The sequence below is a fragment of the Oncorhynchus masou genome, chromosome 2, assembly GCF_036934945.1.
Source record: "Oncorhynchus masou masou isolate Uvic2021 chromosome 2, UVic_Omas_1.1, whole genome shotgun sequence".
In the NCBI taxonomy this organism is placed as follows: Eukaryota; Metazoa; Chordata; class Actinopteri; order Salmoniformes; family Salmonidae; genus Oncorhynchus; species Oncorhynchus masou.
The window spans coordinates 17,266,950-17,333,907 of record NC_088213.1 but is presented as its reverse complement, the minus strand read 5'-3'; the positions used below and the strand labels follow the sequence as shown (position 1 = coordinate 17,333,907).

General features: G+C 44.2%; 2 protein-coding genes across 3 annotated transcripts; one reads left to right on the top strand and one right to left on the bottom strand.

The window, feature by feature from the left end:
- The first annotated feature begins 18,536 nt into the window (after positions 1–18,536).
- On the top strand, positions 18,537–54,641 carry LOC135552634 (coronin-2B-like). Its single transcript, XM_064984364.1, is given in 11 exon segments — positions 18,537–18,859; positions 22,473–22,517; positions 22,520–22,681; positions 35,844–35,962; positions 36,776–36,923; positions 38,847–39,011; positions 42,026–42,142; positions 42,700–42,804; positions 43,127–43,227; positions 44,205–44,214; positions 52,925–54,641. Coding segments are annotated over 10 exon segments (1,113 nt in total). The 5' UTR covers positions 18,537–18,859; the 3' UTR covers positions 53,066–54,641.
- Positions 54,642–56,107: 1,466 nt separating this feature from the next.
- anp32a (acidic (leucine-rich) nuclear phosphoprotein 32 family, member A) lies at positions 56,108–61,588 on the bottom strand. 2 transcript variants are annotated; one of them, XM_064989011.1, is made up of 7 exons: positions 61,385–61,588; positions 58,962–59,111; positions 58,691–58,813; positions 58,197–58,392; positions 57,803–57,915; positions 57,495–57,543; positions 56,108–57,330 (listed from the first exon to the last, which is right to left on the bottom strand). In XM_064989011.1, the coding sequence occupies exons 1-7, from the start codon at positions 61,436–61,438 to the stop codon at positions 57,266–57,268; spliced, it is 750 nt and encodes a 249-aa protein (XP_064845083.1). In that variant the 5' UTR covers positions 61,439–61,588; the 3' UTR covers positions 56,108–57,265. The 2 variants fall into 2 exon arrangements, with proteins under 2 accessions (XP_064845083.1, XP_064845075.1); XM_064989003.1 differs by having other exon boundaries at positions 56,108–57,333; positions 61,385–61,586.
- Positions 61,589–66,958: the final 5,370 nt, after the last annotated feature.

Sequence of the window (66,958 nt, the reverse complement as noted above, 5' to 3'; positions counted from 1 at the left end):
CTGGCTCCAGTCCTGTCTAACCCCAGGCCCAGGGTCAACTATAACACTGCAGACCTGGCTCCTGTCCCGTCTACCCCCAGGCCCAGGGTCAACTATAACACAATACAGACCTGGCTCCTGTCCTGTCTACCCCCAGGCCCAGGGTCAACTACAACACACTACAGACCTGGCTCCTGTCCTGTCTACCCCCAGGCCCAGGGTCAACTATAACACTACAGACCTGGCTCCTGTCCTGTCTACCCCCAGGCCCAGGGTCAACTATAACACTACAGACCTGGCTCCTGTCCTGTCTACCCCCAGGCCCAGGGTCAACTATAACACACTACAGACCTGGCTCCTGTCCTGTCTACCCCCAGGCCCAGGGTCAACTATAACACTACAGACCTGGCTCCTGTCCTGTCTACCCCCAGGCCCAGGGTCAACTATAACACACTACAGACCTGGCTCCTGTCCTGTCTACCCCCAGGCCCAGGGTCAACTATAACACTACAGACCTGGCTCCTGTCCTGTCTACCCCCAGACCCAGGGTCAACTATAACACTACAGACCTGGCTCCTGTCCTGTCTACCCCCAGGCCCAGGGTCAACTATAACACTACAGACCTGGCTCCTGTCCTGTCTACCCCCAGGCCCAGGGTCAACTATAACACACTACAGAGCTGGCTCCTGTCCTGACTAGGCACTCTTTATTACAGTACTCCATTATATTTAATGACTAGATACTCTTTATTACAGTGATCTGTTGTATTTAATGAATAGGTACTCTGTATTAGAGTAATCTGTTATATTTAATGACTTGGTACTCTGTATTAGAGTAATATGTTGTATTTAATGACTAGGTACTCTGCATTAGAGTAATATGTTGTATTTAATGACTAGGTACTCTGCATTAGAGTAATCTGTTGTATTTAATGACTAGGTATTCTGTATTAGTGTAATCTGTTGTATTTAATGACTAGGTACTCTGCATTAGAGTAATCTGTTGTATTTAATGACTTGGTACTCTTTATTATAGTAATCTGTTGTATTTAATGACTAGGTACTCTGTATTAGAGTAATCTGTTGTATTTAATGACTAGGTACTCTGTATTAGAGTAATCTGTTGTATTTAATGACTAGGGGTATATTTCATGTGTATGGGTCTAGGTAGCACTATGTTCAGAGGGCTTCTTGACACTGTCATGGGGATTGATATGGCAATTTCACTGCGGGGCGACAGGGTAGCCTGGTGGTTAGAGCGTTGGACTAGAGCGTTGGACTAGTAACCGGAAGGTTGCAAGGTCAAATCCCCGAGCTGACAAGGTTGTTCTGCCCCTGAACAGGCAGTTAACCCACTGTTCCTAGGCCGTCATTGAAAATAGGAATTTGTTCTTAACTGACTTGCCAGGTAAACTAAAGGTAAAAAATAATAATTGGTCATAACAGCTAATCCTAGTAAGTGTTTGTATTTTGGGATAGATGAATATGTTTCAAAGAGGTTGATGAGAATCCATCCATGGATAAACACACAAGTATTTCCCCGACCCAGCCTCAGACCAATATGAACAGAGTATGCATACTGAGTACAATAAGTCCATGGACCTCAAAGCCCTACTGTCAGTGTTGGCTCAAATGGCCTTTACATACACCCTTTGTGGCATTGTCATGCTCACCATATAAAAGAATTTCACCATTTACAGCATTCATACCAGATACTACAGATGTACAATCTTAATTTGATCACCCTGTCGCAAGAGAACTTTCCTGCAATGGAAATATAAAACTTGTAGTGTTTTTCAGGTTTAAAAAATGCTTCTGAAGTTTGAAATTTTTACTTTGAAAAATGTATCAACCCCTACAAAAATGTCCATTAATTATAATCCACATCATAATTCACATTTCCTGTTGCTGCAGGATTATTTTCCTGCTGTTGCAAACTGGCTCAAAGTATGATCCTGCATCTGTAGCTCATGTGAAAGGCCCTATGTAGTCACTGACTGAGGTGGCAGCCAAAAGAACCAGCGGGATGTCACTGTTCTGTGATGTTAGGTCCATGTGACGAGGAGTGTATGTCATCGGAACTGACAGAACACCCATGTGGCCCGGGGAAGGGAGGAATAGCTAATAGCCCTGAGCGAGTTTCACAAAGACGGCTCGACGGGCAGGGTGAGGAGAGCGACAGCAGCCCTGGGGGGGGATCTCTTTCTCTCTTTTTACACTCAGCTCGTTGGTTTCCGACAGACCCACTTCCTCTATTGGCAACGGCATAGAGAGGATTGATCAGCACATCCTTAGCCATTCAGTTGAATTGTGGCAATTTTCCAGATGAATTGTGAAGCGACAGCATCTGGAAACTGTCATACAGTCTTTGGACCTGGCGAGTAGAGCTGCCAATATCACATAGACTGCAGCTGAATAATATTGGATTGGAATTTCATGGAGAAATGTACTTCCTTCGTGCATGACAGGATGTCATAGGAGGAAACTGTCAGCCGTTGGAGTAATACTGGGATGATTAAGGAACAATAGGATTCTGATAGTCTTGAGGTTTTACTGGGATGATTCAGGAACAATAGGATTCTGATAGTCTTGTGGTTTTACTGGGATGATTAAGGAACAATAGGATTCTGATAGTCTTGACGTTTTACTGGGATGATTCAGGAACAATAGGATTCTGATAGTCTTGAGGTTTTACTGGGATGATTAAGGAACAATAGGATTCTGATAGTCTTGAGGTTTTACTGGGATGATTCAGGAACAATAGGATTCTGATAGTCTTGAGGTTTTACTGGGATGATTCAGGAACAATAGGATTCTGATAGTCTTGACGTTTTACTGGGATGATTAAGGAACAATAGGATTCTGATAGTCTTGACGTTTTACTGGGATGATTAAGGAACAATAGGATTCTGATAGTCTTGACGTTTTACTGGGATGATTAAGGAACAATAGGATTCTGATAGTATTGACGTTTTACTGGGATGATTCAGGAACAATAGGATTCTGATAGTATTGACGTTTTACTGGGATGATTAAGGAACAATAGGATTCTGATAGTCTTGACGTTTTACTGGGATGATTCAGGAACAATAGGATTCTGATAGTCTTGAGGTTTTACTGGGATGATTCAGGAACAATAGGATTCTGATAGTCTTGAGGTTTTACTGGGATGATTCGGGACCAATAGGATTCTGCTGGTCTTGTGGTTTTACTGGGATGATTCGGGACCAATAGGATTTTGATAGTCTTGAGGTTTTTCAGGAAGGAACAGAGACTAGAGTAAGGCAGTTTCTGGCAGTGACTGCAGGCAAAAACTCAATAAACACAGAGTGCCCCCCCCTCCCCCCCACATAAACACATAAACACCTAAACACAAAAGAACAAAGCCAAGACAAAAACATACTGTGAACCTGTGGGAATCCTATACCGGAGGTCTTCCAATACCCGTCTTCCCTACAGACCCAGGTAGAGAAGTGCCTATAAAAGCACAGAGGAATCACACATTGAAATACCAGACAGTGTAAGGTTGCAGACGGTGTGAGCCCTACGCCTTCCCCAGCATCATGACCTGTAGCTATGGTGAAAGCCTCTCCCCTACGCCACCTCCCCTCAAACAGACCAAGATCCGCTCCCCCACGCACACCTCCCCTCAAACAGACCAGGATCCGCTCCCCCACGCACACCTCCCCTCAAACAGACCAAGATCCGCTCCCCCACGCACACCTCCCCTCAAACAGACCAAGATCCGCTCCCCTACGCACACCTCCCCTCAAACAGACCAAGATCCGCTCCCCCACGCACACCTCCCCTCAAACAGACCAAGATCCGCTCCCCCACGCACACCTCCCCTCAAACAGACCAAGATCCGCTCCCCTACGCACACCTCCCCTCAAACAGACCAAGATCCGCTCCCCTACGCACACCTCCCCCTCAAACAGACCAAGATCCGCTCCCCACACCTCCCCTCAAACAGACCAAGATCCGCTCCCCTACGCACACCTCCCCTCAAACAGACCAAGATCCGCTCCCCCACGCACACCTCCCCTCAAACAGACCAAGATCCGCTCCCCCACGCACACCTCCCCTCAAACAGACCAAGATCCGCTCCCCTACGCACACCTCCCCTCAAACAGACCAAGATCCGATCCCCCACGCACACCTCCCCTCAAACAGACCAAGATCCGCTCCCCACGCCACCTCCCCTCAAACAGACCAAGATCCGCTCCCCCACGCCACCTCCCCTCAAACAGACCAAGATCCGCTCCCCTACGCACACCTCCCCTCAAACAGACCAAGATCCGCTCCCCACGCACACCTCCCCTCAAACAGACCAAGATCCGCTCCCCACGCACACCTCCCCTTAAACAGACCAAGATCCGCTCCCCACGCACACCTCCCCTCAAACAGACCAAGATCTGCTCCCCCACGCCACCTCCCCTCAAACAGACCAAGATCCGCTCCCCACGCACACCTCCCCTCAAACAGACCAGGATCCTCTCCCCTACGCACACCTCCCCTCAAACAGACCAAGATCCGCTCCCCTACGCACACCTCCCCTCAAACAGACCAAGATCCTCTCCCCTACGCACACCTCCCCTCAAACAGACCAGGATCCTCTCCCCTACGCACACCTCCCCTCAAACAGACCAGGATCCTCTCCCCTACGCACACCTCCCCTTAAACAGACCAAGATCCGCTCCCCCACGCCACCTCCCCTCAAACAGATCCACAAAATGGCCCTGAGAAGCCAGGTGTCACATCCACAAAATGGCCCTGAGAGACCAGGTGTCACATCCACAAAATGGCCCTGAGAGGCCAGGTGTCACATCCACAAAATGGCCCTGAGAGGCCAGGTGTCACATCCACAAAATGGCCCTGAGAGACCAGGTGTCACATCCACAAAATGGCCCTGAGAGGCCAGGTGTCACGTCCACAAAATGGTCCTGGGGGGCCAGGTGTCACATCCACCAAATGGTCCTGGGGGGCCAGGTGTCACGTCCACAAAATGGCCCAGAGAGGCCAGGTGCCACGAGGTGTTGGACCTGTAGGTATACATTCAATACACCCATGATCAAAGATCTCAGACATCAAAGCCATTTGACTGGAGGCTAACATACCAAGAGAATACAGTCTGGGACAGATAGTATTTTTGAGTAAATATAGTAGTATAAATATAGTATTCATAAATTAAATTAACCACAAGCATGGATTGTATTGTACATGGATACTGCACACAATATTAGTATGTTGTCCAGAGTCCAGAGTACATGGCAACCAGTTGAGGAATAGCGACAAAATCACACAGGCATGCTAGTGGAAAGATAAGTCATCCATCTTGTCAGAGATATAATCGAAATCTCCATTTGGATCTGTTGCATTTAATCACTAGGTGCTCTGTATTAGAGTAATCTGTTGTATTTAATGACTAGTTACTCTGTATTAGAGTAATATTGTCATGTCTTGTTATGTCTGTTCCTGTCCTTTCTCTTCACTCTGTCTCTCTCTGCTGGTCTTTTTAGGTTACCTTCTCTGTCTCTCATTCTTCAGCTGTTCTACATCTCCCCTAACTAGCTCATTCACTCTTTCCCACCTGTTCTCTCTTCCCCCTCTGATTAGGTCTCTATTTCTTTCTCTGTTCCTGCTACTTTCAGTGTCTGATTCTTGTTTGTGTTTTTGATGCCAGAAGCAAGCTGTCGTCCCGTTTGCTTCCACCTTGTCCTATCCTGTCGGAGTCTGCCTGGCAGGTGCATCCTGCATTATACTAACGTTCTTTTGTTCCATTGACTACGTTGGAAGAGGATTTATGCCATTCCTGTTTTTCATTAAAGAACTCTGTTTTCTGTTAAAACCGCTTTTGGGTCTTCACTCAAGTACATAACAGAAGAATCAGACCAAGAATGGACCCAGCGGCTCCGGACCCTTTTCACTCCGCCGTCGAGATCCAGGGAGCGATGCTAGGCAGACACGAGGAGGAATTGTCTGCTGCTCGACATGCCGTTGAGACCCTGGCCGTCCAAGTCTCCGACCTCACAAGACAGGTTCACCAACTCCACCTCGATCCACCGCCCACTTCCAGGGTTTCCGAGTCTCCGGAGCCCAGGATCAACAACCCGCCGTGTTACTCTGGGGAGCCCACTGAGTGCCGCTCATTCCTCACTCAGTGTGATGTGGTGTTCTCTCTCCAGCCCAACACTTACTCCAGGAGCGCAGCCCGCACGCCTACGTCATTTCTCTCCTTACCGGACGGGCGCGTGAGTGGGGCACGGCAATCTGGGAGGCGAGGGCTGAGTGTATTAACCAGTATCAGGACTTTAAGGAGGAGATGATACGGGTTTTTGACCGTTCTGTTTTTGGGGAGGAGGCTTCCAGGGCCCTGTCTTCCCTATGTCAGGGGAATCGATCCATAACGGATTATTCTATTGAGTTTCGCACTCTCGCTGCCTCTAGTGACTGGAACGAGCCGGCTTTGCTCGCTCGTTTTCTGGAGGGTCTCCTCGTCGAGGTTAAGGATGAGATCCTCTCCCGGGAGGTTCCTTCCAGTCTGGACTCCTTAATAGCTCTCGCTATTCGCATAGAGCGACGGTTTGATCTTCGTCGCCGAGCTCGTGGAAAGGAGCTCGCGTTCTCCGTTGCTCCCCTCTCCACATCACTGCCACCTGCCGCATCACTGCCACCCTCCTCCGCCGGCTCGGATGCTGAGCCTATGCAGCTGGGGGTATCCGCATCTCGGCCAAGGAGAAGGAACGGAGAATCACCAATCGCCTCTGTCTCTACTGCGGCTCCGCTGGTCATTTTGTCACCTCATGTCCAGTAAAAGCCAGAGCTCATCAGTAAGAGGAGGGCTACTGGTGAGCGCAACTACTCAGGCCTCTCCTTCTGGATCACGCACTACCTTTCCGGTCCATCTCCGCTGGCCCGGTTCATCTGCTTCCTGCAGTGCCTTGATAGACTCTGGGGCGGAGGGCTGTTTTATGGACGAGACCTGGGCTCGGGAACATGACATTCCTCTCAGACAGTTAGGGAGCCCACGGCCTTGTTCGCTTTAGATGGTAGTTCTCTCCCCAAGATTCAGCGTGAGACGCTGCCTTTAACCCTCACTGTCTCTGGTAATCATAGCGAAACCATTTCTTTTCTAATTTTTCGTTCACCTTTTACACCTGTTGTTTTGGGTCATCCCTGGCTAGTGCGCCATAACCCTTCTATTAATTGGTCTAGTAATACTATCCTATCCTGGAATGTTTCTTGTCATGTGACCTGTTTAATGTCTGCTATCCCTCCTGTTTCCTCTGTCTCTTCTTCACAGGAGGAGCCTGGCGATTTGACAGGGGTGCCGGAGGAGTATCACGATCTGCGCACGGTGTTCAGTCGTTCCAAGGCCACTTCTCTCCCTCCACACCGGTCGTATGACTGTAGTATTGATCTCCTTCCGGGAACTACTCCCCCGGGGTAGATTATACTCTCTGTCGGCTCCCCGAACGTAAGGCTCTCGAGGATTATTTGTCGGTTTCGCTCGACGCCGGTACCATAGTCTCCTCCTCCTCTCCCGCCGGAGCGGGGGTTTTTTTGTTCAGAAGAAGGACGGGTCCCTGCGCCCATGCGTGGATTATCGAGGGCTGAATGACATAACAGTTAAGAATCGTTATCCGCTTCCTCTTATGTCTTCAGCCTTCGAGATCCTGCAGGGAGCCAGGTTTTTCACCAAATTGGACCTTCGTAACGCCTACCATCTCGTGCGCATCAGGGAGGGGGACGAGTGGAAGACGGCGTTTAACACTCCGTTAGGGCACTTTGAATACCGGGTTCTTCCTTTCGGCCTCGTTAACGCTCCAGCTGTCTTTCAGGCACTAGTTAACGACGTCCTGAGAGACATGCTGAACATTTTTGTTTTCGTTTACATGGACGATATCCTGATTTTTTCACCGTCTCTCTCGATTCATGTTCAGCACGTGCGACGCGTCCTCCAGCGCCTTTTGGAGAACTGTCTTTATGTGAAGGCTGAGAAGTGCACTTTTCATGCCGCCTCTGTCCCTTTTCTCGGTTCCGTTATTTCCGCTGAGGGCATTAAGATGGATCCCGCTAAGGTCCAGGCTGTCATTGATTGGCCCGTTCCTAAGTCACGCGTCGAGCTGCAGCGCTTTCTGGGCTTCGCTAATTTCTATTGTCGTTTCATCCGTAATTTCGGTCAGGTGGCAGCTCCCCTCACAGCCCTTACTTCTGTTAAGACGTGCTTTAAGTGGTCCGTTTCCGCCCAGGAGCTTTTGATCTTCTTAAGAATCGTTTTACATCCGCACCTATTCTTGTTACACCTGACATCTCTAGTCAGTTTGTTGTTGAGGTTGACGCGTCAGAGGTGGGCGTGGGAGCCATTCTTTCTCAGCGCTCTCTCTCTGACGGCAAGGTCCATCCTTGCGCGTTTTCTCTCATCGCTTATCGCCGTCAGAACGTAACTATGATGTTGGTAATCGCGAACTGCTCGCCATCCGCTTAGCCCTAGGCGAATGGCGACAGTGGTTGGAGGGGCGACCGTTCCTTTGTCGTTTGGACTGACCATAGGAACCTTGAGTACATCCGTTCAGCCAAACGACTTAATGCGCGTCAGGCTCGTTGGGCTCTGTTTTTCGCTCGTTTCGAGTTTGTTATTTCTTATCGTCCGGGCTCAAAAACACCAAGCCTGATGCTTTATCTCGTCTCTTCAGTTCTTCTGAGGTCTCCACCGACCCCGAGGGGATTCTCCCTGACGGGCGTGTTGTCGGGTTGACTGTCTGGGGAATTGAGAGGCAGGTAAAGCAAGCACTCGCTCACACTCCGTCGCCGCGAGCTTGTCCTAGGAACCTTCTGTTCGTTCCCGTTCCTACTCGTCCGGCCGTTCTTCAGTGGGCCCACTCTGCCAAGTTAGCCGGCCACCCCGGCGTTCGGGGTACGCTCGCTTCCATTCGCCAGCGTTTCTGGTGGCCCACTCGGGAACGTGACGCGCGTCGATTTGTCGCCGCTTGTTCGCTTATTCTTACGGTTGTCGATAGATTCTCTAAGGCGGCTCATTTCATTCCTCTCGCTAAGCTCCCTTCTGCTAAGGAGACGGCTCAGATCATTATCGAGAATGTTTTCCGAATTCATGGCCTTCCGTCTGACGTCGTTTCCGACAGAGGCCCGCAGTTCACGTCTCAATTTTGGAGGGAGTTTTGCCGTTTGATTGGGGCTTCCGTCAGTCTCTCGTCCGGCTTTCATCCCCAGTCTAACGGTCAAGCCGAACGGGCCAATCAGACTGTTGGTCGCATTTTACGCAGTCTTTCTTTTTGTAACCCTGCGTCTTGGTCAGAACAGCTCCCCTGGGCAGAGTACGCCCACAACTCGCTTCCCTCGTCTGCTACCGGTCTATCTCCTTTTCAGAGTAGCCTCGGGTACCAGCCTCCGCTGTTCTCATCTCAGCTCGCCGAGTCCTGCGTCCCCTCCGCTCAGGCTTTTGTCCAGCGTTGCGAGCGCACCTGGAAGGGGGTCAGGTCGGCACTTTGCCGTAATAGGGCGCAGACTGTGAGGGCCGCTAATAAGCGTAGGACCAAGAGTCCTAGATATTGTTGCGGTCAGAGAGTATGGCTCTCCACTCAGAACCTTCCCCTTAAGACAGCTTCTCGCAAGTTGGCCCCGCGGTTCATTGGTCCGTTCCGTATTTCTCAGGTCATTAATCCTGTCGCAGTGCGACTTCTTCTCCCGCGCTATCTTCGTCGCGTTCACCCGGTCTTCCATGTCTCCTGTGTTAAGCCCGTTCTTCGCGCCCCGCTCGTCCCTCCCCCCCCATCCTTGTCGAGGGCGCACCCATCTACAGGGTTCGTAAGATTTTGGACATGCGCCCTCGGGGCCGTGGTCATCAGTACCTAGTGGATTGGGAGGGGTACGGTCCTGAGGAGAGGAGTTGGGTTCCCTCTCGGGACGTGCTGGACCGTTCGCTGATCGATGATTTCCTCCGTTGCCGCCAGGTTTCCTCCTCGAGTGCGCCAGGAGGCGCTCGGTGAGTGGGGGGGGGTACTGTCATGTCTTGTTATGTCTGTTCCTGTCCTTTCTCTTCACTCTGTCTCTCTCTGCTGGTCTTTTTAGGTTACCTTCTCTGTCTCTCATTCTTCAGCTGTTCTACATCTCCCCTAACTAGCTCATTCACTCTTTCCCACCTGTTCTCTCTTCCCCTCTGATTAGGTCTCTATTTCTTTCTCTGTTCCTGCTACTTTCAGTGTCTGATTCTTGTTTGTGTTTTTGATGCCAGAAGCAAGCTGTCGTCCCGTTTGCTTCCACCTTGTCCTATCCTGTCGGAGTCTGCCTGGCAGGTGCATCCTGCATTATACTAACGTTCTTTTTGTTCCATTGACTACGTTGGAAGAGGATTTATGCCATTCCTGTTTTTCATTAAAGAACTCTGTTTTCTGTTAAAACCGCTTTTGGGTCTTCACTCAAGTACATAACAGAAGAATCAGACCAAGAATGGACCCAGCGGCTCCGGACCCTTTTCACTCCGCCGTCGAGATCCAGGGAGCGATGCTAGGCAGACACGAGGAGGAATTGTCTGCTGCTCGACATGCCGTTGAGACCCTGGCCGTCCAAGTCTCCGACCTCACAAGACAGGTTCACCAACTCCACCTCGATCCACCGCCCACTTCCAGGGTTTCCGAGTCTCCGGAGCCCAGGATCAACAACCCGCCGTGTTACTCTGGGGAGCCCACTGAGTGCCGCTCATTCCTCACTCAGTGTGATGTGGTGTTCTCTCTCCAGCCCAACACTTACTCCAGGAGCGCAGCCCGCATCGCCTACGTCATTTCTCTCCTTACCGGACGGGCGCGTGAGTGGGGCACGGCAATCTGGGAGGCGAGGGCTGAGTGTATTAACCAGTATCAGGACTTTAAGGAGGAGATGATACGGGTTTTTGACCGTTCTGTTTTTGGGGAGGAGGCTTCCAGGGCCCTGTCTTCCCTATGTCAGGGGAATCGATCCATAACGGATTATTCTATTGAGTTTCGCACTCTCGCTGCCTCTAGTGACTGGAACGAGCCGGCTTTGCTCGCTCGTTTTCTGGAGGGTCTCCTCGTCGAGGTTAAGGATGAGATCCTCTCCCGGGAGGTTCCTTCCAGTCTGGACTCCTTAATAGCTCTCGCTATTCGCATAGAGCGACGGTTTGATCTTCGTCGCCGAGCTCGTGGAAAGGAGCTCGCGTTCTCCGTTGCTCCCCTCTCCACATCACTGCCACCTGCCGCATCACTGCCACCCTCCTCCGCCGGCTCGGATGCTGAGCCTATGCAGCTGGGGGTATCCGCATCTCGGCCAAGGAGAAGGAACGGAGAATCACCAATCGCCTCTGTCTCTACTGCGGCTCCGCTGGTCATTTTGTCACCTCATGTCCAGTAAAAGCCAGAGCTCATCAGTAAGAGGAGGGCTACTGGTGAGCGCAACTACTCAGGCCTCTCCTTCTGGATCACGCACTACCTTTCCGGTCCATCTCCGCTGGCCCGGTTCATCTGCTTCCTGCAGTGCCTTGATAGACTCTGGGGCGGAGGGCTGTTTTATGGACGAGACCTGGGCTCGGGAACATGACATTCCTCTCAGACAGTTAGGGAGCCCACGGCCTTGTTCGCTTTAGATGGTAGTTCTCTCCCCAAGATTCAGCGTGAGACGCTGCCTTTAACCCTCACTGTCTCTGGTAATCATAGCGAAACCATTTCTTTTCTAATTTTTCGTTCACCTTTTACACCTGTTGTTTTGGGTCATCCCTGGCTAGTGCGCCATAACCCTTCTATTAATTGGTCTAGTAATACTATCCTATCCTGGAATGTTTCTTGTCATGTGACCTGTTTAATGTCTGCTATCCCTCCTGTTTCCTCTGTCTCTTCTTCACAGGAGGAGCCTGGCGATTTGACAGGGGTGCCGGAGGAGTATCACGATCTGCGCACGGTGTTCAGTCGTTCCAAGGCCACTTCTCTCCCTCCACACCGGTCGTATGACTGTAGTATTGATCTCCTTCCGGGAACTACTCCCCCGGGGTAGATTATACTCTCTGTCGGCTCCCGAACGTAAGGCTCTCGAGGATTATTTGTCGGTTTCGCTCGACGCCGGTACCATAGTCTCCTCCTCCTCTCCCGCCGGAGCGGGGGTTTTTTTGTTCAGAAGAAGGACGGGTCCCTGCGCCCATGCGTGGATTATCGAGGGCTGAATGACATAACAGTTAAGAATCGTTATCCGCTTCCTCTTATGTCTTCAGCCTTCGAGATCCTGCAGGGAGCCAGGTTTTTCACCAAATTGGACCTTCGTAACGCCTACCATCTCGTGCGCATCAGGGAGGGGGACGAGTGGAAGACGGCGTTTAACACTCCGTTAGGGCACTTTGAATACCGGGTTCTTCCTTTCGGCCTCGTTAACGCTCCAGCTGTCTTTCAGGCACTAGTTAACGACGTCCTGAGAGACATGCTGAACATTTTTGTTTTCGTTTACATGGACGATATCCTGATTTTTTCACCGTCTCTCTCGATTCATGTTCAGCACGTGCGACGCGTCCTCCAGCGCCTTTTGGAGAACTGTCTTTATGTGAAGGCTGAGAAGTGCACTTTTCATGCCGCCTCTGTCCCTTTTCTCGGTTCCGTTATTTCCGCTGAGGGCATTAAGATGGATCCCGCTAAGGTCCAGGCTGTCATTGATTGGCCCGTTCCTAAGTCACGCGTCGAGCTGCAGCGCTTTCTGGGCTTCGCTAATTTCTATTGTCGTTTCATCCGTAATTTCGGTCAGGTGGCAGCTCCCCTCACAGCCCTTACTTCTGTTAAGACGTGCTTTAAGTGGTCCGTTTCCGCCCAGGGAGCTTTTGATCTTCTTAAGAATCGTTTTACATCCGCACCTATTCTTGTTACACCTGACATCTCTAGTCAGTTTGTTGTTGAGGTTGACGCGTCAGAGGTGGGCGTGGGAGCCATTCTTTCTCAGCGCTCTCTCTCTGACGGCAAGGTCCATCCTTGCGCGTTTTTCTCTCATCGCTTATCGCCGTCAGAACGTAACTATGATGTTGGTAATCGCGAACTGCTCGCCATCCGCTTAGCCCTAGGCGAATGGCGACAGTGGTTGGAGGGGGCGACCGTTCCTTTGTCGTTTGGACTGACCATAGGAACCTTGAGTACATCCGTTCAGCCAAACGACTTAATGCGCGTCAGGCTCGTTGGGCTCTGTTTTTCGCTCGTTTCGAGTTTGTTATTTCTTATCGTCCGGGCTCAAAAACACCAAGCCTGATGCTTTATCTCGTCTCTTCAGTTCTTCTGAGGTCTCCACCGACCCCGAGGGGATTCTCCCTGACGGGCGTGTTGTCGGGTTGACTGTCTGGGGAATTGAGAGGCAGGTAAAGCAAGCACTCGCTCACACTCCGTCGCCGCGAGCTTGTCCTAGGAACCTTCTGTTCGTTCCCGTTCCTACTCGTCCGGCCGTTCTTCAGTGGGCCCACTCTGCCAAGTTAGCCGGCCACCCCGGCGTTCGGGGTACGCTCGCTTCCATTCGCCAGCGTTTCTGGTGGCCCACTCGGGAACGTGACGCGCGTCGATTTGTCGCCGCTTGTTCGCTTATTCTTACGGTTGTCGATAGATTCTCTAAGGCGGCTCATTTCATTCCTCTCGCTAAGCTCCCTTCTGCTAAGGAGACGGCTCAGATCATTATCGAGAATGTTTTCCGAATTCATGGCCTTCCGTCTGACGTCGTTTCCGACAGAGGCCCGCAGTTCACGTCTCAATTTTGGAGGGAGTTTTGCCGTTTGATTGGGGCTTCCGTCAGTCTCTCGTCCGGCTTTCATCCCCAGTCTAACGGTCAAGCCGAACGGGCCAATCAGACTGTTGGTCGCATTTTACGCAGTCTTTCTTTTGTAACCCTGCGTCTTGGTCAGAACAGCTCCCCTGGGCAGAGTACGCCCACAACTCGCTTCCCTCGTCTGCTACCGGTCTATCTCCTTTTCAGAGTAGCCTCGGGTACCAGCCTCCGCTGTTCTCATCTCAGCTCGCCGAGTCCTGCGTCCCCTCCGCTCAGGCTTTTGTCCAGCGTTGCGAGCGCACCTGGAAGGGGGTCAGGTCGGCACTTTGCCGTAATAGGGCGCAGACTGTGAGGGCCGCTAATAAGCGTAGGACCAAGAGTCCTAGATATTGTTGCGGTCAGAGAGTATGGCTCTCCACTCAGAACCTTCCCCTTAAGACAGCTTCTCGCAAGTTGGCCCCGCGGTTCATTGGTCCGTTCCGTATTTCTCAGGTCATTAATCCTGTCGCAGTGCGACTTCTTCTCCCGCGCTATCTTCGTCGCGTTCACCCGGTCTTCCATGTCTCCTGTGTTAAGCCCGTTCTTCGCGCCCCCGCTCGTCCCTCCCCCCCATCCTTGTCGAGGCGCACCCATCTACAGGGTTCGTAAGATTTTGGACATGCGCCCTCGGGGCCGTGGTCATCAGTACCTAGTGGATTGGGAGGGGTACGGTCCTGAGGAGAGGAGTTGGGTTCCCTCTCGGGACGTGCTGGACCGTTCGCTGATCGATGATTTCCTCCGTTGCCGCCAGGTTTCCTCCTCGAGTGCGCCAGGAGGCGCTCGGTGAGTGGGGGTACTGTCATGTCTTGTTATGTCTGTTCCTGTCCTTTCTCTTCACTCTGTCTCTCTCTGCTGGTCTTTTTAGGTTACCTTCTCTGTCTCTCATTCTTCAGCTGTTCTACATCTCCCCTAACTAGCTCATTCACTCTTTCCCACCTGTTCTCTCTTCCCCCTCTGATTAGGTCTCTATTTCTTTCTCTGTTCCTGCTACTTTCAGTGTCTGATTCTTGTTTGTGTTTTTGATGCCAGAAGCAAGCTGTCGTCCCGTTTGCTTCCACCTTGTCCTATCCTGTCGGAGTCTGCCTGGCAGGTGCATCCTGCATTATACTAACGTTCTTTTTGTTCCATTGACTACGTTGGAAGAGGATTTATGCCATTCCTGTTTTTCATTAAAGAACTCTGTTTTCTGTTAAAACCGCTTTTGGGTCTTCACTCAAGTACATAACAAATATGTTGTATTTAATGACTTGGTACTCTTTATTACAGTGATCTGTTGTATTTAATGACTAGGTACTCTGTATTAGAGTAATCTGTTGTATTTAATGACTAGGTACTCTGTATTAGAGTAATCTGTTGTATTTAATGACTAGGTACTCTGTATTAGAGTAATCTGTTGTATTTAATGACTAGGTACTCTGTATTAGAGTAATCTGTTGTATTTAATGACTAGGTACTCTGTATTAGAGTAATCTGTTGTATTTAATGACTAGATACTCTTTATTATAGTAATCTGTTGTATTTAATGACTAGGCACTTTTTATTACAGTACTCCATTATATTTATTGGCTAGATACTCTTTATTACAGTAATCTGTTGTATTTAATGACTAGGTACTCTATATTACAGTACTTTGTTGTATTTAATGACTAGGTACTCTGTATTAGAGTAATCTGTTGTATTTAATGACTAGGTACTCTGTATTATTAATCTGTTACCTAGGATAGGATAAAGTAATCCATTATATTTAAATGATTTAGATGCACTATTGTAAAGTGGCTGTTCCATTGTAATGAAGGTGAATTCACCAATTTGTAATCTGTTGGATTTAATGACTTGGTAAATGACTTAAATGTAAATGTAAATGTAAATCTGTTGTATTTAATGACTAGGTACTCTGCATTAGAGTAATCTGTTGTATTTAATGACTAGGTACTCTGTATTAGAGTAATATGTTGTATTTAATGACTAGGTACTCTTTATTATAGTAATCTGTTGTATTTAATGACTAGGCACTCTTTATTACACTACTCCATTGTATTTAATGGCTAGATACTCTTTATTACAGTAATCTGTTGTAAATAATGACTAGGTACTATTTTTTTTACAGTACTCTGTTGTATTTAATCACTAGGTACTCTGTAATACAGTACTTTGTTGTATTTAATGACTGGGTACTCTTTATTATAGTCATCTGTTGTATTTAATGACTAGGCACTCTTTATTACAGTACTCCATTATATTTAATGGCTAGATACTCTTTATTACAGTAATATGTTGTATTTAATGACGAGGTACTCTTTATTACAGTACTTTGTTGACCAATAACATCTGCTAAATATGTGTATGTGACCAATAGAATTTGATTTTATTTGATGTCAGACTAGGAAGAATGCACATTATCAAATGGGGGACCTTCAGTATGGGAAAGAGGGTTGTATAAGGCCTGTGAGGAGAGCAGGGATGAAGAAGGAGGGAGGAGAAGAAAGGGAGAGGAAGGGCGTGAGGGGAGGGGCAGAGAGAGGGATGGAGCCACAGGGGGTTCTGGGTAACAGCCAGGAGGGTCTTATGATTCCAAGGAGGTGGGGGATGGGAGACCAGGGGCTGCTGGGTCCAAGCTGTCTTTGAGCTCCGCTCAGGCGTTAGGGCAAGAGAGAAAAGACACACAAATGCAACAAAAACACACTATACACACTCTCTATCTCACTCTCTCTCTCTCTCTTTCTCTCTCTCTGTCTCTCTCTCGCTCACTCTCTCTCACGCTCTCTCGCTCTCTCTGCCCAGCAATGACCTTTTACTGCGTACAGACCCAAACTTACCTCCTGACTATTTTCACTAAATCCCAATCAGAGCAATCTCCTGGAAGGAAAACATGGGCTTTTGTGAAAGCCGCTACGGTTGAGATGTTTGGAACGACAGTACTTATCACAGATGTTTCACATAAAATATTGATTGTATTACTACTGGATTACGATTATGACACCCAAACAGTTTAGCACGGAAAGGTTTGCTCACTTTCCACAGCAGAAATAGCACCCCTCACCTTTCCTGACCCCATAGCACTACGCTGCCCAACCAAACAAAAAGGCAGTAACTGCTCATAGCGTGGAACTGATAAATATGGCTTTTATTTACCTTGTTTTCACAGTGACTTTATCCAGTTACTGCTAACATGACCCCCAAAATAAATACAATTCAACTTCGAGAAGAAAGGCAGGAAACAAAGGCAGAAAAACATGCGTAGGGATATGTGTAGGGAAACAGGCATAGGGAAACATGTGTAGGGAAGCATGTGTAGGGAAACATGTGTAGGGAAACATGCATAGGGAAACATGTGTAGGGAAGCATGTGTAGGGAAACATGCATAGGGAAACAGGTGTAGGGAAACATGTGTAGGGAAACATGTGTAGGGAAACAGGTGTAGGGAAACATGTGTAGGGAAACAGGCATAGGGAAACATGTGTAAGGAAACATGTGTAGGGAAACATGTGTAGGGAAACAGGTGTAGGGAAACATGTGTAGGGAAACAGGCATAGGGAAACATGTGTAGGGAAACATGTGTAGGGAAACATGTGTAGGGAAACAGGCATAGGGAAACATGTGTAGGGAAACATGTGTAGGGAAACATGTGTAGGGAAACAGGCATAGGGAAACGTGTAGGGAAACAGGCATAGGGAAACATGTTAGGGAAACATGTGTAGGGAAACATGTGTAGGGAAACATGCGTAGGGAAACATGTGTAGGGAAACATGCATAGGGAAACATGTGTAGGGAAACATGTGTAGGGAAACATGTGTAGGGAAACATGCGTAGGGAAACATGCATAGGGAAACAGGCATAGGGAAACAGGTGTAGGGAAACGTGTAGGGAAACATGCGTAGGGAAACATGTGTAGGGAAACATGCATAGGGTAACATGCATAGGGAAACATGTGTAGGGAAACATGCGTAGGGAAACATGTGTAGGGAAACATGCATAGGGAAACATGCATAGGGAAACAGGTGTAGGGAAACATGCATAGGGAAACATGTGTAGGGAAACATGCGTAAGGAAACATGCATAGGGAAACATGTGTAGGGAAACATGTGTAGGGAAACATGTGTAGGGAAACATGCGTAAGGAAACATGCATAGGGAAACATGTGTAGGGAAACATGTGTAGGGAAACAGGTGTAGGGAAACATGTGTAGGGAAACATGTGTAGGGAAACATGTGTAGGGAAACATGCGTAGGGAAACATGCGTAAGGAAACATGCATAGGGAAACATGCGTAGGGAAACAGGTGTAGGGAAACATGCATAGGGAAACATGTGTAGGGAAACATGCGTAAGGAAACATGCATATGGAAACATGTGTAGGGAAACATGTGTAGGGAAACATGCGTAAGGAAACATGCATAGGGAAACATGTGTAGGGAAACAGGCATAGGGAAACATGTGTAGGGAAACATGCATAGGGAAACAGGCATAGGGAAACATGCATAGGGAAACGTGCATAAGGAAACATGCGTAGGGAAACATTTATACTCTGTATAGCCGTCGACCTCTCTATTTGCAAACAAGAGAGTATGAAGTATTCAATACCAAGAACGTCTTTCAATAGTTATCAACGGCTATCTACAGTCCCAGCTAGTGATAGGGCTGGCACAATGAGACACAGAGAGAGAGAGCGAGATAGATGGATGTATATAGAGAGGGAGGGAGGGAGAGAGAGTGAAAGAGAGAGTGAGTGGTGCAGCCCACATCTAGAGGAGTACATAGCAGTGAGAGGGATAGAGGCAGCGTTAACTGCTGCTCCAGGGCTGCATGCAGCAGTCTGGCCTGGGGCTGAGAGGGAGCAGGAGAGAGGGAGGGGTAGCTCATAGGAGGAGGACAGGACTTGAAGGGAGAAAGAGGAGAGACGGGGTAAGAAGAGGGGAGAAACAGATGACAGTGAGCGGAGCATAGTAGGCCGGTTGACTGGATGTATCGTCGAGAAGCTAGGAGAAACTGTCAGACTGCAGCTGGTCTATAAAAGGGAGGAAAGGGGCGGGGTTATAATTTGAGAGGGCCTGACAGATCGGGCTATAGTGTCACTACTCTACTCAGCACTAAGGTAAGATATTGTTTTCACTGAGAGGACGGTCTTTGGAGAGTAATTCAGATATACTATGGATGGCTGTGTGTGTGTGTGTGTGTGTGTGTGTTGTGTGTGTGTGTGTGTGTGTGTGTGTGTGTGTGTGTGTGTGTGTGTGTGTGTGTGTGTGTGTGTGTGTGTGTGTGTGTGTGTGTGTGTGCGTGCGAGCGTGCGTGTGTGTGTGTGTGAGTTGGGGGGTATTTCCTGTCCTTTCAAGGCTGTCATAACCATCTCCTGGGGTTATGAGATGGATGGATCACATAAACAGTTAGATGGTGACGAGTTAGGTGTAGGCTATGGCTAGCACGGGGATCCCTGCCATGACTCCAGCTGAGAGACACCATGCTTTAGTCGACCGGCGCTATCGCAGTCCCGCGTGCCATCCACTGGTGACAAATTAATGAGTGTCCTTGTGGTGAGAACTCAATGCCAGTGCTCTTTCTCTGCTGCCCTGAGGCCTCTTCCTGCTGTTCTGCTGTTTCACATCAATACTTTAACAAGCTAAGCATTATGCTCAGCGTCATTCTAGGAAGGAATTGAGATGTGCAGTGAGTGGAATGAGTACCATTTCGTTACTTCCACAGCAGGAAGAGGTGAGAATCTACATACAAAAAGTGCTGTGACAGCGGCTGTCTGTGGACATGTCGAGCTCCAGCTATATCAATGCCGCGCCACACTCCTTCACCTCCACGACAGAGTGATTACTGGTCTGTCTGTGGACATGTCGAGCTCCAGCTATATCAATGCCGCGCCACACTCCTTCACCTCCACGACAGAGTGATTACTGGTCTGTCTGTGGGTGGGATGGGTGAGAGTGATTACTGGTCTGTCTGTGGGTGGGATGGGTGAGAGTGATTAGTGGCCGGCCCGTGGTTGGGATGGGTGAGAGTGATTACTGGTCTGCCTGTGGGTGGGGTGGGGGGGGGGCGTGATTGCTGGTCTGTCTGTGGGTGGGATGGGTGAGAGTGATTACTGGTCTGCCTGTGGGTGGGATGGGTGAGAGTGATTACTGGTCTGCCTGTGGGTGGGATGGGTGAGAGTGATTACTGGTCTGCCTGTGGGTGGGATGGGTGAGAGTGATTACTGGTCTGCCTGTGGGTGGGATGGGTGAGAGTGATTAGTGGCCGGCCCGTGGTTGGGATGGGTGAGAGTGATTACTGGTCTGCCTGTGGGTGGGATGGGTGTGATTACTGGTCTGCCTGTGGGTGGGATGGGTGAGAGTGATTACTGGTCTGCCTGTGGGTGGGATGGGTGTGATTACTGGTCTGCCTGTGGGTGGGATGGGTGTGATTGCTGGTCTGCCTGTGGGTGGGATGGGAGTGATTACTGGATTGTGTTCACTGCTTGGTCTCCACCAGCTGAAGACCAGATGTAGACTGCAGTCTATAGGACAGGAAGAGACCATGGCAGCATGGAAACAGGGACATCTCTATTTGCACACAGCACTGTTCCCACCCCAGAACAATGCTGAATTGTGGCTGTGGTGATGTCATCTTGTCACAGATCTGACAGTGTCGTAAATCTCCTTTCCAGAAGAACTTCCTGTCTGTTTTGTTTCTATGTATGTATTTAACCAGTCAGTTAAGAACAAATGATTATTTACAATGACAGCCTACCAGTGGGTTAACTGCCTTGTTTAGGGGCAGAACAACAGATGTGTATCTTGTCAGCTCGGGGATTCGATCCAGCAATCTTTCAGCTCTAACCACTAGGCTGCCTGCCACTGTCTGCAAGCAGACGTTCCCCTTTACCACACCTAGGATCTATTCACCCTCCCTGATGTATCATCGATCGTTAGTGGGACAAACCTCAAACTGTCCTTGGATCAGTGTCTAAGGGCCATCCAGCTCTACACCTGTGATTCGGTCTAGTGTGACCCAGACGATAGATGTATCTCACGCTGCAAGGCAGCAATTCGGTCAGTACATGCTTGTGGGTAACGACGAACAAAAGTAGTGGTTTGAGTGTTTTTATGATGGAGTCGACCACTTCCCCTCGCTGGGAAGTGAAGTGGCTGGCTTACTGTTTTGCAAGGTTTCATGGGTCCAAGTTCAGGACATATGTGACACAAAGGAATCCTTTCATGGAGCCGCCTCCTTGTTAGTAGTTGCTGATTTCAGACTCAAATCACTTGTGAGGGACTGCTCTGGTCTACCTTTATTTACTTACTCGCTATTTTCTGTGAAATATTTTCTTGTGGCATTGAACATTTGCCACACTGCAAACATTTCACACTCTGACTAACATGGGATTTGAATTGCCATGACAGCACTGACAACATTCCTCTGAACTATAGGGGTGGACAGAAGGGATTTTGAAGAAAGCAACACTCCTCTTTGTTATCTTTACTAATGGGGGTTTCTCTAGGGATTTTGGAACAGTAACACTCCTCTTTACTGTCTTTACTAATGGGGGTTTCTCTAGGGATTTTGGAATAGCAACACTCCTCTTTACTGTCTTTACTAATGGGGGTTTCTCTAGGGATTTTGGAACAGCAACACTCCTCTTTACTGTCTTTACTAATGGGGGTTTCTCTAGGGATTTTGGAACAGCAACACTCCTCTTTACTGTCTTTACTAATGGGGGTTTCTCTAGGGATTTTGGAACAGCAACACTCCTCTTTACTGTCTTTACTAATGGGGGTTTCTCTAGGGATTTTGGAACAGCAACACTCCTCTTTACTGTCTTTACTAATGGGGGTTTCTCTAGGGATTTTGGAACAGCAACACTCCTCTTTACTGTCTTTACTAATGGGGGTTTCTCTAGGGATTTTGGAACAGCAACACTCCTTTACTGTCTTTACTAATGGGGGTTTCTCTAGGGATTTTGGAACAGCAACACTCCTCTTTACTGTCTTTACTAATGGGGGTTTCTCTAGGGATTTTGGAACAGCAACACTCCTCTTTACTGTCTTTACTAATGGGGGTTTCTCTAGGGATTTTGGAACAGCAACACTCCTCTTTACTGTCTTTACTAATGGGGGTTTCTCTAGGGATTTTGGAACAGCAATCTCAAAGTTAAATGGAGAACTCCACCCAAAAACAACATTTTGGTATTTGCAATTAGTCCATTTTACTAATCTTTAAATAATTTGATTGTCAGCAATCAATTTTTCAAGAAAAACTTTCAAAATGCAGAAATCATCACCATATGATGATGCGTTTTGCATCATAAGATACAAAATGCATCACACAGAGATGATTTCTACATTTTGAAAGTTGATTGCTCAAAACATTTTGGGACTATTTTAACAATGGACCAAAATACCAAACTATACTTTTGGTGGCATTTTCCTTTAATACTCTAATGTGGTATGATCATTTTGTGTTTTTTCCTAAATCTTGGAAAATAATCCAATTCTGTTCAACCAGCCGGTTGATCTAAGCTATTAACCATGAATGCCCACTAACCTGTCAACTAAACAGCTGACCTTCTGCTCACATTGACCAGCATATACAGTAACCACCATGTCAGCACATTCAACATGATAAAACAGCAACTAACTGGTGCCTTCAATACAGCCCAGTGCTGGCATTGCAGAAACTCCTTTCTGAACTTCCTCCTTGATATCTCTCCATCTCTTCTCCATCAGATGTCATGGCGTCCGACATACCGAAGCTCCAAGTTTCAGAAACGTCTACTGTCTTTACTAAAGTGGCCAACCGGGAGCACTGCTTTGACGGCATTCCCATCACCAAGAACGTCCATGACAACCACTTCTGTGCCGTCAATGCCAAGTTCCTGGCCATCGTCACGGAGAGTGCCGGTGGAGGGTCCTTTATAGTTATCCCTGTCTCCCAGGTAACCATGGCAGCAGGCCAACAGTGAGGCATTACGTTCTCTGGGCTGCATATCTCTCTGAAACATCTACTCTGAGAATGATTTGTATTTTTGCACTTTAGGTTGTCGTTTTCTCAAAGTCAAAGCACATGACATTGTTTCACTCCTTCCACCACCGATGTGTAGCGCCCATTTGGGAGGTGCCACGGCAGCAATTTTACGTAACAACGATCACCACACGTGGTGTGATTGACTCCTAATATAACCCTGCAAAGACCAGTGTCAACCCTAACCCTGTAAAGACCCGTGTCAACCCTAAGCCTAACCCTGTAAAGACCAGTGCCAACCCTAACCCTGTAAAGACCAGTGTCAACCCTAAGCCTAACCCTGTAAAGACCAGTGCCAACCCTAACCCTGTAAAGACCAGTGCCAACCCTAAGCCTAACCCTGTAAAGACCAGTGCCAACCCTAACCCTGTAAAGACCAGTGCCAACCCTAACCCTGTAAAGACCAGTGTCAACCCTAAGCCTAACCCTGTAAAGACCAGTGCTTACCCTAACCCTGTAAAGACCAGTGCCAACCCTAACCATGTAAAGACCAGTGTCAACCCTAAGCCTAACCCTGTAAAGACCAGTGCCAACCCTAACCCTGTAAAGACCAGTGTCAACCCTAAGCCTAACCCTGTAAAGACCAGTGCCAACCCTAACCCTGTAAAGACCAGTGCCAACCCTAACCCTGTAAAGACCAGTGCCAACCCTAACCCTGTAAAGACCAGTGCCAACCCTAACCCTGTAAAGACCAGTGCCAACCCTAAGCCTAACCCTGTAAAGACCAGTGCCAACCCTAACCCTGGAAAGACCAGTGCCAACCTTAACCCTGTAAAGACCAGTGTCAACCCTAAGCCTAACCCTGTAAAGACCAGTGCCAACCCTAACCCTGTAAAGACCAGTGCCAACCCTAACCCTGTAAAGACCAGTGTCAACCCTAAGCCTAACCCTGTAAAGACCAGTGCCAACCCTAACCCTGTAAAGACCAGTGCCAACCCTAACCCTGTAAAGACCAGTGTCAACCCTAAGCCTAACCCTGTAAAGACCAGTGCCAACCCTAACCCTGTAAAGACCAGTGTCAACCCTAAGCCTAACCCTGTAAAGACCAGTGCCAACCCTAACCCTGTAAAGACCAGTGCCAACCCTAACCCTGTAAAGACCAGTGTCAACCCTAAGCCTAACCCTGTAAAGACCAGTGCCAACCCTAACCCTGTAAAGACCAGTGCCAACCCTAACCCTGTAAAGACCAGTGCCAACCTTAACCCTGTAAAGACCAGTGTCAACCCTAAGCCTAACCCTGTAAAGACCAGTGCCAACCCTAACCCTGTAAAGACCAGTGCCAACCTTAACCCTGTAAAGACCAGTGTCAACCCTAAGCCTAACCCTGTAAAGACCAGTGCCAACCCTAACCCTGTAAAGACCAGTGCCAACCCTAACCCTGTAAAGACCAGTGTCAATAGCCTAACCCTGGCAAAGACCAGTGCCAACCCTAACCCTGTAAAGACCAGTGCCAACCCTAACCCTGTAAAGACCAGTGTCAACCCTAAGCCAACCCTGTAAAGACCAGTGCCAACCCTAACCCTGTAAAGACCAGTGTCAACCCTAAGCCTAACCCTGTAAAGACCAGTGCCAACCCTAACCCTGTAAAGACCAGTGCCAACCCTAACCCTGTAAAGACCAGTGCCAACCCTAACCCTGTAAAGACCAGTGCCAACCCTAACCCTGTAAAGACCAGTGCCAACCCTAAGCCTAACCCTGTAAAGACCAGTGCCAACCCTAACCCTGTAAAGACCAGTGCCAACCTTAACCCTGTAAAGACCAGTGTCAACCCTAAGCCTAACCCTGTAAAGACCAGTGCCAACCCTAACCCTGTAAAGACCAGTGCCAACCCTAACCCTGTAAAGACCAGTGTCAACCCTAAGCCTAACCCTGTAAAGACCAGTGCCAACCCTAACCCTGTAAAGACCAGTGCCAACCCTAACCCTGTAAAGACCAGTGTCAACCCTAAGCCTAACCCTGTAAAGACCAGTGCCAACCCTAACCCTGTAAAGACCAGTGCCAACCCTAAGCCTAACCCTGTAAAGACCAGTGCCAACCCTAACCCTGTAAAGACCAGTGCCAACCCTAACCCTGTAAAGACCAGTGCCAACCCTAACCTAAAGACCAGTGTCAACCCTAAGCCTAACCCTGTAAAGACCAGTGCCAACCCTAACCCTGTAAAGACCAGTGCCAACCCTAACCCTGTAAAGACCTAACCCTGTAAAGACCAGTGCCAACCCTAACCCTGTAAAGACCAGTGCCAACCCTAAGCCTAACCCTGTAAAGACCAGTGCCAACCCTAACCCTGTAAAGACCAGTGCCAACCCTAACCCCCTGTAAAGACCAGTGCCAACCCTAACCCTGTAAAGACCAGTGCCAACCCTAAGCCTAGTGCCAACCCTAAAGCCCTGTAAAGACCAGTGCCAACCCTAACCCTGTAAAGACCAGTGCCAACCCTAAACCCTAAGCCTAAAGCCCTGCCAACCCTAACCCTGTAAAGACCAGTGCCAACCCTAAGCCTAAAGCCCTGTAAAGACCAGTGCCAACCCTAACCCTGTAAAGACCAGTGCCAACCCTAACCCTGTAAAGACCAGTGCCAACCCCATACTCCTCAACCAGATACCAAATCCAACATTGTAGCTAACAATGGTACGCAAGACTTGCAATTAAATATCCTGAAGGACATTGTTGAAATGGAAAATGTGTAGCTTTCAAAGACCTTAAAAGTATGGACTGTGGAAGGAAAATGTTGATTTTACCTGAAGAGGAGTCTGGTTTTCATGAATGATTCCAATGATTACTGGAAATACATTTGGATGACGTATGATATTTATGTTTTACTGTTCTACAAAGCAAACCTTTTCTGGAGAGCTTTGAACACTCACCTTTAGGTTTAGCATGGAGTTAGGATAATACTGTGTTGTGTGATTGTATATATATTTACTACTTATACACCGGGTGGGTCTAATCCTGGATGCTGATTGGTTAAAACCGCATTCCAGCCGGTGTCTATTCCAGTAACTACCACCGGCTGAATCTATGACGTTAAAATGCCTATTTACTCTGTTCCATCTGACTGGACAATCCACTGTCTCATCTGCCCAGGCAGGGAAGTTAAATCTTGATCACCACTATAAAAAGCATCTAGACATTATCTCCCATGTCTTTTAGACGTGCATTTGGTTTTCAACAGTAGAGATCTGTAATAACCTTGCTGTCTGTCTCTCTGACATTTGCAACATTGTTTCAATATAGAAATTTGATCTGCAACTGTCCTAAGGTAGTGAATGTGTCAGGAGTCAGGACGAGACAGACAGGCGGGCAGCTTTCCTTAGCCAGTCGAAATCAGACAAATGTTGATGGATATATACGAACAAATGTCAATAGAAAAACACGAAATGCAGCTAGATTTCTGTAAATCCAGCTTCAGTTTGAAGTGATTGTGAACAGTGCCCTGGTGAGAGAGCAAATGTTCTATGCGAGGCGAAATCTCACATCATTAGCTCATTGTTATGGTTGTATCCCAAAAACAATCACAAGAAAACAGCTTAAACAAACGCAAATGCAGCTACTTTGTTGTTATTCTGGCTACACTGTTTGATGTGACTGTGTTAGCCAAGGTTGGCTAGCTAGCAAGCAATGGATAAGAACGTTGCCAGCCATCATGGCAACAGAACATTTAGAACAAACGACTGGTGTCGTGTCCATAGATTTAGAACAAAACTAACTACTGGGTCCCGTCTCTGGCAACCAAACCGATAGAATGAAAGACCAGCCAGCTTGGGAACCAACAGTAGATTTGTGTTGGGGATATATCCCGTGGAAGGATGAAATGGTATGAATAAATTAATAAAAATATATATTTTTATGAAAATATGTCAATCATTGTTTGAATATGTTGGTAACCCGTTGTATAAATGTGATAATGCCCTTGAAGCAGGAGTTTGGAGGATATATTGACACGGTTTGGCGACCCTCAACTTCATCTCTGGCCTAACAACACCCGTGCCAATATATCCTCCCAACACTGGCCCCTCTGGCATCATCGTTTAAGTAGATGATGGGTCTCAATCACATCCTCTCTTTGAGACCAATCAAAACTGTTATTAGGCCTAATGGCTCTAAATCCCAAATCACTCATCAACACCAATCTTATTGATCTAATTGGACAAATATGTTTTCTAGAGTAGCATCAGTTGTTGTCAGTGTATACAGATGATGTCACTCATTGTTTAGTATGAAACCCATCTGCACCCTGGGATATAAAAGACCAACTACTATTTACTGAGTCATGTCTCCTCAAGACAGACTTTGCCAAGATACTTCCACTGCTTCTGGCTGCAAAGCCTTTTATCCAGAGTGCAGGCCAAATCATACTGTTACCAGAGGGCAGTGTACATCTGAGTTCATGTCTTGATATGATAATTCAGCAAGATGCTGTTATCCAAAGCAACTTTCTGTTAACATACAGTATATGTTCTATGAGTGACTTAAAGCCCAGCTTTGGTGTGGCAAGCACTATGCTCCAATCAACTAAAGCAGTTACATTTTACATTTCCCCCATTGATGGTTTTTATTTTACCAGGCAAGTCAGTTAAGAACAAATTCTCAATATCAATTAGGGCCTAGGAACAGTAACCTTGTCAACAACATCTTGACTATATTTCCTATTCCTTTTGCAACTTATTTCATGCATGTTTTCATGGAAAACGAGGACATTTCTGAGTGACCCCAAACTTTTCAACGGTAGTGTGATTTTTTTTGTTTACATTTCAAAAGGTTATGGGTCAATAATATCAAAGGCTCCACTGAACCTTAACAATACAGCTGACACTTTTCTTATCAGTTTCCTTCAACCAATCATCGGTCATTTGTCAGGGCACTCAACATGTACTTCCCTTCTCTTTAAGCATGCTGAAAGTCTGTCAATGTGTTAACTTGTTATGGCTGCAATCCCCCTATCGGGATAAGTGTCATCAACAACCGCTGAATAGCATAGCGCTACATTCAATAAATATTACTACAAATATTTATATTCATGAAATCACAAGTGCAATATAGGAAAACACAGTTTAGCCTTTTGTTAATCCACCTGTCATGTCAGATTTTGAAATGATACATTACAGCGAAAGCAATCCAAATGTTTGTGTAAGTTTATCGATCTTACGACAAAACATTAAGAACAAATTCTTAATATCAATTAGGGCCTAGGAACAGTGGGTTAACTGCCTTGTTCAGGGGTAGAATAACAGATTTGTACCTTGTCAGCACAGAGGATTTGAACTTGCAACTTTCTGGTTACTAGCCTAACACTCTAACCACTAGGATACCCTGCCAATGTTGTTTCATTTGAAGTTGTAGAATAGAGTCCAATCCAGGGTACAAGACGGAGATCTGCAGCTGGCACAGAGTGGAAAAATACATCTCTGCAGAACCAATATTTAATTGGGAAAAGCAGTTATAGGAATGAAAAGGGTGGAACACACTACAATGGAAAACCACTGTGGGGGATTTCTGCTCTAGTATTTGACAGCTATTTATTGAATAGGAGAGAAGAAGGCATAGATACATCAGTTTCTGCATTTTCACCATGTGAAATATGGTGAAATATGAAAGCCACTCCATTAAATGTTGCAGATATACCGTATTAATACCATATTGGCAGTTATGAGGGATTTCTCATTGCTGTTAGTTGTTTTGGCACTTCCATCAACGATGGTCTTTGATGGGACAAGCTGTGAACAATACCGCTCTCCTCCAAGATCTTCCATTCTTTATTGCCATGGTCTCTCTCTTTCCACCTCATGCCAAGTTATACTACACTACCTAGAATGCCCCACCCTGTCCCTGTCATGGTCCCAAAGCATTCTACAACTTTCACTTGGATCAGGCATCAATGGCTCTTTTGTCATGTGTATCCAGAGTCATTCAGCTTACTGTGTTGTAATTCATCTGGCTGAGCTCATGGCTTTTATCTGTTCAATTGCCTCATAATTGGCTCATGTGTTTCGGTGTAAGACTTGGGCTACTTTCCCATGCTACTTGGGCTACTTTCCCATGCTACTTGGGCTACTTTCCCAGCCCTCCTCGAAGCAGCTTTCTGCTCGTCTGATTGCAGAACCTTCAACACATATTTAACCCTACATTTATTTCTAGTACCATCCACAGGGTCTGAAAGGCGGCTCATATACGCCCCCTTCACAGAAGTGTTGACCCGTATGATAAATAATTATAGTCCCATGTCCAAACTCTATTGCCCAGCAAAGATTCTAGAATCCTTGGTAAATACTCAGTTTAGATATTTTATAACAATGAAATGTATTCTAAATGTACACCAGTCAGGTTCCAGACCAGGTCATAGCATCATCTCTGATTCTTCTTTGGTTTTAAATTATGTCTTTAATTGTTTGGATGAGAAAACACATTGTGCACACCTTTTTTTGACCTGTCTAAAGCCTTCAACACTGTGGATTGCGCATTACTTATTCAAAGGCTTTCATCAATTGATCATGACCAGGCTGGTTTGAAACTATGTTAAAGGACAGAATACAGTGTGTGTTTACTGATGGTGTTAAATCAGGTTTTCTGGATTTAACATAGAGTCCCACAGGGATTGATTCTCGGTCCTGTTCTTTTCACTATTTACATTAACAATATTGTCACCTGAATGCAGATGACACTGTGGTGCATGCTATTGCCCCCACAGCTGACTAGACTCTATCAGAGCTTTAATCTGTCTTTATTGCCCTGCAGAACGCTTTTGTTGAACTGAAATGGTTACCTAATGCAGGTAAAAACAAGTATATATTATTTTCCAAATCATGTAAAAATGTATCTGATGATTAATGCATACCTACTTTGAATGGTGCCCTCATTGATCGTGTCCACGCTTATAAATATTTGGGTATCTGAATTTACAAAAAATGTACATAAAGCTACTATATCTTTTCAAAGAAGAGTTAGTTAAGAATGTATAATTAAAATAGCCTTCTTCTGTCGGAACAGGTCCTGTCTTTTGTTAAAAAGCAGAAAACAAATAATTCAGTCAACATTCATTCTGGTCATTGACTAAGGTAATGTCATCTAATGGTTAAGCTGGCTAAGAAGAAAAACGAAACAACCACCTGTTTGATACACAATCCCTCCACAACACCTGTCTGAAAATTCACTGTTATGGTTGTAATAGCATTTGTTGGCTGTTATTCATTGGCTTACAAATCTGGTTTTGATTTTGAGTCTATGAATATGTTCACAGCATTACACACAGACACACAGGAGCAATATTGTGTGCATCACCTGAACTCTGCCTTGTTTTATGAAATACTATACATTATTATAAATAAATACACAAATTCACAAATGCTATACTATCCAGTCTTTCTACTTTGCACATTCACCTACTGTCAAATCTACCATTCCAGTGTTTTACTTGCTATATTGTATTTACTTTGCCACCATGGCCTTTTTATTACCTTTACCTCCCTTATCTCACCTCATTTGCTCACATTGTATATAGACTTGTTTCTACTGTATTATTGACTGTGTGTTTGTTTTTCTCCATGTGTAACTCTGTGCTGGTGTATGTGTTGAACTGCTTTGCTTTATCTTGGCCAGGTCGCAGTTGTAAATGAGAACTAGTTCTCAACTCGCCTACCTGGTTAAACAAAGGTGAAATAAAATCAATAAAATATGTCAGTAGGGCTGGAGTAGTGTAATGGAAATAACATACAGAGGCTCTGACTCTCGTACAGGGAAGAAGGGAAAAACATGAGTAGAAGAAGTATGAAAATGATGTCACCAGTCACAGTTTAACCATCGGAAAACCACCCCCACTGCCATGCTGGTAGATTCAGGCGTTGTGGAGAGAGAGATCCCACTGAGCACAGATGTCATTTCAACGTCGACTTTGGATTTACATTTGGTTGAGTTGTCAACTATTATGTAACCTTCAGGTGAATCTGAGGTATTAGTTCTACAGATATGATGTAACCTTCAGGTGAATCTGAGATATTAAACCTACAGATATGATGTAACCTTCAGGTGAATCTGAGGTATTAAACCTACAGATATGATGTAACCTTCAGGTGAATCTGAGGTATTAAACCTACAGATATGATGTAACCTTCAGGTGAATCTGAGGTATTAAACCTACAGATATGATGTAAACTTCAGGTGAATCTGAGATATTAAACCTACAGATATGATGTAACCTTCAGGTGAATCTGAGGTATTAAACCTACAGGTATTATGTAAACTTCAGGTGAATCTGAGATATTAAACCTACAGATATGATGTAACCTTCAGGTGAATCTGAGGTATTAGTTCTACAGATATGATGTAACCTTCAGGTGAATCTGAGGTATTAAACCTACAGGTATTAGTTCTACAGATATGATGTAACCTTCAGGTGAATCTGAGGTATTAACCCTACAGATATGATGTAAACTTCAGGTGAATCTGAGATATTAAACCTACAGATATGATGTAAACTTCAGGTGAATCTGAGATATTAATTAAACCTACAGATATGATGTAACCTTCAGGTGAATCTGAGGTATGGGTTCTACAGATATGATGTAACCTTCAGGTGAATCTGAGGTATTAGTTCTACAGATATGATGTAACCTTCAGGTGAAACTGAGGTATTAAACCTACAGATATGATGTAACCTTCAGGTGAATCTGAGGTATTAAACCTACAGATATGATGTAAACTTCAGGTGAATCTGAGATATTAAACCTACAGATATGATGTAACCTTCAGGTGAATCTGAGATATTAAACCTACAGGTATTATGTAACCTTCAGGTGAATCTGAGATATTAAACCTACAGATATGATGTAACCTTCAGGTGAATCTGAGGTATTAGTTCTACAGATATGATGTAACCTTCAGGTGAATCTGAGGTATTAAACCTACAGGTATTAGTTCTACAGATATGATGTAACCTTCAGGTGAATCTGAGGTATTAACCCTACAGATATGATGTAAACTTCAGGTGAATCTGAGATATTAAACCTACAGATATGATGTAAACTTCAGGTGAATCTGAGATATTAATTAAACCTACAGATATGATGTAACCTTCAGGTGAATCTGAGGTATTAGTTCTACAGATATGATGTAACCTTCAGGTGAATCTGAGGTATTAGTTCTACAGATATGATGTAACCTTCAGGTGAATCTGAGGTATGGGTTCTACAGATATGATGTAAACATGTATAAAGAGAATGTACTTAATGGTGTGTTTGTGTTTCTCACCACTCAGTGTGTGTGTGTGTGTGTGTGTGTGTGTGTGTGTGTGTGTGTGTGTGTGTGTGTGTGTGTGTGTGTGTGTGATTGTTTGTGTGTGTGTGTGTGTGTGTGTGTGTGTGTGTGTGTGTGTGTGTGTGTGTGTGTGTGTGTTAGTGTGTGTGTGTGTCCTGTGTGTGAGTGTGTGAACACAGGGTGTCCTGTGTGTGCATTTGTTTCCATATCAGTGTTAGAGCTGCTGTGTGTCTAAGTGTGATCACAGCAGGGTATAACAGTCCTGTGTTAGAGAGTCTCTGGTGAACACAGCAGGGTATAACAGTCCTGTGTTAGAGAGTCTCTGGTGAACACAGCAGGGTATAACAGTCCTGTATTAGAGAGTCTCTGGTGAACACAGCAGGGTATAACAGTCCTGTGTTAGAGAGTCTCTGGTGAACACAGCAGGGTATAACAGTCCTGTGTTAGAGAGTCTCTGGTGAACACAGCAGGGTATAACAGTCCTGTGTTAGAGAGTCTCTGGTGATAATGTGTTGTGTGGCTGTTGCCAGATGACATCATGAGAACAACTGTAATTGGAAGTCTTTTGTCTTTAACCCTTAAAGGGAACCAACCAGTGTACTGAATGCCCAGAGGGCCTGGTTCAACCCAAGGTCTCGTTCACCCCATCTCAGAATTGTGATCCAGATTCAACCTGGCGTCAGCCCGGTGGCCTCCCTTTGTCCTCTATTTATTAATATTCAAAGACTTCGAATTCCATAACCGATTTAATAATGGCATAATCCTGTAAGATTTTCACTGAGGCCCAACATGCTTCTACAAGATGATATCAGGCTTTGTTTTAATATTTGATCAGATGTGTTGCCCACTTTCCCTCAGCTAATGAGTAATGAATATTTCTGATTAAAACTGACATCTGACATGTCTGTTGAGTATTGAGGACCTATGGGAAATCAAACAGGAGATGATGAGTTTAGCTAATAGAAGACATCTCTGGAAGAAAGTCTACATTAGTAAATTACACACTAATTGAGAATAGTTGGTAAAGTTGTACTGTTGGGAAGCTGTTGAGATTGGACTCTTTTTCTGAAAAGCCTGGGAAGGGACAAGCTATATATCTGTTCTGCCATGAAAAGGATACTCCAAGTTATGAATGCTGCCGTTGGTTTGTCACACACACACACACACACACACACACACACACACACACACACACACACACACACACACACACACACACACACACACACACACACAAATACAGGATGTACAGTGCATTCGGAAAGTATTCAGACCCCTTGACTTTTTCCACATTTTGTTACGTTACAGCCTTATTCTAAAATTGATTTAAAAAATACAAAAATAACTTCTACAATCTACACACAATGCCCCACAATGACGTAGAAAAAACTGCTTTTTAAAAATGTTTGCAAATGTATTAAAAATAGAAAACTGAAATATCACATTTACATAAGTATTCAGACCCTTTACTCAGCACTTTGCTGAAGCACCTTTGGCAGCTTTTGTAGTAGAGTGGCCAGATGGAGTTTGCCAAAAGGCTCTCAGACCATGAGAAACAAGATTCTCTGGTCTGCTAAAACCAAGATTGAACTCTTTGACCTGAATGCCAAGCGTCACATCTCGAGAAAACCTGGCACCATCCCTACGGTGAAGCATGGTGAGTGGCAGCATCACACTGTGGGGATGTTTGTCGGTGGCAAGGACTGGCATTGAGGGAAAGATGAACGGAGCAACATACAGAGAGATCCTTGATGAAAACCTGCTCCAAAGCACTCAGGACCTAAGACTGTGGTGAAGGTCCAACAGGACAACGACCCTAAGCACACAGCCAAGACAATGCAGGAGTGGCTTCGAGAAGGTGCTTCAACAAGGTACTGTGTAAGGATCTGAATACTTACGTAAATGTGATATTTAAGATTTTTATTTTTAATACATTAGCAAAAATGTGTAAAAAACTGTTTTTGCAATGTCATTATGGGGTATTGTGATGTCATTATGGGGTATTGTGATGTCATTATGGGGTATTGTGATGTCATTATGGGGTATTGTGTGTAGATTGACGAGGGGGAAAAATGTAATCAATTTTAGAATAAGGCAGTAACGTAACAAAATGTGGAAAAAGTCAAGGGGTCTGAATACTTTCTGAATGTACTGTATATATAAATATAAAAATGCACGTGCACACACACACACACACACACACACACACACACACACACACACACACACACACACACACACACACACACACACACACACACACAGCCAGTTCCACTCAGGCATGGCCTGAAGCTCTCAGCCATATGTCTCTGAGGAAATAAGAAGGAGGTCAGTGGATTGAAGTGACATCAAACATTCATGACATCATGACCAACATGGAGAGGTCTCAGCCATGATCCATCCAAGTCTGCTAATCCAGCGCCTCACTGTGGACGTAGAGGCACATTGCAATAACAATCCTTTGGTTGTCCCTGGTTCTTCAAAACAAAGGAAATGATGTTATTTCTCCAATGTGTATTTCTCGGCTGCATTGTGTTTATGTTGATTGACTTTAACAGCCAAGTGTTGAGTGTGTTTGGTAATTGAAGGATCAGCTGGGAAACATTGTTACAGCATCAGTACACATTCATCATGTTTTATTAGCAGCCCAAGGGTTCAGTTACACTACGTCAACATTTCTCTCTCAGGGTGAACGTTTTAAAGAGTCGTTATTTGACTGGGGTCATCAAATTATCCAATACATTTTGTAGGGTTGTGTTAACTGTTTACATGGCTAGTGTTACTAAGTGGTGCCCTCTGACCTTGACATATGTAGGGTTGTGTTAACTGTTTACATGGCTAGTGTTACTAAGTGGTGCCCTCTGACCTTGACATATGTAGGGTTGTGTTAACTGTTTACATGGCTAGTGTTACTAAGTGGTGCCCTCTGACCTTGACATATGTAGGGTTGTGTTAACTGTTTACATGGCTAGTGTTACTAAGTGGTGCCCTCTGACCTTGACATATGTAGGGCAGTGTTAACTGTTTACATGGCTAGTGTTACTAAGTGGTGCCCTCTGACCTTGACATATGTAGGGTTGTGTTAACTGTTTACATGGCTAGTGTTACTCAGTGGTGCCCTCTGACCTTGACATATGTAGGGTTGTGTTAACTGTTTACATGGCTAGTGTTACTAAGTGGTGCCCTCTGACCTTGACATGCCCTCTGACCTTGACATATGTGTTTACAGTGTTAACTGTTTACATGGCTAGTGTTACTAAGTGGGCAGTGTTAACTGTTTTACATGGCTGGTGTTACTCAGTGGTGCCCTCTGACCTTGACATATGTAGGGCAGTGTTGAAGGGCTACATGGCTAGTGTTACTAAGTGGTGCCCTCTGACCTTGACATATGTAGGGCAGTGTTAACTGTTTTACATGGCTAGTGTTACTCAGTGTTGTCCTCTGAGGGCTCCCGGCTGGTGTTACTCAGTGGTGCAACGGTCTAAGGCACTGCATCTCAGTGCAAGAGGCATCACTACAGACACTGGCTCAATTCCAGGCTGTATCACAACTGGCTGTGATTGGGCGTCCCATTGGGTGGTACACAATTGGCCCAGTGTCGTCTGGGTTTGGCCAGGGTAGGCCGTCATTGTAAATAAGGATTTGTTCTTAACTGACTTGCCTAGTTAAATAAAGATATTTTTAAAAATGACCTTGACATATGGCCTATATGTGTGATGTCATCATTTGGAAAATACATAGTCATGTACATATCAGTAATGGTGATAGAAAGCCATTGAAGTCTGTTCTTTCCTCAATATATGATCAGTATGTTTGTTCTTCCGTTTTAGGCGGGCCGCATCGACCCCCACCACCCCAAAGTGTGTGGCCACCAAGGCAATGTCCTGGACATCAAATGGAATCCCTTCTTTGAAAACATCATAGCTTCCTGCTCTGAAGATTCCTCTGTGAGTGCACACACACACACACACACACACACACACACACACACACACACACACACACACACACACACACACACAAAACTGCTGTTTCTGCTGACTCATTGACTGTGCAGCTACAGTTGAAGTCATAAGTTAAAGTACACCTTAGCCAAATATATTTAAACTCAGTTTTTCACAATTCCTGACAATTAATCCTCGTACAATTTCCCTGTCTGAGGTCAGTTAGGATCACCACTTTATTTTAAGAATGTGAAATGTCAGAAAAATAGGAGAGAGAATGATTTATTTCAGCTTTTATTTCTTTCATCACATTTCCAGGGGGTCAGAAGTTTGCATACACTCAATTTGTATTTGGTAGCATTGCCTTTAAATTGTTTAACTTGGGTTAAATGTTTCAGGTAGCCTTCCACAAGCTTCCCACAATAAGTTGGGTGACTTTTGGCCCATTACTCCTGACAGAGCTGGTGTAACTGAGTCAGATTTGTAGGCCTCCTTGCTCGCACACGCTTTTTCAGTTCTGCCCACACATTTTCTATAGGATTGAGGTTAGGGCTTTGTGATGGCCACTCCAATACCTTGACTCTGTTGTATTTAAGCCAGTTTGCCACAACTTTGTTAGTATGCTTGGGGTCATTGTCCATTTGGAAGAACCATTTGTGACAAAGCTTTAACTTCGCATGTGCATGTGTGTGTGTGTGTGTGTGTGTGTGTGTGTGTGTGTGTGTGTGTGTGTGTGTGTGTGTGTGTGTGTGTGTGTGTGTGTGTGTGTGTGTGTGTGTGTGTGTGTGTGTGTGTGTGTGTGTGTGTGTGTGTGTGGTACGAGTATGGGAGATCCCAGAGGGAGGGCTGAGGCGGAATATGACAGAGGCCATGATGGAGCTGTATGGACACAGCAGGCGTGTGGGCCTCATCGAGTGGCACCCCACCAGCAGTGGAATCCTCTTCAGTGCTGGCTATGACTATAAGGTATTATCACTTATCACTTGCTAGGACTTTAAGGTATCATCACAGATCACTGGCTAGGACTTTAAGGTATCATCACAGACTGGCTACGACTGTAAAGTATCATTACAGATCACTGGCTATGACTATAAGGTATCATTACAGATCACTGGCTACTGCTGTAAGGTAACATCACAGATCACTGGCTACGACTGTAAGGTATCATTACAGATCACTGGCTACGACTGTAAGGTATCATTACATATCACTGGCTACTACTGTAAGATATCATCACAGATCACTGGCTACTACTGTAAGGTATCATTACAGATCACTGGCTACGACTGTAAGGTATCATTACAGATCACTGGCTACGACTGTAAGGTATCATTACAGATCACTGGCTACGACTGTAAGGTATCATCAAAGATCACTGGCTACTGCTGTAAGGTATCATTACAGATCACTGGCTACGACTGTAAGATATCATCACAGATCACTGGCTACGACTGTAAGGTATCATAAAAGATCACTGGCTACTACTGTAGGGTATCATTACATATCACTGGCTACTACTGTAAGGTATCATTACATATCACTGGCTACTACTGTAAGGTATCATTACATATCACTGGCTACTGCTGTAAGGTATCATTACAGATCACTGGCTACGACTGTAAGATATCATTACATATCACTGGCTACTACTGTAAGGTATCATTACAGATCACTGGCTACGACTGTAAGGTATCATTACATATCACTGGCTACTACTGTAAGGTATCATTACATATCACTGGCTACTACTGTAAGGTATCATTACAGATCACTGGCTACTACTGTAAGGTATCATCACATATCACTGGCTACTACTGTAAGGTATCATTACAGATCACTGGCTACTACTGTGAGGTATCATCACAGATCACTGGCTACGACTGTAAGATATCATTACAGATCACTGGCTACTACTGTAAGGTATCATTACAGATCACTGGCTACTACTGTAAGGTATCATTACAGATCACTGGCTACTACTGTAAGGTATCATTACATATCACTGGCTACTACTGTAAGGTATCATTACAGATCACTGGCTACTACTGTGAGGTATCATCACAGATCACTGGCTACGACTGTAAGGTATCATTACAGATCACTGGCTACTACTGTAAGGTATCATTACAGATCACTGGCTACGACTGTAAGGTATCATTACATATCACTGGCTACTACTGTAAGGTATCATTACAGATCACTGGCTACTACTGTAAGGTATCATTACAGATCACTGGCTACTACTGTAAGGTATCATTACAGATCACTGGCTACTACTGTAAGGTATCATTACAGATCACTGGCTACGACTGTAAGGTATCATTACATATCACTGGCTACTACTGTAAGGTATCATTACAGATCACTGGCTACTACTGTAAGGTATCATTACAGATCACTGGCTACTACTGTAAGGTATCATTACAGATCACTGGCTACTACTGTAAGGTATCATTACATATCACTGGCTACGACTGTAAGGTATCATTACATATCACTGGCTACTACTGTAAGGTATCATTACAGATCACTGGCTACGACTGAAAGGTATCATTACATATCACTGGCTACGACTGTAAGGTATCATTACAGATCACTGGCTACTACTGTAAGGTATCATTACACAACAGGGTCACATTCATTAGTGCACAACATAGCACATTACAGATCACTGGCTAAAAATATTTGTAATAGTACAATCTCAAATAAAATGTACAGTTTTTATTGGAGTTCAGGGTAAGTCATTTCACTGGCCATTTCATTACAGATCACTGGCTTTTATCATTACAATCACTGATCAGATATGATCTAAGATCATTACATATCACTGAACTGACAGATCACTGATATGATTCATTACAGATCACTGGCTACTACTGTCCCATCCAGATCCTGATCTGGAACCTGGAGATAGGTGAGCCGGTGAAGATGATCGACTGTCACTCTGACGTCATCGTGTGCATGTCCTTCAACACAGACGGCAGCCTGCTGGCCACCAGCTGTAAAGACAAGAAGCTGCGTGTCATCGAGCCACGCTCCGGGAGAGTCTTACAGGTCAGTCTTACAGCGAGCAGAGAAAGTTTCACTATCCTTTACAGAGTACATATAAATGAGTGAATATAATGTGATTGAGGTAGAGTATTTGTGGGATTGTTCCCAACATTTAGAGTGAATATAAGGCCCCATTAATATAGTCTCTGTGTTTGTTCCCTACATTTAGAGTGAATATAATGCCCCTGTAAGGTTATTACAGTCAGTCTCTATGTGGCTACTATTGTTCATTACCACACATTTAGAGTGAATATAATGCTACCCTGTTATCAGTACAGTCTCTGTGTGGTATTGTTACCCACATTTAGAGTGAATATAATGCACCCGTTACAGTAGTCTCTGTGTGATTGTTCCCCACATTTAGAGTGAATATAATGCCTACCTGTTACAGTAGTCACTCTATGTGATTGTTACCCACATTTAGAGTGAATATAATGCCCCATTACAGTAGAGTCTCTGTGTGATTGTTCCCCACATTTAGAGTGAATATAATGGCCCTGTAAGGTATCATTACAGTAGTCTCTATGTGATTGTTCCCCACATTTAGAGTGAATATAATGCCCCGTTACAGTAGAGTCTCTGTGTGATTGTTCCCAACATTTAGAGTGAATATAATGCCCCGTTACAGTAGAGTCTCTGTGTGATTGTTCCCCACATTTAGAGTGAATATAATGCCCCGTTACAGTAGAGTCTCTGTGTGATTGTTCCCCACATTTAGAGTGAATATAATGCCCCAGTTACAGTAGAGTCTCTGTGTGATTGTTCCCCACATTTAGAGTGAATATAATGCCCCATTACATAGTTACAGTAGAGTCTCTGTGTGATTGTTCCCCACATTTAGAGTGAATATAATGCCCCATTACAGTAGTCTCTGTGTGATTGTTCCCCACATTTAGAGTGAATATAATGCCCCGTTACAGTAGAGTCTCTGTGTGATTGTTCCCCACATTTAGAGTGAATATAATGCCCCGTTACAGTAGAGTCTCTGGGTGTTTGTTCCCCACATTTAGAGTGAATATAATGCCCCGTTACAGTAGTCTCTGTGTGATTGTTACCCCACATTTAGAGTGAATATAATGCCCCGTTACAGTAGTCTCTATGTGATTGTTCCCCACATTTAGAGTGAATATAATGCCCCGTTACAGTAGAGTCTCTGTGTGATTGTTCCCCACATTTAGAGTGAATATAATGCCCCGTTACCGTAGTCTCTGTGTGATTGTTACCCCACATTTAGAGTGAATATAATGCCCCGTTACAGTAGAGTCTCTGTGTTTGTTCCCCACATTTAGAGTGAATATAATGCCCCGTTACAGTAGTCTTTATGTGATTGTTACCCACATTTAGAGTGAATATAATGCCCCGTTACAGTAGAGTCTCTGTGTGATTGTTCCCCACATTTAGAGTGAATATAATGCCCCGTTACAGTAGTCTCTGTGTGATTGTTACCCACATTTAGAGTGAATATAATGCCCCATTACAGTAGTCTCTATGTGATTGTTCCCCACATTTAGAGTGAATATAATGCCCCATTACAGTAGAGTCTCTGTGTGATTGTTCCCCACATTTAGAGTGAATATAATGCCCCGTTACAGTAGAGTCTCTGTGTGATTGTTCCCCACATTTAGAGTGAATATAATGCCCCGTTACAGTAGTCTCTGTGTGATTGTTCCCCACATTTAGAGTGAATATAATGCCCCGTTACAGTAGAGTCTCTATGTGATTGTTCCCCACATTTAGAGTGAATATAATGCCCCGTTACAGTAGAGTCTCTGTGTGATTGTTCCCCACATTTAGAGTGAATATAATGCCCCGTTACAGTAGAGTCTCTGTGTGATTGTTCCCCACATTTAGAGTGAATATAATGTCCCATTACAGTAGTCTCTGTGTGTTTGTTCCCCACATTTAGAGTGAATATAATGCCCCATTACAGTAGAGTCTCTGTGTGATTGTTCCCCACATTTAGAGTGAATATAATGCCCCGTTACAGTAGAGTCTCTGTGTGATTGTTCCCCACATTTAGAGTGAATATAATGCCCCGTTACAGTAGTCTCTGTGTGATTGTTCCCCACATTTAGAGTGAATATAATGCCCCGTTACAGTAGTCTCTGTGTGATTGTTCCCCACATTTAGAGTGAATATAATGCCCCGTTACAGTAGAGTCTCTGTGTGATTGTTCCCCACATTTAGAGTGAATATAATGCCCCGTTACAGTAGTCTCTGTGTGATTGTTACCCACATTTAGAGTGAATATAATGCCCCGTTACAGTAGAGTCTCTGTGTTTGTTCCCCACATTTAGAGTGAATATAATGCCCCGTTACAGTAGAGTCTCTGTGTGTTTGTTCCCCACATTTAGAGTGAATATAATGCCCCGTTACAGTAGAGTCTCTGTGTTTGTTCCCCACATTTAGAGTGAATATAATGCCCCGTTACAGTAGAGTCTCTGTGTGATTGTTCCCCACATTTAGAGTGAATATAATGCCCCGTTACAGTAGTCTCTGTGTGATTGTTCCCCACATTTAGAGTGAATATAATGCCCCGTTACAGTAGAGTCTCTGTGTGATTGTTACCCACATTTAGAGTGAATATAATGCCCCGTTACAGTAGTCTCTGTGTGATTGTTCCCCACATTTAGAGTGAATATAATGCCCCGTTACAGTAGTCTCTGTGTGATTGTTCCCCACATTTAGAGTGAATATAATGCCCCGTTACAGTAGTCTCTGTGTGATTGTTCCCCACATTTAGAGTGAATATAATGCCCCGTTACAGTAGTCTCTGTGTGTTTGTTCCCCACATTTAGAGTGAATATAATGCCCCATTACAGTAGAGTCTCTGTGTGATTGTTCCCCACATTTAGAGTGAATATAATGCCCCGTTACAGTAGTCTCTGTGTGATTGTTCCCCACATTTAGAGTGAATATAATGCCCCGTTACAGTAGTCTCTGTGTGATTGTTCCCCACATTTAGAGTGAATATAATGCCCCGTTACAGTAGTCTCTGTGTGATTGTTCCCCACCAGCACGCCAGCTGTAAGAACCACAGGGTGAACAGAGTGGTGTTTCTGGGCAACATGAAGAGGCTGCTGACGACAGGTGTGTCCCGGTGGAACACCAGACAGATTGCACTGTTGGATCAGGTGAGGCAGCCGGGGACCCCCTGCTGGGATGTCGGGCTGTAATGCCCCGTGTGTGTCTCTGTGTGTTGTTCCCCACATTTAGTGTGAATATAATGCGTGCGTGCGTGTCTGTGTCTCTGTCTGTGTGTTACCCACATTTAGTGTGTATAATGCCCCGTTACAGTAGTCTCTATGTGTGTTCCCCACCAGTGTGTGTGTGTGTGTTTGTGCGTGCGTGCGTGTCTGCTGACGACAGTCTGTGTCTGGAACTGTGTGTGTGTGTGTGTTCAGGTGAGGCGTGCTGGGCGTGTTTCCCTTGTGTGTGTGTGTGTGTGTCTGTGTGTGTGTGTGTGTGTGTGTGTAATGTGTGTGTGTGTGTGTGTGTGTGTGTGTGTGTGTGTGTGTGTGTGTGTGTGTGTGTGTGTGTGTGTGTGCGTGCGTGTGAGTGTGTATATGTGCAACTGCACTTGTGTGTATATCCTCAATTAAGGATTGCGTGTGTCCTCAAGTGTGTGTGTGTTCAGGAACAATGTCTGATCCCTGTGTGTGTGTGCGCGCGCGTGTGTGTTGTCCCACAGGAGGACCTGTCTATGCCCATGGTAGAAGAGGAGATAGACGGTCTCTCAGGGCTGCTGTTTCCTTTCTATGATGCAGACACACACATGCTGTACCTGGCAGGAAAGGTGAGCACTGCCCCTTACACAACACAATGAACAGTGTGAACATAAGTGTGTACTCATGTAGTGGATCTTTTTTTAAAGACAAATTAGTCATTTGATTGGTTTAGGTAGATGTGAGACATCATTTGATTGGTTTAAGTAGATGTGAGACTCGTTAACCAAAAAGATTGTTAAATAGTATTTCCCTGATTCAATGCTGGTATTCCCTTTCTGTTTCGTCAACAACCCCTGTCAGGAACAGTGAGGGTAAAACATATATGTACATGTACAGTATAGGAAGACATCTGGGTCAGATAGTAAACAAGTACATCCATTCCATTCACAGGGCGATGGCAACATCCGTTACTATGAGATCACCACAGAGAAGCCATACCTGCAGTATCTCATGGAGTTCCGCTCCCCTGCCCCACAGAAAGGCCTTGGTAAGTGACAGACTCACCGGGGTCGACCCTTACAGACAGAGACCAAGGGTTTGGGTTTGTTTGCTCAGTCACATCTTAGCTTTCATTCAGTAAGGTTGTTGCTCTTTTTCTGAGTCAAAAATCGTGTATAAAAAAATCTATGATCAATGATTTAAAAGAGTAATGTTAAAACATTAACATCACTATGGTGATGTCTAAGGTAATGTTATAGAGTAACATCACTACAGTGATGTCTAAGGTAATGTTATAGAGTAACACCACTATGGTAATGTTATACAGTAACACCACTATGGTAATATCATACAGTAATATCACTATGGTGATGTCTAAGGTAATGTTATACAGTAACATGACTATGGTAATGTCTAAGGTAATGCTATACAGTAACATGGTGATGTCTAAGGTAATGTTATAGAGTAACATGACTACGGTAATGTCTAATGTAATGTTATACTGTAGCAGGACTATGCTGATGTCTAAGGTAATGTTATACAGTAACAGGACTATGGTGATGTCTAATGTAATGTTATACAGTAACATGACTATGGTGATGTCTAAGGTAATGTTATACAGTAACATGGTGATGTCTAATGTAATGTTACACAGTAACATGACTAAGGTAATGTCTAATGTAATGTTATACAGTAGCAGGACTATGGTGATGTCTAAGGTAATGTTATACAGTAGCAGGACTATGGTGATGTCTAAGGTAATGTTACATTTACATTTAAGTCATTTAGGACTATTATGTGATGTTACTAATGGTAATGTCACCTATACAGTAGTGGAACAGCACTTTACAGTGCATCTAAATCATTTAAGGGAGTAACATGACTAAGGTAATGTCTAAATGTTATACAGTAGCAGGACTATGGTATGTCTAAGGTAATGTATTCCTGTGAAGATCTGTTTCAGTAATGTCACTATGTGAATGGTGAATTGTCCCATGTCCAGTAGTGTCGTGATGTGTGATTGTTCCAGTAATATCAAGGTAGATGTTATAATGTTATACAGTAACTGGGCTGATGGTGATGTCTAAGGTAATGTTGGGTGGATGAACATGTGCCCTTGTTTGTGTAGGGCCTGATCAGAGCCTGGAGTTCCCCTCACAGTTCCGTATATGGTCAGTAGCATACAGTATCAACTGGTCTAAGCCAGTGGACAGTAGTCTAAGGTAATGTTATACAGTGAACTCTAAGGTAAGGTTATACAGTAGACGGGCTGGTGATGTTCTGGTAATGTTATAGAGTAACCAATGGCACAGGCAGGGAGCCCAGTGACTAGCGAGTTGCAGTAATCCAGACGGGAGATGACAAGTGTGGATTAGTAATATCACTATGGTGATGTCGCCGCTTCCTGTTATACAGTGAATATCACTATGGTGATGTCTAAGATGTTGTCAAGTCTAAGCATGAACCTACAGGTAATGTTATACACCGCCTTGATCACTATGGTGATGTCTAAGGTAATGTTATACAGTATCACGCCAAGGTAATTCTTAGTGTTGTCTAAGGGAATGTTGAGGACAAATGGATAATGTCAACCGTATACAGTAATATCATATGGTGATGTCAGGTAATGTTATACAGTAAGCATCACTAGACTATGGTGATGTTCAGCTTGAGGTGGTGTTATAATGTTATACCGTAACATCCACTATGGTAGTATGTCTAAGAATGTTATACAGTAACAGCTATGGTGATGTTTAGTAAGTCTATAAAGGAAATCACTAAGTGTGTCTAAGGTAATGTTATACAGTAGAGGTATGTTATGACAGAGCCAAGTGAACATCTTGGTGTATAGCGAGAATAAGATGTAAGGTAATGTTATACAGTAGCATGGTGATGTCCAGTGGTGAATGTTAAGCCACCTGTGTAACATCACTATAGTAATGTCAGGTAATGTTATTCAGTAATCTAAGGTGATGTCTAAGGTAATGTTATACAGTAATATCACTATGGTGATGTCTAAGGTAGAGGATGATACAGTAACATCACTATGTGATGTCTAAGGTAATGTTATTCAGTAACATCCTATGGTGATGTCAGTAATGTCACAGTAACATGACTAGTCTGTCTAAGGTAATGTTATACAGTAATATCACTATGGTGATGTCCTAAGGTAATGTTATACGGTTCAAGGTAGTTATGGAGTAACATCACTATAGTGATGTAAGGTAATGGATACAGTCTGTAGTTAAGTAATGTTATACAGTATACTATAGTAATGTTCAGGTAATGTTATACAGTGAACATCACTATCTGATGTCTAACGGAAGGTTACAGTAGCATCACTATAGGTCTAAGGTAATGTTATTGATGACGAGGTGATGTTTAAGGTAAAGGTCTCCGTAAATGGTCTGGAAGAAGTTATAGGAGGAGATATAAGCGTAGGTAATGTTATATCATCACTATGGTGATGTCTGGTATTTCATCTGGAGAGAAGTCTAAGGTAATGTTATACAGTAACATCAGTCTAAGGTAATGTTATACAGTAACAGGACTATGGTGATGTTAAGGTAATGTTATACAAACGTAATCATGTCTAAGGTACCTATACAGTTTCAAAATGGTGATGTCTAAGGTAATGTTATACAGTAACATCACTATGGTGATGTCTAAGGTAATGTTATACAGTAACATCACTATAGGTGATGCTTCCTAAGGTAATGTTATAGGCAGATGCTTGGAATTTAAGGTAATGTTATAGTAACAGTGGTAATTTATACAGTAACATCACTATAGTGAGGTCTAAAATGTTATAGAACATCACTATAGTGATGTTTAAGGTAATGTGCCAGTAACATCACTATAGTGATGTTTAAGGTAATGTTATACAGTAACATCACTATAGTGATGTCTAAGGTAATGTTATACAGTAACATCACTATAGTGATGTCGTACGTAGCCACGTGATGCGGGAGGTAATGATACAGTAGCCGGCATGGAGGATAGGGGACATAGTGATGTCAAAGGTATGCAGTAACATCACTATAGTAATGTTTAAGGTAATGGGTTGATACAGTAACATCACTATAGTGATGTCTAAGGTAATGTTATACAGTAAGGATATGGTGATGTCTAAGGAATGTTATACGGGGGAGAGACAGCGACTATGGATGTCTAAGGTAATGTTATACAGTAACATCACTATAGTGATGCAAGGTGTGTTAAGTGTTGGATGAGATGCGAAGGTAATGTTAAAAGGATATCACTATGTAGATGTCTAAGGTAATGACTTAGCATCACTATGGTGATGTCTAAGGTAATGTTATACAGTAATATCACTATAGTGATGTCTAAGGTAATGTTATACAGTAGGACTATGGTGATGCTAAGGTAATGTTATACAGTAACATGACTAAGGTAATGTCTAATGTAATGTTCTACAGTAACATCACTATGGTGATGTCTAAGGTAATGTTATACAGTAGCAGGACTATGGTGATGTCTAAGGTAATGTTGTTCAGTAGCAGGACTTTGGTGATGTCTAAGGTAATGTTATACAACATCACTATGGTGATGTCTAAGGTAATGTTATACAGTAACATCACTATAGTGATGTCTAAGGTAATGTTATACAGTAACATCACTATAGTGATGTCTAAGGTAATGTTATACAGTAGTATCACTATGTGATGTCTAAGGTAATGTTATACAGTAACATCACTATAGTAATGTCTAAGGTAATGTTATACAGTAACATCACTATAGTGATGCCTAAGGTAATGTTATACAGTAACATCACTATAGTGATGTCTAAGGTAATGTTATACAGTAACATCACTATAGTGATGTTTAAGGTAATGTTATACAGTAACATCACTATAGTGATGGCTAAGGTAATGTTATACAGTAACATCACTATAGTGATGTTTAAGGTAATGTTATACAGTAACATCACTATAGTAATGTTTAAGGTAATGTTATACAGTAACATCACTATAGTGATGTCTAAGGTAATGTTATACAGTAACATCACTATGGTGATGTCTAAGGTAATGTTATACAGTAACATCACTATGGTGATGTCTAAGGTAATGTTATACAGTAACATCACTATGGTGATGTCTAAGGTAATGTTATACAGTAACATCACTATGGTGATGTCTAAGGTAATGTTATACAGTAACAAGGTAATGTTATACAGTAACATCTATAGTAATGTCTAAGGTAATGTTATACAGTAACATCACTATGGTGATGTCTAAGGTAATGTTATACAGTAACATCACTATGGTGATGTCTAAGGTAATGTTATACAGTAGCAGGACTATGGTGATGTCTAAGGTCCCTCCATTCCCTCCCTAGGTGTGATGTCTAAGGTAATGGGCTACGTAACATCACTATGCGAGGTGATGTCTAAAGGTAATGTTATACAGTAATCTCCATATAGTGATGCCCTTCTAAGGTAACTTCATATTGCAGTTTCTCGATTCATTACTGGAAAGACCTATGGTATTTGTTAAGCCCTGCACTAACACATCTCATTCATCTTATCCAGGGCAGTTGAATCAGATGAAATGTTGAATCAGTGCAGGGTCAACAAACATGTGAATAAACAGAGATCTAAAGTATTGGAACATGTAACATCACTCCTGGTGTTGCATGTCAAGGTAATGTTATCCAATAACATCACTATGGTGATGGTATAAGGTAAGTGCATGTGTATCTGTAGTAATATTCAGTACACCTTATGATATAGTGTCTAAGGTAATGTTATATCAATATATAGTAACATCACTTTTCATAGTGATGTCTAAGGTAATGTTATACAGTAACATCACTATGTGTGTGTGTCTAAGGTAATGTTATACAGTAGCAGGACTATGTGATGTCTAAGGTGTGTGTGTGTGTGATGTCTAAGGTAATGTTATGTGTGTGTGTGTGTGTTTGTGACCCAGTGTTAATGTCCCTGAAGAAGGGCTACCAGAAGCCCAACCAGCTGGTGTTCAACACACTATGGTGAAGGAAAAAAAGGTGTGTGGTCAACGGCATTGACCTGCTAAAACGTGATGTCTAAGAGAACGAGGTGTTATCAGATAACATCACTATGTGTGATGTCTAATGGTAATGTTAAGAAAAGGGACAAGGAAGAAGGTTAGTTGGTGGGTGGTGAGTGTATACTACTTGGAATGGGGTGCAAATGTCAAATGACTTCCTGAGCACAATTACAGACTATGGTCTATAATGCTATCAGTAACCTGATCCCTATTCTGTGTTCCTGGGGATGTTCTACAGGACGCTATATGACCCTGATCCCTCTTATTCAGTAGTTCAGGACTATGGGATGTTCTAAGGTAATGTTATGACCCTGATCCCTCTATTCTGTAGTTCCTGGGGATGTTCTACAGGTACGCTATATGACCCTGATCCCTAGCATTCTGTATTCCTGGGATGTTCTAAGGACGCTATATGACCCTATCCCTCTATTCTGTAGTTCCTGGTGATGTCTAAGGTAATGACCCTGATTCTAGTAGCAGTTCTATGGGGATGTTCTACAGGTACCTATATGTACCCTGATCCTCATTCTGTAGTGTCTAATGTTCTACAGGGCTATATGACCCTAATTCTGTAGTTCCTGGGGATGTTCTAAGGTAACGCTTATGACCCTATCATTCTGTAGTTCTGGTGATGTTCTAAGGGGCTATATGACCCTGATCCCTCTATTCTGTAGTTCCTGGGGATGTTCTACAGGTATATGACCCTGATCCCTCTATTCTGTAGTTCCTGGGGATGTTCTACAGGACGCTATATGACCCTGATCCTCTATTCTGTAGTTCCTGGGGATGTTCTACAGGACGCTATATGACCCTGATCCCTCTATTCTGTAGTTCCTGGGGATGTTCTACAGGATCCATTTATCCTGGTTCATCACTATGACCCTCATGTCTATTCTGTAGTTCCTGGGGATGTAAACGCTATATGACCCTGATCCCTCTATTCTGTAGTTCCTGGGGAACAGGTTATATGACCCTGTCCCTCTATTCTGTAGTGTCCTGCATGTTCTACAGGACGTTATATGAGTATCATCTGTAGTTCCTGGGATGTTCTACAGGGCTATATGACCCTGATCCTCTGTTCTGTAGTTCCTGGGATGTTCTACAGGACGCTATATGACTGGTGATCCCTCTATTCTGTAGTTCCTGGGGATGTTCTACAGTGCATGACCCTGATCCCTCTATTCTGTAGTTCCTGGGGATGTTCTACAGGACGTATATGACCCTGATCCCTCTATTCTGTAGTTCCTGGGGATGTTCTACAGGACGCTATATGACCCTGATCCCTCTATCTGTAGTTCCTGGGGATGTTCTACAGGAATGTTACATCCCTCTATTCTGTAGTTCCTGGGATGTTCTACAGGTACGCTATAGATCAGGATTCTGTAGTGATGTGTGGGATGTTATACAGTATGTGACCCTGATCCCTCTATGTGTAGTTCCTGGGGATGTTCTACAGTACATCTATGTGATGTCTGATGTCTATTCTGTAGTTCCTGGGTGATGTTCTACAGGACGTATATGTGTGATCCCTCTATTCTATAGTTCCTGATGTTCTACAGGACTAGTGTTAATCTGTAGTTCCTGGGATGTTCTAAGGGCTATGACAGTGATCCCAACCAGCTGTAGTTCCTGTGTTCAAGGCACCCTCTAAGGGAAGGTTCTAAGGACGCTATATGACCCTGATCCCTCTATTCTGTAGTTCCTGGGGATGTTCTACAGGACGCATATGACCCTGATCTGTAGTTCCTGGATGTTCATGTGTCTGTAGTTCCTGGGATGTTCTAGGTGTGCTATGGACCCTGGATAAATTCTGTAGTTCCTGGGGATGTTCTACAGGAAAGGAATGACCCTGATCCCTCTAGGTGTAGTTGGTGGGGATGTTCTACAGGACGCTATAACACCCTCTATTCTGTAGTTCCTGGGGATGTTCTAAGGGGCTAAATGACCCTGATCCTGTAGTTCCAAGGGGATGTTCTTCAGGTCGCTATGGATCTCTAACCTGTAGTTCCTGGGGATGTTTGTGGACCCCTGATCCCTCTATTCTGTAGTTCCTGGGGATGTTCTACAGGACGCTATATGACCCTGATCCCTCTATTCTGTAGTTCCTGGGGATGTTCTACAGGACGCTATATGACCCTGATCCCTCTATTCTGTAGTTCCTGGGGATGTTCTACAGGACGCTATATGACCCTGATCCCTCTATTCTGTAGTAGTTCCTGGGGATGTTCTACAGGACGCTATATGACCCTGATCCCTCTATTCTGTAGTTCCTGGGGATGTTCTACAGGACGCTATATGACCCTGATCCCTCTATTCTGTAGTTCCTGGGGATGTTCTACAGGACGCTATATGACCCTGATCCCTCTATTCTGTAGTTCCTGGGGATGTTCTACAGGACGCTATATGACCCTGATCCCTCTATTCTGTAGTTCCTGGGGATGTTCTACAGGACGCTATATGACCCTGATCCCTCTATTCTGTAGTTCCTGGGGATGTTCTACAGGACGCTATATGACCCTGATCCCTCTATTCTGTAGTTCCTGGGGATGTTCTACAGGACGCTATATGACCCTGATCCCTCTATTCTGTAGTTCCTGGGGATGTTCTACAGGACGCTATATGACCCTGATCCCTCTATTCTGTAGTTCCTGGGGATGTTCTACAGGACGCTATATGACCCTGATCCCTCTATTCTGTAGTTCCTGGGGATGTTCACAGGACGCTATATGACCCTGATCCCTCTATTCTGTAGTTCCTGGGGATGTTCTACAGGACGCTATGTGACCCTGATCCCTCTATTCTGTAGTTCCTGGGGATGTTCTACAGGACGCTATATGACCCTGATCCCTCTATTTCTGTAGTTCCTGGGGATGTTCTACAGGACGCTATATGACCCTGATCCCTCTATTCTGTAGTTCCTGGGGATGTTCTACAGGACGCTATATGACCCTGATCCCTCTATTCTGTAGTTCCTGGGGATGTTCTACAGATAATGTGACCCTGATCCCTCTATTCTGTAGTTCCTGGGGATGTTCTACAGGACGCTATATGACCCTGATCCCTCTATTCTGTAGTTCCTGGGGATGTTCTACAGGACGCTATATGACCCTGATCCCTCTATTCTGTAGTTCCTGGGGATGTTCTACAGGACGCTATATGACCCTGATCCCTCTATTCTGTAGTTCCTGGGGATGTTCTACAGGACGCTATATGACCCTGATCCCTCTATTCTGTAGTTCCTGGGGATGTTCTACAGGACGCTATATGACCCTGATCCCTCTATTCTGTAGTTCCTGGGGATGTTCTACAGGACGCTATATGACCCTGATCCCTCTATTCTGTAGTTCCTGGGGATGTTCTACAGGACGCTATATGACCCTGATCCCTCTATTCTGTAGTTCCTGGGGATGTTCTACAGGACGCTATATGACCCTGATCCCTCTATTCTGTAGTTCCTGGGGATGTTCTACAGGACGCTATATGACCCTGATCCCTCTATTCTGTAGTTCCTGGGGATGTTCTACAGGACGCTATATGACCCTGATCCCTCTATTCTGTAGTTCCTGGGGATGTTCTACAGGACGCTATATGACCCTGATCCCTCTATTCTGTAGTTCCTGGGGATGTTCTACAGGACGCTATATGACCCTGATCCCTCTATTCTGTAGTTCCTGGGGATGTTCTACAGGACGCTATATGACCCTGATCCCTCTATTCTGTAGTTCCTGGGGATGTTCTACAGGACGCTATATGACCCTGATCCCTCTATTCTGTAGTTCCTGGGGATGTTCTACAGGACGCTATATGACCCTGATCCCTCTATTCTGTAGTTCCTGGGGATGTTCTACAGGACGCTATATGACCCTGATCCCTCTATTCTGTAGTTCCTGGGGATGTTCTACAGGACGCTATATGACCCTGATCCCTCTATTCTGTAGTTCCTGGGGATGTTCTACAGGACGCTATATGACCCTGATCCCTCTATTCTGTAGTTCCTGGGGATGTTCTACAGGACGCTATATGACCCTGATCCCTCTATTCTGTAGTTCCTGGGGATGTTCTACAGGACGCTATATGACCCTGATCCCTCTATTCTGTAGTTCCTGGGGATGTTCTACAGGACGCTATATGACCCTGATCCCTCTATTCTGTAGTTCCTGGGGATGTTCTACAGGACGCTATATGACCCTGATCCCTCTATTCTGTAGTTCCTGGGGATGTTCTACAGGACGCTATATGACCCTGATCCCTCTATTCTGTAGTTCCTGGGGATGTTCTACAGGACGCTATATGACCCTGATCCCTCTATTCTGTAGTTCCTGGGGATGTTCTACAGGACGCTATATGACCCTGATCCCTCTATTCTGTAGTTCCTGGGGATGTTCTACAGGACGCTATATGACCCTGATCCCTCTATTCTGTAGTTCCTGGGGATGTTCTACAGGACGCTATATGACCCTGATCCCTCTATTCTGTAGTTCCTGGGGATGTTCTACAGGACGCTATATGACCCTGATCCCTCTATTCTGTAGTTCCTGGGGATGTTCTACAGGACGCTATATGACCCTGATCCCTCTATTCTGTAGTTCCTGGGGATGTTCTACAGGACGCTATATGACCCTGATCCCTCTATTCTGTAGTTCCTGGGGATGTTCTACAGGACGCTATATGACCCTGATCCCTCTGTTCTGTTCTGTAGCTACTGAGGATGTTCTTCAGGCAGCAGGAAGAGCTGAGAAAGCTGAAGGAGGAAGTGAACACCAAGGACGTTAAAATACGCCAGCTGGAGCTGGAACTCAACAACCTGAGGAACGTCAGCCCCGTTGGAAACAATGTCTGACCTCTGATCTCTAGCTTATGGCACCACCATCACCACTATGCCACGTCCAGCGTCCTCCCTCCCTTTCATCGTGTATCATTTGTACTTCCTGTTGCAATTGATAATGTAATAGCCACCGGATAATGTAAATACTGATTATAACGTTTGTGTAACAATTTTTGTTATCGATAATGTCATCATATTGACATCACTGTTAAATCCCTCAATTGATAACATAATAACCAACTGGTAATGTATTTTATTGTTATAAGATGTTTTTAAATTCTGTTGATAGATGTATCCTGATATCCGGTTTGGTTTCATTATGATTAGTTATTACATCATCACTCGCAATACACCCCTCCCCCTATTGCAGAGCATCATCAGTGTATCCCAGGGGTCCTCACACCCCACCTGCCATGTCATGCCATGCCCCTCTGAGTCCACCTGGCAACGCCTTTGTCATCACCCAGAAATGCCACCCCCAAATCCTCCAACCTCCACCCTGCCATCGCCAGAGACTAACCTGGGGAAAGAGATTGACTTCCCCCTTCTCCCCCAATCCTCCCCCATGGTCTACCCACTGCAAACCAACTCACAGCAAAGCTGCAACATCTCAACCTCCACCCTGCCAACGCCAGAGACTAACCTGGAGAAAGAGATTGACTTCCCCCTTCTCCCCCAATCCTCCCCCATGGTCTACCCACTGCAAACCAACTCACAGCAAAGCTGCAACATCTCAACCTCCACCCTGCCATCGCCAGAGACTAACCTGGGGAAAGAGATTGACTTCCCCCTTCTCCCCCAATCCTCCCCCATGGTCTACCCACTGCAAACCAACTCACAGCAAAGCTGCAACATCTCAACCTCCACCCTGCCATCGCCAGAGACTAACCTGGAGAAAGAGATTGACTTCCCCTTCTCCCCCAATCCTCCCCCATGGTCTACCCACTGCAAACCAACTCACAGCAAAGCTGCAACATCTCAACCTCCACCCTGCCATCGCCAGAGACTAACCTGGAGAAAGAGATTGACTTCCCCCTTCTCCCCCAATCCTCCCCATGGTCTACCCACTGCAAACCAACTCACAGCAAAGCTGCAACATCTCAACCTCCACCCTGCCATCGCCAGAGACTAACCTGGAGAAAGAGATTGACTTCCCCCTTCTCCCCCAATCCTCCCCCATGGTCTACCCACTGCAAACCAACTCACAGCAAAGCTGCAACATCTCAACCTCCACCCTGCCATCGCCAGAGACTAACCTGGAGAAAGAGATTGACTTCCCCCTTCTCCCCCAATCCTCCCCCATGGTCTACCCACTGCAAACCAACTCACAGCAAAGCTGCAACATCTCAACCTCCCAGTGGAAGAGTCTTCTACTAGTTCCAACTACTGTGGATGATGCGTTTTACAGGGACATGAATGAAGATTAGTTTTACAGGGACATGAATGAGGATGATGAGTTTTACAGGGACATGAATGAGGTGTATTTCAAGACAGTTTTTTTTCTTCATCTCCTAAGAATGTGTTGTCTGTAAAAAGCTGCAGCTCTGGCTCAGCCTGGCATACAGCAACCCAAATGTAGTCTTAATGGGCAGTTTGTCTGTCGCCTCAGTCATTATCTTTAGAAGTTTTGTTGGAAAATGTATTATTGTTACTATTTATTTGTTATATATGATGTTATTAGCTAACTCTTTATGCAGAAACATTCATCATATGTCTTTGGGAGAAATCGTGGTCATGAAAATGATGGCTAACACACTTGTGGTTGAATTATGTTTTCACCCAAATGGCGGCGATTTGGCTGAGAACGTTATACTCAAACAGATCCTGTATTCTCTTGATTGAATCGACACCATACTAAAATCTGGTCAATTGGAATATTAGTCAAAATGAAATTAGGTTTTGTACGTAACAGTACATCAAACCTGAAATATGAATACAATATTTGTCTTTATAACATTCAGCTATGAATATTCTATTTCAGAAAGTGACCAACATTGTTAATCTATGGTGTTCCACATGATCCATTCCAATCAAGTTAAGACTCTCTGATATTTCCTGTAGTTCAGGTTACCTATACTATACCTCTAGAGAGGAATCATTATATGTACCATTGTCATAATATTGTCATAATCGGTAACATACTCCGCAGGGGTTGACTGACTAAATGAATGCAACAGCGATATTACTTACACAAGGTAATTATTGACATCTTTACCCCTAACATATACCTTGTAAAGACCCCCCGTCCCCCGTCCCATCAAATGTTATACTGTAATCCTTATCCAATGAGGACACCTAGGAAACAAATGTAGGTAGAGTAGCGTGGTTGCCAGGTGTTTCATTTTGCTTTCGCCAACTCCTCAGGCATTCGTTGTCATGCCATATGGACGTGGGAGAAGTTGCCTTAAGCTCTTACAGGTGTGGGTGGCTAGCACCAGGCTATAGGCACAGCACCCGGTGGGCATCTAGACTGGCAACAGTGAAGGTGAACATGGTGGATAAGGTCAGGTCAGCCCGTAGAGAATGACAGAGGTCTCAAGTGGCCTAAAGGAGGGGATTCACTGTGTGTTGCTCTGGTGAACACACAGCAATATGCAAGGTGAGTGAAAAGCGCTGCAGTATTGTTGGAATGGGAGGATAACAAACCATTTGGTGGAGATGATGATGATGATGATGGCCTATAGGTGTAGTAAATATTGGTCGATAACCATCTACATGCCTAGTTGTACTATGTGCTGATGAAACTGTGCAGAATGACAATTCTCTCAGAAAGACAGAACTGTGTACTGGGTCAGTTAGCCTACAATACATCCTGTTTCACCTCATTGATCGACAAGTCCCAACAACTAATATCAATTTGTCAAGTTAATGCAATGAGTGGATAAACCAGATGATTCCGTCAGCATGAACTACCTGGGTTCTCCACATGATGTCAGTAGTAGGCTACAGTACGTTAGGAAGCAGGTACAAGGTAGCACAACCATCTGGGATGATCAAAAATGCTGTCAACTATTAGATGACAATGTAAGCAATTCAAAAAAGACCACAAACCACAACTTGTATAAAAAAAAATATTTATTGAAGTGAAAGGGAGGAAATCAAAAGTTTGTCTCATGGTAAGGAATTAGCTTTGATGACAGTGGGTTAAACATGGAAGGGGAACATGACTGAGGTAGGTCTATCTGACCATGAACTGCCCTATGGTTTAAGAAAAGAAAATGCAAAAGGTGTTTTCTTTGCACATTGCCCAGCGGTGTATTATATAGGTGGGGGACGAATATGGACTTGAAGAGTTGGACTGCCAAAACAAATTTGGATTCAGTGAGTATTTCTGTGAATATAATTTGGTGAAAATGGAAATCGTGTACCAGATTCAATTAGCCTGTTTTAGGGTACGGCTGCACAGATATTCAATATCTTACTACAGTTCATCATTACAATTAATTAAGTGTAAATGTCTGCCATTATCAAAGAGTAATAGAAAAAAAATAGATTTGGTCAGTATTTACAAATAACAGGTCATTTCCGAACTATCAAAGCTAGGGGTTAAGGAGAAACATTGTGACAAAGGCAGACATTCTTTACTCTGCTTAAAAAGATGCCCTGTATACAGGCCATTCTATGAACGTTTAAACACCCGTTTCCATGATGAAAACAGCACATACAATAACACACGGATGACACCACAAAACGCTTCATGTACACTGAAAGAAAAAGACAGCGAATAAGAAAAGGGTATAGGAAACTGTCATACTTGAAATCCAGTAGTCGACTTTAAAATCTATTTCAGACATGCACTTCTAAAAGGTTTTTTGGTAGTTTGTCTCTTTAAATACATAAATCATCATCAGAAATCCGTTTACACAGAAGGTATCAATATCACTGAGAAAACAAAACCTTTACAAAGGTTAGCGCTAATAATATTGGACTTTTAGGAAATGTTCTCTTCTGCCCTTCCAGTGGTTTGCAGGGGACAGATATGAGTAGAATACAAGGAATCAAAAAAGGTACCAAAAAAAAATAATAAAAAAAAAATAAGAAATAAGAAATAAGAAAAAAATAATAAAATGTCAACTTGTTTCCTTACACCAACCTTTTACCCAGCTGGCCCATGACACTACCCATGCCTACTGCAATATATGACAACTGACAAATACAGGGGGGTACAAGGTTAAAACAGTCTGATCAGAACATAGCTTGGTGGTGAGCACATCTTCAGTCATCTTCCTCCTCCTCTGCTTCCTCGTCTAGATCCCTTTTCCTCTTCAGACCTCGCTCCTCTTCTAGGAAAACAAGTCAATGGTCACGTTCAACAGGAAAGCATTCAGTTTGGTTTTTAAGTAGACGTGTTATTTTTTTTTTAAATCAGTCCCAATATCAAAGCTACACACAATACTGTGACCTTGTGCATTTGGTGACAGCAGTGAGATTCCACCACACTCACCTTCGTTATCCTCATCACTCTCCTTGCCGTCCAACTCCTCCTCTTCCTCCTAAGAGGAGACAAATGCAGATCAGAATCTCTCTTGTCATGTGCCCTGAGTCATATTCAAATAATGATGTCACAGTGCAGTGGTTGAGATGCACCTTCTGGTTAGTAAACATCAGCCCAGTCTGCATCACTAAAGTCATAAGATCATTTTGTGTGGCCCTTTATTCATTTTTTTTTTAAATATTGTAAATAATTGAACTTATCATGCAGGCGTCGATCAAGATAAAAGTATCATTGCAGCTCCATCCTCAAAGTCTCACCTCTCCACTTAGGTCCTCCTCTTCCTCTTCTTCACCTTCCTCATCGTCATCATCCTCCTCTTTTCTTGGTGGGGCATCTTCATCCTCATCCTCTTCCTCCTCCTCATCTACCTCTGCAGTTGAAAATAGAATTAGCCTATTAAGGTGATCAAAAAAATGCATAAGGGCGACTACAACGTTACAATAGTTATAACGCAACTCATTCACTGCAGTCACTTGGTATAATACCGTTGTTACAAAAGGAATCGTTGAACAACAACATGAACATAATTACCATTAGAAAAACACAAAAGGTCATGTCAGAGCTATATGGGTTCATATCCATCTGTCAAATCACAGCCCAATCAGAATATTATTTATCAACATTTTAAATAGTGTGGATCTTAAATCGTACCGTCACTGTCATCGTCATCATCCAGTCCCTCCACATAGGCCTCTGCGTCCGAATCGGGCGCCTCCTTGTCGTCTTTGTCATAGCCGTCGAGGTACGTCAACTGGGGGAGGAGCTTGAACACGTTGTCTCTGTAGTCGTTGAGGTTGGTCACCTCGCAGTTGAACAAGTCTAAGCTTTTGAGGGTCTCTAATTTTTTCTGTGAACGAAGAGAAATATTGATGATGAAATATGAATATTTAGGCTTAGTTTGTTTTCTTTAATACTGACTACTCCAACGAGATTAAAATATACACTATGGAGGTTTAGTTGCTAATTGTTTACCTCAAAGCTTTACATAAGTTATGGAGGTACATTTGATGAATGAGGTATTTTCTGGACAATGTTATGTCCAATTAGGGTTCCCTTTCAGACCCAATAGCACCTTGAGGCAAGAGTTCAGTATAGTATATATACACACACAGAGCTACTACGTTGTCATGACACCCGCTGCATACCAGAGGTTCTATCGTGCTGAGGTCTTTAATTTTGTTGCCACTGAGGTTTAGGTGTGTGAGGTTTGGACATTTCTCCGCCAGTACGTCCAGCCCACCTGAGATCCTGTTGTCGCTGAGTTCAAGCTGAGGAGAAAATAATGCAACAACTGAATGAGCAGAGTAACATAACATCATAACAGAACATCCATAAAACAGATTTTCACTTTACTGCACAAAGTGCTAATAGCATGGCAACAATAATACTTTTGTTTATTTTTTTTAGAAAACCAACTTTTTTCAGCTTGTTCAGCTTCGGCAAGTTGGAGACCGACGTCAACCCAACGTTGATTGTGCTTAGAAATTCCAACTCTTCAAATTCATCTGTGAGGCCCTCAATTTTGCCTTCGTTTGAGCGACAGTTATCAAGCACCAGTTCTTTCACCTGGAAAACAAGAGGAATAGGAAATGTAAAGTGATTATTTACTCCAAATCTGTAACTACAGTATGTCTGTAGTTTGAGGGAGGGCGGTCCCAAAGCAACAGAGTCTGCATAAAGCTAGATTTGACAGCAGAGGAGGCTGGTGGTAGGAGCTATAGGAGGACGGGCTCATTGGAATGGCCGGAACGGAACGCTATCAAACACATCGAATCCACATGTTTGACTCTGTTCCATTTATTCCAATCCAATGAGCCCGTCCTGCTATAGCTCTCCCTACCAGCCTCCTCTGACACTGGTCTGGTGCAGAAAATGTTACATAACAGATGGTATGTGTTGCTTGAGCTTTAATGAATTGATCATTTATTAAACATAGTAGTCAGAATCTGGGTGGTAGTTTCAGGTAACTTGTTTGTTCCACGGATCACTATTTGGTAAATACATGGAGGTGATTTCTCACAGGAACGTACATGTAGTAATACACATTTAGATTGAACTCACATTAAACATATGTGATTAATATGATAGTACCCAGCTTGTACACTCCTCTGCAATTCACACATTTTGGGGACACAATGCAGACTAATGTTTTGCACAGGACTCACCCGGATTCTCATTGGTGTCCAAAAAGGACAATGACCAATATTTATATTTTAAAATTGGTGCCGCTGCTTGTATTCCATTGGCATAGTCCCACAAATGAACCCAACCAGCTCATAGGCAAAACACAGACACCTCTGGTATATTACATTTGCCATGAAAACAACGTCTGTTCACGGTTGAAATTAACATTATGCTGAATGGACACCATTGGTATTATATTCTACCCTGGTTCAGACCATCTGTGCTGCTGGTGAGAGCCAAAATCCGCAAATTATGCACGTATTACGCACGTAACAAATTCGACTAAATAGGGGGTAAACTACGCACAATGATCGACGTGTGGGTGTATTTGTCGATTTTCATTGCTCTAAAAGCGAAAACAACCTGCTACGAGTCGTGCAATGGGTCATCAAGCGAGTAGGAGGGGCTGCCGATTGGAAGTTGGCAGCAGGCGTAAGAAAACCAATCGTTACATTATGGCTTACTCATAAAGAGTTGACGATTTGGATTGTAGCCTACTGCAATATGTTTAAAGGTATGCAGGAAAAGGTTGTTATCGTTCGTGTTAAATGAACGCACAGCAATGTACACGGTTTCTTCGATAGAAACCGTTGCCTTTGTTTCTCGGTAAAATGGCGGCTTGTCCTAGATCTTGAAACTGGAGCACCGCAGCCCGAAATTGCCTGTCGGTTTTATGTGCTTTGCTTGACAGAAAATGATTCTCTATTGTTTGATACTGAAACCAGGGTCAAACTCATCGTTTTTCAAGTGGGAATCCAAGCATGCGAATAGCCTATGTAACCAAACGAGTTATAATGTATAACATTGTAACATGCTTTTTTGATTCTTATTCGGCAATAGTATGTCAATGCATGATATTCTCTGAATGTGCACCTTGTTTAGAATATGAGCCGAGAGATGTTTCTTGACACGTGATAACCTGCACTAAAATCCTAGGACGGACAAAACATTTTCATTGCGGTTTTAAATTAGTTGTGTAGGCTATGTACTTAACGTTACTAAGACCGAGGCTGTTATAACAAATACAAGAAGTAGGCCTAGCCTACCATGCACGGTAAATATAGCCTACCCAACGAACGATACACACGTCTATTTGACAGGCTAGGAATTAGCCTATCTTTGGATAAACAATCCGTAGACAGACCAGATCGGTTACCAAACCATTTCCAATAGGTATAGCCTGTGCTGCGTAATAAGTTGTGAGCGAGCAATCGCCAGGGTACAAAAATCAAGGACATTGTGTAGCCTATGCAGGCGCTAAAATAGTAACGTTAATTGTATGAGAACTGACAATGAATTAGCTGAAAAGAGGCTATGAATGCGCCTTGTTGATGGGAAGGAAAAGGGCGCGTTCAGGACTACAAAGTTACCATTAGGCAATATGGCTCACGCTTGCCTTTTAAATACTGATATGAAAATGAGGTGTATTGGTGCATTATCACCAACTGCACTTTCAGACATGCTTCCTTCTAGTCGTATTAAGTTGTCTACGAAGTCTAGAGCGGCAATTACGGTGATAAATATCAGCAACAATGTAACACAAACTGCCCCTGTGAAGGCAACATTGCTAACTCACGAAAACAACTTTGTAACCCTTTGCATATCACACCATCATTAAAACAATTGCAAACAATACGATCTCAACGTTATCTTACATCAGATGGCGTGCGATTCCGCAATTCTAGATGAATTCTTTTCTTCATATCCATCTTGAGAAAACCAGTCCACCGATTTTATAAACAAAGTATACAGACGTAAAAGTATTTTTTTACTGAAATTGCTACTACTACTCCTTGAACAGACTGCTGTTGTTCATTCAAACTTGATCTCCTCGGTAGGCGGGAATGTGAGTTGGGATTGTCGTCACCATTGACCAATTACAATCGCCAACAAAAAGGGGGACAGGATTTACAAAAGATCACCCACCAATAAAAGGCGATTATAAAATTGGGTGGGGTTTTCTACACAATGTTTGGTTGTATGTTCAGTATTTAAGTTGACATCCAAAGTATGTACACATCAACATTGAAATCTGTCCATCAGGATTTACTTAGCACACAACTAAATGATGAAATGTGGCTTAATAGTGAGGATCCTCCTTAGCAATTCATTTAGATATTGTCAAAATGTTGCCTTAATTTTGAAGTAGGTTATGGACACCTTCAATGATGGGCTAATTACGCACGCAGGTGCGGTGCTTAAAACCTTTCAATCGACGTTTTTGACATCTTCCTCATTTTATCATTGTGAGTTTCGGCGAGTCTGCTGCCAACATCATTTTGGCTTTGGGCCTTGGCCACAACATCATAATTATATAAGTACGCCGTTATGCACTAGACCCATGGAAAACTCAAAGCCCCGTTTCCCGACACAGGCTAATGAAGAACGAGCAGCATGCAACTGCGGCAACATCTGGTGACTTGTAAGCCTAGCCGTAGTGGTTTATGCATAGCCAAACTCCTGTTTTTTATATCCAAGAATGTGTGGAATGCAGGATTGTTGCCACCAAAATTTATTGACACACCGAAACCACTCACACATTACAGTGGTCGCATCAGAGACCCCCATTGCCGCCATTACATGTGCAGGATTGAAACAATGGTCTCACCACATATCCCAACCAGCCACTGCAATTGTGTAGGTAGGCTACAATAGGCTACATTGACTTCCGCATCTCTTATGAACCAACAATCATGCACTGGTGATGGAGAAAAACAAGGTCACCTGACTTGGCTACGCCGGCGCCATCTTGCCAGCAAAATGCAATACAGTGAAATGTAATTTATTGATGATAAAAACGAACAAAAATCATTAACATTACCTATCATTGAGGTCAGTTCTGTATGGCGCTCCGACATTGCTTTAAAAAGCATGGAAAACGTAAAGCTTTGCGCGCTACTAATTGTTTTTTTTCTCAAATGCACCGACTTTGCTGGCTGAGAGAACACATTTGATGAGAATCTGTCGCTCATGTCATGTACATTTCAGGTAATTTCGTTCTCGACAGTCTTCTTCCACTTTCCTGGCCAGTTTCCGCACCGTGCCTGCAGGATCATTTGGAACCATTTTTGGGTATTGCTGTTTGTCGCATTTGCCAGCACCATATTTCCGCTGGGTGTGTCCCTCTGACTATATGCCCTTGTTCTGCCTTGAATGTGAGAGGAGAACTGCATACTGCGTGTTTCTTGTGCGCAGAGCAGTTTTCCACGTCGCTCGACCTTTCCCGCAACCATCTCTCCCTCCCTTGCTCTGAATCGAGCTCAAACTCAAACATTTCCGCTTGAGACTAGGGGAATAGGCAGGCTCGTTTGTAGGACAATAGCAACATCAGGTAACTATCAGGTCAGGTTGCTCTGATGATGTGTACAAGCAACATCTTATTATTATCATCATGCCGTTTCATAGTAGACTACTTTTGTAAGTGCATTACAAAAAGCCTACTTGCCTATGAAGAGGAGTGGCCGGTTTTGGTTACACGAGGAATATATTTCTTAATATAGCTAACACTTATGTAGCTAAGGCTAAGCTGGAGCCAAACATTCTAATTTCTAGGCTTCTATTCCTAAACAGTATAACTCCAGTAGGCTACTTTGTAGGAATGACCTTGTTACTACACAGGTATACGACAATTGGAGGAAATGTGAAGTGCATTCACAGGCATACATAATGCAGCCTGTATCTTTAACGGCACTCTCCCATCTATTTTGGTTTGAACTGAAACAACGTTACAGGAGTAGCCTACTGGCACAATATGAATACAGGTTGAATGGTGGCCTAGAGTTAACAAATGCACATTTACGAGTACTACGTGTGTATGAATGAAAGATGCCACTTCCCAAATGTAATGTTTTAATTCCAAAGGCCCAGATGCATTGCAGTCCCTCCTCCTGCCTAGCAGGTAATATAACTTTGAGTGTGATGTGGTCGTTTTGAATCAAGTTGATTCAGGACCTACACAAAGGCAGTTTTGTAGCCCAAAGGCCTATACTAAGAGCTTGGGATATTTCGTTTTTTACATAGGCCTAGTTGTCATGTTGCAACTAGCTTGACTAGATACATTTTGCTTCAATAAGCCTATCAAGCTCATGTATTCACATTTTGTTGAGTTCATTTAGGCTGTTCAGTCACAGCTGCACAGCTCCACACCATTGCCATCTAGTGGTGGATACAGTGCATTGCCTACTTTATTTCTATGTAGCAGACAGGCAGCATTACGTAATTATTATATATCAGCAGGGTATGATATTTCTTATATAAGAGCTGGAAACACCAGAAGGAAATGTGCCAGCCCAGTATGGCTGCAAGAGCACAACTTTAAATTGTTGGGGGTAACATACTAATTATTGGAGGATGATGCAGCCATGTGTTTTTATTTAACCAGGCAAGTCAGTTAAGAACAAATTCTTATTTACAATGACGGCCTACCTCGGCCAAACCCGGATGATGCTGGGCCAATTGTGGGCTGCCCTATGGGACTTCCAATCACAGCCGGTTGTGATACAGCCTAGAATCGAACTAGGGTCTGTAGTGACGCCTCCAGCACTGAGATGCAGTGCTTTAGACCGTTGAACCAGGGTCTGTAGTGACGCTTCTAGCACTGAGATGCAGTGCCTTAGACCGTTGAACCAGGGTCTGTAGTGACGCCTCTAGCACTGAGATGCAGTGCCTTAGACCGTTGAACCAGGGTCTGTAGTGACACTTCTAGCACTGAGATGCAGTGCCTTAGACCGTTGAACTAGGGTCTGTAGTGACGCCTCTAGCACTGAGATGCAGTGCCTTAGACCGTTGAACCAGGGTCTGTAGTGACGCTTCTAGCACTGAGATGCAGTGCCTTAGACCGTTGAACCAGGGTCTGTAGTGACGCTTCTAGCACTGAGATGCAGTGGTGCCTTAGACCGCTGCGCCACTCGGGAGCCTCGCTTCTGGTAAAATTATTTTACTACAACACTATACTTTGTCAGGCCTCAATATGTTCAGAACTATTCTCTACCCTAAGGCTTTAAAGTTGACCTGCTGGCTTAAAAAAAATACTTTAACTCTGAAGTGGAAAAATGTTAATTCAGAAATCAGAGACATTTCAACACATAAGGTCTAAAAATGAACAATCTTTCACTTTGAAAGTATTTTCAACCTTGAATGTATGTTGTCCTTCTTTATGCACTAGACCAGTGGTTCCCCACATTCTGCTCTGCTGGAGTATCCCTGAAGTACCCTTTCATGTGCATTTTACCAGTAAGCCTATGGTCTCATGAGTCTTCTCAAGTACCCCCTGTGGATAGACCAGGTACCCCCAGTGGTCCTCGTAGCCTTGTTTGAGAACCACTGCACTATACCATATGTAGGGATTATTTCTATCCACTAGATGGTACTTTAGGGTAGAGAATAGTTTTGAACATAATGAGACCTGACAAAGTATAATGTTGTAGTAAAATAATTTTACCAGAAGAGGGGGGTGTTGATGAGGAAACAAGATTATGGTGAAGCGTCCTTATAAACATATAGAGGGAACACATACATACCCCAAAACATTTGTGAAGATCTGGCTAACGGAAACAAAGTCACACACTATGTACAGTCTACTATCATACATGTAATGTTGGTAACCAGGGAAAGTGAAGTGTTCTGCAAATGATTATTCATTCAGTACATTTAGAAATGTCCAAATGAATGACATAGTGTCAGATGATCAATTCTATAAATATTGGATCCTATGTCAGAAGATAAAGTTGCTAATTTTGAGGCATAACACTAATGTCACTTCCTTGTATATTTTGATAGTTATAACCTAATGCTTGGGGTATCAGTGGACTGTTCCTCATAACAACTTGGGATCCAGAGTTTGACTAAATGGCACAAAGATAATCTGCGGTTGCCGGTTTGAATCCCCAAGCTGATGGGGGAATCTGGAGGGTCCTTCAAAATCCCATGAGCTAACTACCGCCATTGTACCCTTTAACCCCAAAACTGGTCCAGTCTGTCCCTTGTTCTGACCCCTACTTCTCTTTGTGTATATACAGTACTGCATGTGTACGCCCACCTGGGAGAAGGGGATATACAATAGATATTTCTGTTGCAAAATGGACTAATAAAGTTCTCTAATAAGTGGAGAAAATTCTCTCCGTCCACCACATGTATGGTAGCCTATATTTGAACTATTTGAATGTCATACCAAGACAACAAATCTTTTGACCCCTATTTTGATAAATAATTAGCTGAGGATCCTCTTCTGCTAAATTCAAGTGATGTGCATATTTGAGAACAATGGTAGGAGCCAGGAGAAGGTTCTATGGTTCACGGGGTAACTCAAGTTGCTCTACATTCATTATTCATATTAATTGATTCTGGCAGTTTTGAGGACAGCGCCTTGTAATGCAACACCCATGGAGGACAGGGATGAGAAATGCACACTAATTTCCTTTGACATGCATACTAAAGAGCCCATTTAATAGTCACACGACAAACTTGCACACAAGACCCTAGTGAAATGTACATCTTATAGTACAATGGTTAAAAACCCACTACCCCAGTGAATGTTGTCCAGTTCTCTTGTTATTGTTTAAGTTTATACATCTCCCTATCACGGCTCAGGAGAAGACACAGATGCAGACCATTTCAAAGTAACAACAGTTTATTACACAAACGGGGGCAGGCCAACGACAGGTCAAGGGCAGGCAGAGGTCAGTAATCCAGAACAGAGTCCGAAAGGCACAGAATGGCAGGCAGGATGGTCAAAAACTGGGAAAGCTGGAAAACAGTCACTAGTGCAAGACAGACACATGGAAAACCCACTGGTAGGCTTGACAAAACAAACTGGCGACAAACAAAGAACACAGGTATAAATACACAGGGGATAATGGGGAAGATGGGTGACACCTGGAGGGGGGTGGAGACAAGCACAAATACAGGTGAAACAGATCAGGGTGTGACACCCAAAGCAGCTGCAATTAGGTTTACTAAATCATTCTTTTGATAGCATCATTATTCAAAACCATTGATTATAAAGCCTATATAACTTGTAACCATTGATTGTCAAGCCTATCAGCGTGTTTTTCCCCTGTGCTCTTGATTTTTCTGGTCTCTGTTTTCTAGCCCTCCCGGTTCTGACCTGTTCTGCCTGCCCGGCTTCCCTGACACTGAGCCCGTCCGGCTGCCCTGACACTGAGCCCGCCCGGCTGCCCTGACACTGAGCCCGCCCGGCTGCCCTGACACTGAGCCCGCCCGGCTGCCCT

Excerpts from the sequence above, each read along its gene's own strand:
- anp32a (XM_064989003.1), bottom strand. The coding sequence starts at position 61,438 with ATGGATATGAAGAAAAGAATTCATCTAGAATTGCGGAATCGCACGCCA. Across the intron at positions 58,393-58,690 it reads TCAGCACGATAGAACCTCTG|AAAAAATTAGAGACCCTCAA; the intron begins GTATGCAGCGGG and ends CTTCGTTCACAG. Across the intron at positions 57,334-57,494 it reads GAGTGATGAGGATAACGAAG|AAGAGGAGCGAGGTCTGAAG; the intron begins GTGAGTGTGGTG and ends TTGTTTTCCTAG.